The following is a 55,418-nucleotide window of genomic DNA, read 5'->3' on the forward strand; positions in this document are numbered from 1 at the left end:
GAACAATCAAAGACTTCCAAACTTTTTACATGTTCTGTCACTTTGTACCTCAAACTTCAGTGAATTTTGTTGAAATTTTATTTTATGGACCAATACAAAGTAGTTTGCAAATAATGACACAAATTTCCTCCAAAACGTTCCACACAAAAAAATCAGACCTGTATTTGCATTCAGCCCCATTTACTCTGTTAGCTCAAAATGAAAAGGCACTGCAACCAAGTACCTTCAGAAATCACTTAATTACTTAAAAGATTATAATTGCAGGAGAAGTGTTGACTCTGTGAGTTATTTCTAAATGCCTGCCACACCTTTAAGAATTTATTAGAAAATAAACCATGGATATTTTTGGATCCCCTTTGGTTATGTGCCACTTTAATGCAGACTATCTCACCAAAGCTCAATAAAACACATTAAAGTTTGTGTTTCAGTTGTTTCATTCTAGTTGTTTCGTGTAGAACTGCACTTTTGGACTGCTGAAACTTTTATCCTGGAAGGGGCAGGTAAACCTCCGTCCACAGATCAATACTCTCAGTCTGCACAGGGCAAACATGCTTTGATCACTCAGATCCATTTATGTTTCATTTATAGCTCCAGGGTGAAAGGTGATTCTTTTAAAGACGCTCTCCTTTCTTTGTTTTGCTTTCTGGACCTGGCTATCAGGAGCTAAAATGAGAAGACATTTTATCATATTAAAATTTTTTCCTAAACAAAGTTGTCTTCACTTCATCTCTCATCAGATCCAAACTAAGAATAAAACATGACCAGCTGTTTAGGAATTCAACCATTTTTTAAAATTATTTTTTACTAATGACCAGCATAATTCTAACAGTGAGTTTATTTACCCATTGTTTTTTTTAGGACAAAGCTTGTGTTTCAGCTTGGTACATAAAGAGGACTTTATGCTTCAGAAATACTGACAGACCCAAAAGGCACTGCTTTGTTGCTGGTAACACACACAAGTCCATAAAAGACACTGAATCAAGCTTGTTGCTCCAATTTAAATGCCAGACTGATTGCAAACAAGTAGTTAAAACATTTCTCCCCCATGAACATAAAAAATGTTGATACTAAAGTTATTGCTTGTGGCTAAGTTTAACTCTGTCTAACTTGTATCTTTTTTCCCTACTGCTGCAGCACCCCTGACCCACTTAGGTTGGGAGCAAAAAAGCAAATCGTCCAATCAAGGTAAGGCAGCAATCACATCAGCCGTAGCCTGAATGCTTAAAATAACCACTGCCAAAACAGACTATTTATAAGATGGGAACACAATCCTTTTGAACGACAAAAGGATTGTCGTTCATATAAGTCTGTTGTTTCCTTTATTTGTTCATCACAGTTCCTTGCAAAAGTTGGCATTACCCTTTAGCTTTTCACAACTGGTCACGTTACAGACAGAAAAAGTATTTTATTGGGATTCTTTGTAACCAACATAAAGTAGTACATATTATTATTTGTATTCAACCCCTCTAACGCTGATACTACCAAATAAAACCAAGTACAATCAATCCAGAAGCCACATAATCAATAAATAAGGTCCACCCAGGTGGAATTTTGCTTAAGTATAATAATGGGCAGAGGTCCAAAGTTCAGGTGGGTTTATGGAAGATGGGGAAAAAAGCCGTAAGATGCCCCGTTTACACCGCACATGTGCTTTGGCCAGATTATTTTGAGCTAACAGAGTAATTATGCAAATAATTAACCCTACCCTAACCCTAACCCTTTTTTTGTGAACATTACTTGGAGACATGGTGGTGGCAGCACCATGCTGCAGGGATTGATTTCTTCAGAAATGACAGGGAAGCCGATCAGTATTGAAGGGAAGATGGATGGATTTACGTATGCGGTAACTCTGAAATAAAACCTATTGAGGCTGCACAAGACTTAATCTTTCAGCAACTAGAAAATAAAAGTGAGCAATTATCATTTACCAAGATAGATGTCTTATCATAATAAGAATTTCGACTTATTGTTGTGGTGATAAATTCCAATTAATGGTGTTTAAAATGCCCAAAACTCCTCAGATTTTTAGTTTGACTATTTTCTCCACCGTAATAGTCAATGTGAGTATCTACATGACAGTGAAATTTGAATAATTTATTACTAAATGCACTAACTGGTGATAAAAATATATGGCCTGGTCCTAAGGAAGCATATTACAAATTAGTATGGAAGGAGTATTTGAGTTTGTTGAGCTATAATTGCTGTTTCAGCGATACAGTTACCTAAAATTAATAAATAGTTCATATCGTCACTTTTATTGTTATCACAAAAGTACCACAGAATATTGTGAATATTGTAAGAAACGTTTAACATTTTTAGTCTGAAAGTAGCTGAAACTAAAGGGGATTTGAGTTTTTTCTTTTTATTGCAATACTGGATGAAACAGTGCTGTGTTTTCTTTAGGGTTAATTTGTGGTTGGTTGCACTGAAGAGGAAGTCCATGTGGTTGGTCGAATCATGGAAGTGTCAGACATGCATGTGATGTGATGTACTTTCCTATTGAAGTAATATCACCAAAGAGTTTGTCTGCGCATTAACAGTAGCATGAAAGCCAGGTACAGATTGAGTCAGATCCACATCAGGCTGCATTAAAAACAATAGCAGAGTGCTTACGCAACTGATAAACATGCTGGTGATGGTGTGCCTTTAAAACCAGTGGGTTGTCAGGTGATCAAGGCGGCTCAGACACAGGAGCCTGAGTGCGTCTGTAGCCGGGAGCAGAGTGCCCGAGAGGAGAGCAGCCGAGAGGGAGAGACCTGTTTAGAAAGGAACATGGGGGGGAGATGAAGACTCAGCCACATCACAGAGAGGGGTGCCAGAGACTTATGGTGGTAGGGTCCCTTTAACTGCAGTCTGCTCGTGCTCACTTGCCTTGTGTGACAGCTAACAAGTGTGTTTCTGGCTCAGCTTGATCAAGAAGCTGCGTTTGTGTAAGCCACAACAGTGGCATAAAAAAAGCACAGAGAATTAAGTGCTGCGTCACACTCAGGAAGAGAAATAGTGTGATCATGCGCGCGTGTGCACAGCTGCGTGTGTGTCTGTGTGAGCGCGCACGTACGCATTTGAGTAGACTGTTATGTTTGTCTGGCAGTGTGTGTGTGTGTGTGCGTGTGTGGGTGTGTGTGAGTTGGACGTAGCAATCTAATAGCAGTTCTGCTGTTGCAACAAGATGGAAATAAAAGGAGTGTGTGTGCTTTTCAGTGATGAGCAGAAAGGAATCGAAGGAGAGATACAGAGAGCGAGGGAGAGCAACTCCGAGTCAGTGCAAGAGAGTGATTTTGGATTAGTTGCTACGTCACTTTTTCATGTCGAGAGAAACAGAAGCTGAGATAACAGAAGCCCAGAGTCATCACCTGGACGAGCCACGTTGCTTTTCGGACAGCCTCAGCTTCTCCCCTCTTCTTCTTCTTCCTTGGTAGTTTTGATGTGGTCTGCATTAAGAGTGTGTGTGCGTGTGTGTGTCCGTGTTGTGTAGTTTTTGTGAGTTGGTGCCTGAAATTCAACATGGATGCTGAGGATTTGACACAGTTAGTTACTAGTTGGGTGGCGCTGGTTGCGACAAACAGCACAAATATTCAGTCCGGAATGTTTTTCTAAGAATTCATAGAGGTACAGCTCTGCTTTTCCCCACTCTCTCCTCAAGGAATATGGGTGATTATGTTTTTGCAAATAGGTTAAAATAATCAATGACAGTGCGGTCTGACCCTTCTACTATGCAGTCAGGTAACACACACAGCAATTCAAGTGAAGTTACATAATAAATTTGGGTGTTAATGTCGCATCATGTGGGTCTGTATTAAAATAGAACCAGCTCTGGATCCTTCTGGTTTACTCTGATGAAGTTGATGGAAAGAATCAGCATCCAGACTTGGAAGCAAAGGCTGCTGTATGTTGCTGTCACATACCACTCCGTATCTGGTGTTACTTTCATCATGTGAGTTGTGTTCACCCGCCAGAGCCATTGGGATCTGACAAAACCCTTCCCGAGACACATTTGTTTCTGCGTAGTTAGGAGAGACATAGATGGTGACGCAGTTGCTTCTGGGCTGGACTTCACTGCAACTGGCTAGCACCTCTCTCTTTCCCTCTCATTCTGTTTATCTGTGTTCCTATCTATCTGTCTATCCATCTCCCGGAAAAAGGAGGGAGTAAAATGTCATGGGTCTGGATCAGAAACAAATAGAGAAGAGGAAGAGAGAGCGAGGGAGAGAAGGAAAGAGAAAAACATAAGGTGGAAAGAAAGCACAGATGGGTGCTGAGCTGGACCAAAACAGAGAAAAGTTGTAAACCTTGTTCTTTTTTGTGACTTAGCTTTGGCTTCTCTCCAGTGTACATGCACTGGACTGGACTTCCTAAAGCTGCTGCATCACAAGCCTTCATGCCAAGGCTGCATTCTCATTGGATGGGAGGAGCTTCTCGGGCTTCACAAGCAGCACAGTAGCATTTCATTGGCTGAAAAGAACAAGCAGCTGACATTCAACCTCTGATTGGCTGGGATGCATTGTTTTCTCTCAGTAAGGTTAAGCACTCACTGGAACACTTTTCTGTGAATACATAACTTAGTTATTGCACAGTAGTTCATTGTTGACACATGTTGATTTTGGATGTGGAAAACAATAGAAATTTGTCCTATTGTTAAAGACATTTGAAGATGCTCTTCATTCCATATCTAAGAGGAGAAGGAATAACAAAACAATTTGATATCAAGTGAGTCACTCTTCCAGGAATCTTCCCATGAATTCTCAGTGACATATGATTTCTTTTCTAGGAAACTAAAGAGCTCATTGAATTCAGACTTCTCCGGACTGTCAGTAAAGGAAATCTGCTGGTTATAGCACAGCGTTTCCTGTTCATATTAGAAATTTCAAAAAAACCTCCAAAATGAGAGAGAGGGGTTTTTTTTTATGTTTTTTCTGGCTTGATCCCCAGTATGCAGAATATGGAGCGTTTCCGAGACGTTCAAAGAGCATCTGCTGCTTATGTTCTGCATTGCAGTCGCTGCCTGTGCTAATGGCATAGCACACTTTATACCATTATGCACCTTTAGTTCAAATTTTCAGTCAACAAATCTTAACTGTGGTGCTTACAATGTGAAGCCCTGAGGATTTAGTTTTATCTGCAAAAATATGACCTGACATTTCCAGATTTTCACAAGAGTTAAAAGAATATTAGAGAAGGAAGAGCTTGATTGCATTTCCATAGAAAACAAATCTTCTTTCAGTCTTTGAGAAACTGCCTTATAGTGAAGACAGAGACTAAATACCTGAAAACAGTTATTGAAGTTTTAATGATTCACATTGCAATGTGCTATGTAGCAACTGTTGGAAATTGTTGATATATATGGATGCTTTATTTAGATTGCTTTTTAATATAAGAAGATATAATAATGTGCTTAAAATCATTTCATTTATAGACCTTCCTGCAGTGAAAAGTCATTAATTATTTATATTCGGAGTAATGCTACCGCTCACTGCTGCATGAAAGGGCAATTATTGAAAAAAATATGTATATTATGATTTTAAAACAAAGATGTCTGGGTCATCATATGATTGGCATTTTTAACTAGCTTTAGCATCTTAATGTTTTTTAATAATAATGTTCTTTACTACAAGGCTCAGAACAGTGTACTAGTACCAAACAAGAACTTGATTTTGACTTGGTCTCCAGATGCCCAGATCTTTAATCCAATTGATCTGTATGATGTGTGAGCAATAAGTCTCATTTGCTGAGAAAAGGATTGCACTTTGTGAAGTTCATCCTTTGTTATTTTGGCTACAAAAAATGGGCCCAGTGCACTGTTAGGCCAGGGGTTATAATGTTATGCCTGATTGTTGTATAAAGAGCTATGTAGAATTACTATACAGACCAAAGGTCTATAAAGTACCATTGTACACAATCAATTTATATTAAACAAAACAAGTTTTGTCAAGTTAATTGCTTCTCTATGTGTTTCACTGTGGTGAAGTTTAATCTCCAAGAGCAAACTTAAAAATGTACTGCTGTGTGAAAGTTTCTCTATAAATGTGGACATGTATTTATCCCCACTGATTTTCCTTGTGTGCTCTGCAGTCTCATTGCAAATGTGTCGTTTATCACTCTCCCAAGGCCTCCTGTCCCTTTAAATCTTTTATAAGCATTACACAACAGGTCGAGTAGCACACAAGCAACAAACAACCCGAAAAAGAACAGGGCAGGGTGGAGCGAGCCAGGCAAAGGAATCAGACACCTATGGCCAAGGGAGGCCCTCTGATCAGAGCTGTCACTGTGGCTACCATGCAAACAGACTCAAATACAACATCTTAATACTCCCTCACGGTAACAAACGGCTCGGCCTTGTCCACCTGAAGCCTGATAAATGGCTCGTAAATGTTGTGGAAAAGTTCCTGTTGTGACTATTCTAGGCTGGGACAGGATTTGCTTGATTTACCTGCTTGTAAAAATTACAGTTTCTCAATAGCTTGTTCACCTGAATATTAACTGCGAAAACTTCAGGGTTAAAGAACAAGGAAATTAGAGATGGTTGGCTAGTTTTCTACTTAGTTGAGGTACTTGGCAACAAGTCAGTGAACTGGCCACTACCTGTCCTTGCCCCACCCTCTCTGTGCATTGTAGCTTTGCTTCTGCGTCATGGCTCTCATTGCCAGCAATTGACTGCTACTTCCCTCCTCGTTTCCTCTTGTAGGGGTTGGAGACTAACAAACTATCCTCTATTCTTCCAAGCAATAGAGAGAACGGGATTAATCTTGTTTGTATGCAGGTGAGTCTGTAAGCCAGAGGTATACAACACAGAGGAAGTATTTTGAGTGCATGTGCTGTTGTTGTTTGGTCCTTCAACGTCCATGTAGTTTGGATTATATTTCAGATGACTTGTGTGGGTGTGTTAGAGGGAAAAGAGTGACTGAGAAGTCCACAGGGCTTTTTTACAGTGCTTTTTCACTTAATCATTTGCTTTTGATGTCTTTATCTACTTCCTCTGCTTCCCTTAATTCATTTTTTTTAACAGACTATGACCCAGAGTCCATAAACCTGTGTCTTAAACCACCCTGGAGTTCATGCTGGCAGTCGGTGGCGGACCTTGCATGATTGATACAAACCCATGAATGAATCTGTCGTTTCCTGATTAACGTGTAATCAACGAAAAGGTAACTACCATCTATGTTTCATTACTTATTAACAGTGGCTTTTGTTCTTGTCTTGTCACTAAAAACGTATTTATGATATAAAAAAAAAAATCTACATGTTCATTTTAGATTTTTTACAAATAGAATGAAGGGGTTTCTCTTTGAAAGAGTTTTAAACTTCTTCTGTTTACTGTAGAAAAAGCCAGCTCAGGTTTTACTGATCTGCATTACTTAGCTTTTTGACTAGGTGATCAAATGATGTCCAAAATACATAAAACTGTCAAATAGTCCTTTAAATTTAAGAATATAAATTTTAGAGTCCATAAACGGAGGTTCAGGTTTTTTTTCATTTTCTCGTACAGTGTTTAGACCATGTCTTATTTACATAACTATGTTGACTGGATATGCAAATAAATAGCAGAAAGCATGTCTGCAGGGCACATGATGGAAAGTCTTTTTCCTTTTCAAGCTTCCGCTCTGCCCCCTGACACAATAATGCCCTGGGCAACGAGCCATTTCAAAATCAAAAACAGCTGCTGACTCGGATCACGAGCTTCACCAGTCACTCAACCTTTAAGGCTGATACTATGTACATCACAGGGGAATGCAGTGCCCCCCTAGATGAATTACACCTGAATCATCCCTGCTGGTGATCCCTTACAGATTCTGAAAGCCTAACTGGACACTCATCTCGTTGTGTAATGGGGCTTTAATTTATTCGGTAAAACACAAAAGTGTGGATCTGCCCTGTTTTAGGCACTAAAGTCTCCAATGATGCAGCTTTTAACTTTGACTTTACTTCTACTGCTCCCAAAGGTGCAGTATTATAAATATTACTGATGTCAGCAATCCCAGCTGAAACAGAGAACCTCTGTATAACTCTGTTGTGAGTAGATGCCATGGATCTCTGAGTCATAGTATTGTGGGTGTTTGGTTGATGCATAATTCACATCTGCAGACAATGAGTGAAATAAATGACTTTTAGTTTTCATCCACAAAAATATGCATTTGTATACAACTCCTACACCTCAACAAGTTTACATTATGTATGACTAAGCAAGTGTGACTTAAAGTTACTGCAAATTTGAAAACGTGCAAATTTGCTTCCAGGATTCAAACGTATCTGCACAACTCCATATTTACTGTTTCTGTCAGATATGTTGTAGTCGTACTTACTCTGCAATAAGTATTTATCCCCAATAAACAGATGAGGCAACTTATTGGAAAAGTTTTCTTGAACTTCAACACGCTCATTCACATGACAAACTGTTTTCTTATTTCTTTTCAACTTATACAACTATCACTGAGAAATATGGTGTACATGGTTGATGTACACCATCAACCAGAAACAGTTGTTCTGTTTCTGGTGTAGAAACAGAACAACTGTGGAGGAAAACTTGCTAGAGACATTTGTGCCTGGGAGGCTACAATAGAATAGTGTAGATCAAAAATATATGTTGTTGTTGTTAGAGTGACCCAAATTCTGGATCTAAATCCAGATGAAAATATGTTGCAACACTTGAAAGTGAATATTTGCAGAAAATCTCCATGCGGTCCAACTGAACTTGAGACACTTTGGAAAGAATTGACAAAAATGTCTAGCCTTTAGAAGTCCAAAATTGCTAAACAAACCAACATACATATCACATAAAACTTGCAAGTGAAGTTGCAGCAAAAGGTGGTTCTACCATCAATGCATCAGATGGGGTGCATACAAAACCATGCCACAATGTTATGGCATGGGTAAATTTCCAATCATATGATAAAGAATGTAAAAAAATTGTTTAATTCCTGTTTAAATTAACACTTTTTATTATTATTATTATTATTATTATTATTATTATTTTATTTATTTTATTTATTTTTTTCAGATTCAACTGATTATTCCACACTGCTGATGGATTTCACCAGTAGTGCCCCCTTTGGAAGCTGGTTTCAGATGGTGGCTTAGAGTGTTGTCATCTGTCTAGCACCATTTGAAATCAGTGTTCTTTGGGTGGGAAGTGTTTCATTGCACTGGCAGAAGGCAGAAGCAACAGCAAGCTCGTCACCATAGATATGGAATAATGAAATGTAAAGAAACACACGCAACTCTGAGACTCACTCCTTAAAGAACGTCAAGTTTCTGAGCTCCAAGTCATGTCTACCAAGATGTTTTTCACTTTTCAAGACCCTTTGTCCTATCTCCAAGGTTGACTGATTTCTTTTGGTGTTCAGAGTCTGTTTCTCTTTCTAGCACCATTTGAAATCGGTTACAATGAAGGACAGATCTCATCATGCCTTAAGGAGGAAACTCTGCTGCATTGTGGGCTTTCTTAGACTGGGTGGAGCGAAACTTGACATTAAGGTTATAACTAAGAAAAGCTACATTAATGTGCATGTGGAGAGGGGTTATGCTAAATTTTAATAAGTATGAAATAAACTATCATGTCACTTAAATTCTTTAGATTTGAAGCTATTCCTCTTTTTATCCACAAGGTGGCAGTATGATATTAGGTATAGAATGTCCACCAAGCAAAACCCACACTAAGTCTAGCTATAGATATAAATTGGACATGGTGCGTTTTAACTTGATGTATCATTTGAAAACAACAAATTGAGCACACAGTGTGCAAAAAAAAAAAAAAAAAAATCAACAACTTTTGTGTTTTACTTGTCTGGGTTGAATCGTCTTGTGGAGGATTTAAGTTTGCAAGAAGGAAAGTAAACCGTCTGCCATTTAATTATGGTTATATTCAATAAAAAGTGGAGGATTTTGAACTAACCTTTGAGGAAACAAAGACTCCTCATAGTGTAAGTTAGACTTTTCAAGAGTCACCGGGGTAATTTTTCCTACCAGTAGAGGGAGCCACAGGGTCAAAATGGAAGGTACAGTGAGTCACCGTGGGTGTCTGCTTCCTCCCAACATCAGTAAATCAGTGGATCATTAAATTGTAGTGTCTATTTTTATTTTTTTGTATTTGCTTTGTTTAACTCGACCCTCTTGTCTCCAGGCTGAGAGCTGAAGGTGGTGGGGGGCATCCAGGAGGACTGGACCTCTGTGCTGTGCGAGTGACCGGTGTTGGGATTTCATCACAATCAAGTGTCTGTTCCCAAGTGCTTGGGGTGATTTATTTGGATTTATTCATTTGTTTTAGAAACCAGTTCCTCACATTTGGACTGCCCTCCCCCTTCTGCTATGCATTCCCTTCCCATTGTGGTTCTTTAAATTTTAATTATCTTTTAAAACATGGAACAATAAAGTGTAATTATTTTTTTTTGGTGGAATAAAGTCTTGTTCTCATCCATAAGAGATCTATTTCCTTGGGCGCAATTCCCAAGGTGGCGTTGCTGACACCTTCTGGTTACCCTGCTTTGAGAGGCAGAGTATCAGATTCATACTCTTGTGGTGCGACTCAAGAAAATGGATCAGCAAAAGTTTATTTACACAGGTTATAAATACGCAAAGGTGGAGATCCGTCAAAGAGGAAGGGAGTTCCAAAGTCCTGGAGTCGCACAAAGGCTGTGTCTCCTTTGTTTTTTTTAAGGGGGACAATTAATGGGATGTCAAGGCCCTGATGGGGGTGAAGTTCCAAGATGTAAATTGGTGTCTGGAAGAGGAGGATTTGCTTGAAGCCGTACGATTGCCAGCTGTTTAAGAGACATGAGCTAGAGGTGTTATGGTAGAATTATGAGAGCACAGGGAAAATCTTCATTTGGGAAAAACACTATCTGACACTAGACCTTAAAACACTTTTGTTGGTTTATAAATCTCTTAACAGCTTTGCACCAAAATACATTAAAGACCTGTTGCTGTTGTATCAACCATCCAAACCACTTAGGCCCTGTGGGTCTAATCTGCTCATTGTGCATACATTGTCTTTTAAATTATTAGAAACATTGTTTAGAATATCTGAACCAAAATCAAGGTATCCAAGGAGACCAGGCATGCCTTTCTCTGCATTTTCCAAAAAATGGAATCCCAGAACTAGATGCCAACATGAATAAGATCTTCCTAAACCAGAAACTTCACAAATCACTGAAACACTGTAAAAGCAAAGATGTCTCGGTGAACAAATAAATGAATCAAATTGATTCAATGGAAACATGATTTGTTTTCAAGCAGGTCAAATTACTGAAAATCTAATGTATTTTTTTAAAAAAATATTGATTAGAAGTAAAAAGTATTATTTATTGTACCAAGGTGCCCATGGAGACCAAATATGGTTTTTCAGAGCATTTTTTAAAAAGGGGGACAAAAATGTCGTAGTTTCCCAGCAACTGGTTCTCATCAACAGCTGTGATTGACTGGCGCATCTGTCTCAGCTCCACCGTGAAATGATTCTATTGAAAGAGGGCCTGTTTCAGGGCTTTTCCCTGTTGATGATTGGCTTGGGTAAGTACTAACTTCTTTTCTACTTCTGATAGAAGTAGAAAAGTTCTTATTGTTCATTTCATAAAGTCTATTATTTTCATATGTGCCAGGCATCTTTTCACACAAGGGCTTTCAAGACACAGAGAAACACATAAATACGGGTGGACACACATAAATACTCTTTAACTAAAAAGTCTCCTATTTTTAAGGTGCCAGGTCTTCATCTTTAATGTAAGATATCAACTACCCACTTATACTTATAAACATCAAAATAAAACTGTTTAAGCTGATAAGTACATTCCCATAAATGTATTGAAAATTTGAATCCTCAGATATCTTATCAATTTCTCTGGCCCAAGTATACCTGTTTGTGACAGCCGAAACAGGAAACGTTACTATGAGAATAAGTCTTCTTCTTATAACTGATTGTGTGAATTTTCTGAATTATTTCTCATTCAACTTATTTTTTAATGCTCAGGATGCTTGCAAATTGCATACAACAGTGGATTAACAGTAGAGACAAAACCTTGTTTGGTGGCAAAAAAAACCCAACAACAACAACAAAAAAAAAATATAGGCAAGAGAAGAACTGAAGAAGAGACTTTTAAAGAAACTTGGCGGGTGATTGGGGAAGAAGGCCATTGACAGAGCAAAAATTGGTGAAAATAAAAGCGGTGCCAATGAGATGGTTTCATAATCAGGGAGAGAGAGAGAGAGAGAGAGAGAGAGAGAGAGAGAGAGAGAGAGAAAGAAAGAGAGAATCCTGCACTGCAGCTCATAGTGAAGCGTGGCCTAGGGTGACCACCAGGGGGGCCCCAAGAGCAATATATATATTTTTTTATTTTGGCCAATATAAAGAATGATTTCTATATGGTCAAATATTATTAAAACTTGTTTTTGTGAATCTAATCACATAGAAATTATTACTAAATCAAAAGTTCCACTTAGGGGGCCTCCTAATGGCTCCTTACACAGTCACTAAGTTTTGCTTTTGTTGAAACCAAAGCTAAATCATTTAACCCTTTTGGTGTAACAAATGACCAAACAACAGGGAAACAGAGGGTTGTCCCGTCAGACTATCAGTTCCCAAAACCACCACAATAATTAAAAGAAACCTCGTAAAGCACACATTGGGTCAGTGCCATCGTATGTAAATAGATATGCTATCCTCCTCTATGCATGTGCTTTTCATGGATCTCATTAGGTGAAAAGATAAGTGTTTTCTCCCAATCAAAGCTTTAATATGTTATAAAACATGTCTTCCATATATATCATTTACCATTTATATTAAAGCACGCCCATTTATTTTTTATGATTGTTATGAAGTCTGTCTACGTTTAGGTTGTTTTTACATCTGGATGTTATTTTTTATTATATATCTATTATATTTGTGATTTTTTTTTTCTCCTTAGGGTTAGCCATTGGGTTTTTGCTGAGGCATGTGGTTCCTATCACTCAAGATCAAATGAATTGGGTGAAAGTCCCAGGAGATTTACTTTTTGACATGCTTGAGTTTTTTGCTATCCCTCTCATTGTGACAAGGGTGATTGCAGGCAAGTTAAAAATCCAGACACTTTCTGTGTAAACTTGTAAATGTTAGCAATAGATTTAAAATGTGCTCACTTTTTTGTAGATATTCTGTATCAATGTTGCTCAAAACACTTGATATTCTGATATTCTTATCATTTATTTTTTTGTGGCTAATAAGTGTTGAAAGATGAAGACCAGTTCAGACATTTAGATTATTGCTTGGACACGCATGAACTGGTATGTTGTCTTGCTCATTGCTCAGGCACCAGGTGAACTTCTGGTTCTGATCTCTTTTCTCAGAAGTAACTGGATTAAAAAGCAAATTGCCTGGGAAAACAGGCATCTTCACAACAACGTACATCTGTGGCTCTACCATTCTGGCCGTATCTATTGGTGACTTTATAATGGGCAGCACAGATTAACATAGATTTATCAAAACAGTCATAGTGTGTATTGTGTAATTGTTTTGACATACCGCCTGTGACTGTGTTGCAGGAATGACTCTAGTGATCCTGGTCAAGCCAGGTATGGATTACACAGATTTTGACAGAAGAACCGTTAACACAGACATGCCATCCTCCTCTATGCATGTGCTTTTCATGGATATTATTAGGTGAGAAGATAAGTGTTTAGACAAAATTTCTGGTTTGCATATTCAGGTTGTAATTTGAAGAAGTTAAAATAGAGATTGTTGTTATCTCTGACAATTATAAATCAAAACTTTCTTGGTTTATGTGAAATTCTGAAATTATGGAAAAAAACATCCTCATGTTCCATCCATCCATTATCTAATACAATTATGCCTAGTGTGGTTGCAAGGGGTGCTGGTGTCAATGGGTTAGAAGCGGGTACACACTGGAAAGGTTGCCAGACCATTTCAGTATCCTCATGTTTTGTATCTTTAAAATTTACAAGTACTAATTTTTTGTCTGGATCTCCACTGACTCGCATAGGAACATTGTTCCAGAGAGCTTCGTTCAGGCTTTCTACGAGAGGGTAGGTTTTTATTCAGCTCCACAACTCACTGTGTAACTTTCCATGTTGGATTTGGAAAGTTTAAAAAAAAGTTTCTTTGTTTTTTTGCAGTACAAGACAGAGATTATTCCGGTTCAATTAAGAACTTCTAGAAGACTCTCCGTTGATCCCTCAGTAGTGAGTATTTTCTCCTGATCTTTGTTCTTTTTCTAGAGCACCTTCCAAAAGTATTTATAACTCTTGAGCTTTTTCACATGTTGTCACATTACAACCACAAACGTGATGTTTTCACATGTATTTGAGCCAGGATTTGATTGCAGGGATCCATAATATGGACATGCTTTCACCTGAACCATTCCATTATAGATATGGACTGAATGTGGCTGTTCTGCTGCAAGGGGAATGTCCTAATTTTCAACCGAGATCTGTTCTATAAACACAACAAAATTAATGCCATTCTTGCTGACAAATTTCACCCTTTGCATGCAGAGTTCCAGTTTCTGCCTTTTGGTCTCTGTCTCAAACTTCTTAGTATGAAAAGCAGCAGGTACAGGCACTCCTTTGTTCCTACTGCAATTTTTCTTTTTAACACAGGACAAGGTAGGGTGACTTGCATTCGATTGTTAGTGTTTGTATGAACTGTCGGTCAACATATACACTGCTGTACTCTCCCCATTATGTATTGATTTATATTTGATGTCTTTTTTGGTATGTTTCATTATTCTTTATTTTTAAATGTTGATACCTTGTCCTTTAGTTTTTAAACTAAAGGACAATGTTTAAAAACTAAACTTTGTCGAGTTTACCAATTGGTGTTACACCAATTAATGTTACACACAATTGGGACAATTGGGACATAAATAAATCTGAATTTGAACCTGAATCTGAATTTTCCTGGACTTAGCTCCATCCACCAGCTTCCCTGTCCCTGCAGAAGAAAGGCAAATGAGCACACATGTGGATAACTGGATGTACATTGGCTAATGAAGGGTTTACAGCATAAGGTTCAGCTAAATACACAAATAATTTTTTTGATTTTTACATGTAAAGGTTTTATAGACCTTGAATTTGTTTCTTTGCATTTCACAATTATGCAGTCCTTTGGAGAGGCATTTTGCAAACTAAATGAAAATAATGTACATCAAAGTTTATAGCTTTAGTGTGACTTTTTGTGGAAACGTTATATGTATTGTTCAACAATGTGCTGTACTTCTTCAAAACTGCCCTTAGAGAGTTAGGTTCACCACATTTGTGTTTCTAGAAACAAAATGGCACTGAGATGCAACTGAGAGGCAAATATGTTGCTGGAGCCAACATGATAGGACTGATCTTCTGGTCTTTCACCATCGGATTCATGTTAAACAGGGTGGGAATCAAGGCCAAAGCCACTGTGAAGTTCATCAGAATCCTCAGCAATGCAATAACAATCATATACAACTGGATGCTATGGTAAGATCAAGCACTACATCATTTCTCTTTTTTACCAATTTAGATTAAATTTTAATACTCAAAAAAAATTTGTCTTAATTAGTTCAGGTCAGACAAAAGGGCAAATCATTCGGACCATACCACTGACATTTGATTCCAGTTTTTGTATTTACATAAGGAAGCTGTTTTTTTTAAATTATTTTTACTAATAAACAGGGAGTTGAAATAATTTAGAAACACTCATTTTCTTTAACCCCTTTTTTTTTTTTTTACTGTCCTTTGTTTCAGGTACTTGCCAATAGGCCTTTTGTTCCTGGTTCTGGAGCACGTGTTGGATATTGATGACTGGAGCACGTTCATGAAACTTGTCAGATATATAGGGGTACTTTTTCTAGGGTAGGTCCACCTTGTCCATTGCAGCTTTGTTTCTTCTGCTCCTAAGGTGGCAGCGCTGAACTCTGCTTAAAAAGGAAAGACATGTATTTATGGTACTACTCCTACTCCTTCCTTACGCTTAGAGGATAAAAAGATCAGTTCTTACGAATACAATCATTTTCAGTCCAGTTCAATCAGTTTTCTCCAGAAGTTCTAGCCCTAAGAGGTTTTGTTATTGCTGGTGAACAAACAGCATTATGAAGACTGTTACAGTCCAGCCGGTAAGGCAAGAGGGTAAATGTATATAAGGAAATATTCTTTTTTTTAATTTTTCTAAAAATTATTAACAAAAGGACTTCAAAAGCAAATCTCAAAAATGTAGGAGCATAGACCCAAAAGAAAATATCAACCTAAGTAGATGTTACTGTGCAGCTATGCATCATTTTCCTACTGTGTGTTAGTATATCATATAAAAACTCCCTAATACATGGAGCTGTCATAAAGTGTCAACATTGAAAGCTAAGTGAATATATTTTCATTGAATGTTTTTAACAATAATCATAATTTTGTTGTCTCTTTTCAGGCTTGGAATCCACTCCTTTCTTGTTCTTCCATTGATTTACTTTGTGTTCACCCAACGAAACCCCTTTCTCATCTTCATTCAGGTTTCCAAGGCTTTGTTCACCTCATTGCTCATGGGGTCCAGGTGATATGTTCTGTTTGTTTGTTGTCAAAGTGTGACACTTTTGTAGTTTCCTCATACAAACGGTTTGCCAATAAAGGATGTGCTTTCTGTCAAAGCGCCGCCACTCTTCCAATCACCATTCAATGCTGTGAAGAGAACTTGAAGGCCAATGCAAGATTCTGCAAGCTCATGTTGCCAATAGTTGCCACCATCAACATGAACGGGTTGGCACTGTATGAAGTGATCTCCATCATGTTTTTTGCCCAGATGAGTGACATCCTTTTGGATTTCAGCCAGTTAATCACCATTTGGTAAGTTGGTTCCTAGAAATACCTAGAATTGAGAAAAGATGCATGCTGGGATTGTTAAGAGGAATACAGTTGTATATTATAGTTGAGACAAAAATGCTCATGAGCATTTCCAGCTACTTGGTTTGCAGTTCCATTAAAGGAGATTGTGCTTGGCTTGCAGCTTGACCTGTTGCATTTCAAGCTTTGCAGCTGTCGGTGTTCCAGCAACGGGATATGCAGCCACTGTCCTGATTTTCACATCTGCGGGACTACCTGCACATAATGCCTCTCTTCTGCTGCTCTTTGAGTGGTTTTTGTAAGTTTAACTTGTTACTCATCACTTACTATGCTGTGTGCACAATTATTAGGCAAGTTTTAGTTTTGACCAAATTATAATTTTTATGCATATTTTCCAATTCCAAGCTGTACAATCTTGAATGGTTTTAGAACATAAACATGTCAGCTGGTGTGCATTTTTTTAATGAGGGAGTGTGGGCCTAAGGAGATCAACACTGTATGTCAAATTGTGCATAATTATTGGGCAGTTTCTTTTCCTCAGGCAACAAGTGCCAAAAAAGAGATTTAAGTGACTCTGAAAAGTCCAAAATTGTAAAAAGTCTTTCAGAGGGATGCATCACTCTTGAAATGTTAAGATATTTGGGCATGATCACAGAACCATCAAATGTTTTGCTGCAAATAGTAAAAGAGACACAAGAAGCATGTTGAGAAAAAAAGAAGTAAAATAACTGCCAAAAATTTGTGAAAAATCAAACATGTAGCTCTAGGATCCCATTATCTTCCAGTGCTGTGACATTCCAGAACTGCAACCTACCTTGAGGGCCAAGAAGTATAAGATGTTCAGAGTTCAGAGACATGGCCCAGGTAAGGACGGCTGATCACCACTGCATGAGTTGAAACATCAAAACTGGACTAAGACACATCTGAAAACAGATTTTTCAAAAGTTTTATGACCTGATGAGATAAGAGTGTCTCATGACGGATCAGATAGATTGACCCATGGCGTGATCAGTAATGAGCACTTCTTATCAGACGGCAGGAAGGTAAAGACAGTGTACCGGTATGGGCCGGTATTATTAAAGATGAGCCAATCTTCAACTTTTTGGGTTGAAGATGGACTCAAAATTAACTCCCAACCTACTGCCAGTGTTTAGAAGACACATTCTTCAAGAAGTGATTCAGGAAAAAGGATGCATCTTTCAAGAAGACCATAATTTTTATGCAGGACAATGTGTCATCATATGTATCAGAGTACTCCACTATGTGGCTAGCCAGTAAAGACCTTAAAGATGGGGGAATAATGAAGTGGCCCCCCTCCTCATCAGACCTAGACCGCATGAAGAACTCGTGGGCCCTTCTTAAACGGGTTGGATTGACAGAGAGTTCTGTAGTTGTTCAATGATACAATGAATCCTCAAAACAACAACTTCCATAATAATTGTGCACACAGTACACATGTTTAACAATCATGTCATGTAGTCATTTTGGATGGAGTTACATTTGTCTGCTATCAAAAGCTTGCAGTTATTTCTGACCAAGACATAGCCCAACAGACTGCAATTAGAACTGAAGCAAAAAGGTCTCATTGAGGCTGAGATGCACAAACATCTCCATTCAGTTTTTTCTGCAAACAAAAATACTAATATGAGTCTTGAGTCGCCTACTTGTGGGGAGAGCCTGTATAGCAATGATTGATAAAATTACCCTTGGAGACTAATTTTGTTTCCAGGAACAGCCTAAGCTGGAGAAGAGCTGGTGCATTTGGTTGTTGTATACTGAGGGACAAAAAACTTTCAAGAAAAACATAGTTGAGTCTGACAGCATATTTGTTCTCTTCTTATATGCTCTTCAGAGGCCATTTCACTACCATAGTCAATGTGCTAGGAGACTGTTATGGTGCGGCTCTCATCAGTCATCTGTGCAAAGATGAGCTCTTGACCCTGGACAAATTAACAAGGTAAATGAAATAATTAAAATGATGTGTTCATCTGCAAAGACATAATGTTGCAGAAAGTATTCACTTCCTTGTCCAGATCAATCAATTCAGATTTTCCAGTGCTTTTTGCTGCTACTTGAAATCCAACAAATAGGATGTTCTCAGAAAGAACAGTGAATTTGAGCATGGTACCATGATATGATACCCCCTGTAGATTCCAGGCATTACATTTTGTCTGCTGTACTCTAGACCAGTGTGGACATGTTGTCTAGAGTTTCAAATCCTGCTTCAAAAGTATCAAAAAACATGCAGCAAAGACTTTCCTTCTTGGACTTTGGAAGACAAATCATCTCTCCGAAGAGATTTTTCCCAAGAGAGAAGGGCCACACATTCTAGCTGACCTTTTTCTTTCCACAGAGAAAGATCCTCCATAGCAGTGGCGGAGCCAGAGGAGTGGCCGGGGTGGCACTTGCCACCCCCAACAGAGCCCTTGCCACCAGTGGCGGAGTCAGAGGGGTGGCCGGGGTGGCACTTGCCACCCCCAACAGAACCCTTGCCACCAGTGGCGGAGCCAGAGGGGTGGTACTTGCCACCCCCAACAGAGCCCTTGCCACCAGTGGCGGAGCCAGAGGGGTGGTACTTGCCACCCCCAACAGAGCCCTTGCCACCAGTGGCGGAGCCAGAGGGGTGGCCGGGGTGGCACTTGCCACCCCCAACAGAGCCCTTGCCACCAAGGGCGGAGCCAGAGGGGTGGCCGGGGTGGCACTTGCCACCCCCAACAGAGCCCTTGCCACCCCTACTGCCACCCCACTGGAAATGGTAATTTTAAAATATAATACTTATGAGATCGGCAAAGATTTGCCAGGAAAACTGTAATTTCCGACTGTCTCTGAAGGCAGCCCGATGCCCGACGCTGTTCATTGGTTAAATTGACATGTGGGTCCTGCTTGATCCAAAACACATCCGCGGCTTTAGAGTACACTGGAGAGGAGTTTTGCAGGTATTTACATTTTACCGCTCAGCGGTAACCGCTGTTACCTTCCTAATGAGAGGCGGCACTTGTCATACATTTCTAAAAAGAAAAAAAAAATGGTTGTGCACCGCTGCGTAGTGCCTCGTTTATTATATTAGCCATGCTATTGCTGGTAGGTCGTGTTTTAGAGAGATTGTTTTAACATATGTTTTAGTGCACATGCTGCCCTCTAATGTTTTATATCTCCCAGCTCTTGCTTGAAATGTGTTTGGTAAGAATATGTGAAAAACCATTAAGTTTTATAATGACTGAAATGTAAGTAGGCTATGTCATATGAAAGCGTTGAATTATAACCTTACTAGTTATATAAATTAATTTTGAACGAAAGGAAACAAATATTTTTTTTCCTTTCGTTCCATGGAACGGTCCATTTGTATATGGACCCCTCTGATAAAGCCTTGCTCACCCTTTGGCCACCCCTTGAAAAAAAGTCTAGCTCTGCCACTGCTCCAAAGGGTTATCACCAATGTCATTAAATTATTAACTCCTCCCTCACTATACTCCGATGAACTCTACATTCCTTTTGACTCAGGAAAGAAAAGTGAAAATCAAACAATCAGAAACAATCAAACACACTAGTGAAATATAGTCTATTTCATCTTCTGCCTTGTAGAAGAAGATGGAGGACAATAAAGGGTCAAACAAACAAGTTTGACTGTAGTTTTTAACACCACTGGTTATTGGTGAACAGACTACCTGTCAGATTACTATCCTCTAATCATAGCAGGAGATGATCTACTTATACACTCAAAATGTGTGAATCTAATTTTATTTCTTGTATTATTGAATTCTATTTCTGTATTAAGTGCCGTTTTATTATTTAGTCCTGCTTTTTATGTCTTACTCTGCGGGAGCTGCATCGCGTTCTTACTGATGTGGTAATGATAATACACTTTGGTCTCCTAACAACTGGGTTTGTCAGTAGACATGACAACAACTGCTCAAACACTGTTAGCAGTTTTCAGCCTGTACAGGAAGGCGAGGTGGGGATTCATTATTTGGTAACGTTCACTAGAAGTCGGGCTCAGCCCATTTGTTTTAAGACACTGAAATTCCTAATGATTTAGCACACCAAGGCATTCTTCACTATTTCAAGCTCCCATCCTTGTGGGAACAGTTTGAAAATGGCCTCTTCCTGTTCTCACGTGACTTTGCACCAGTGCACAAAGCAGGTTCCATGACACAGACACGTAAGCTTGTGGTAGAAGAACTTTACCGGTCTGCTCACATCATATGTAACTGCATGGATTGAGATTAGGATGATGCTCGGGTACGTGTGTATGTGTGTGAGTGTGTGAAGGCAGATGAGTGAATACTTTTGTCAACATTGTGCACATCCAGTTCTGAATTATGTTAGTGTTTTCTGTAGTATTCACTCAGTGAGCCACATATTTGTATTTTTCTATGAAACGTTGAGTAAAATATGGGCTCAAGTTCTTGTTATGTAATATAGCAAATATCTAGAATGTAGACTTTTATAAGTTATTTTCACTGAGTAGAAAGACATGAGACATTTTGGTCACAGTTTGTCCAGATTGCTATTAACCATGTTTTCCATTTTGCCTGTTAGCATACGTCCCACCACTGAGCTGGAGCTGGACTTACTCTGTTTGGAGTCCGACAACGAGCTCATCCCTTCCTCTTCCGCAGGAGGTAGTTCACCTACGTGAGGGGATCATCTCAGCACCATATTAGCCCCTACATAAAAAGCCTGAGGACAGGAATGTCAGCGTCCTGGGGTGTCTGAGCTGATCATTTCCTTGTTTTAATATAATTGTTGCTATCAGGATGGTGTCATAGCAGTTTATTCATCTGTATTTAGTTTCTATTTTATTCATGTTTTTCCAACTTTTAAATTGTTTATTTATAATCACTAATTCATTAACACTGTTCTGGAGTTTGTTGTTATCTACAAAATTTAGCTGATTGAGTGATACAACAATACTTTGTAAATAAATACATTTCTTCATGTTGCATGAACAGATTTACTCCTTTCAAATTCAAAATAACTGAATTAAGTCTAAATGTCATGTTCATGAATGAACACGTGAACATTGCATATAATCTTTTCTTGAGATCAGCTGATTTTAATAAATTGCCAGTCAACTTAAAAGTTAGTCTTTAATTATCTGCGAGAAATGTAAAAATGATTTTAACCTAGCATTGTCATTAAGCGTCCATAAAGTGGGCCCTGAAAAGCAGGGCACAGAAAATAGGTCAGCCGAACACAATAGAGCCCTGTCGTTACTATGCTGCCTAAGATAGGGCAGATAAGTAAGTAGGAAGGAAGGAAGGAAGTTCTGAAAAACTTAAAAACAAATTTGAGAACGACATCCTTTTGAATAAGTGTGCTATTCAGGAACATCATCATATTGAAATAGGAGCTTGATTATATCAAGATTTATGATTATAACTCAAAATGTGAAAACTCACAACTTCTTTCACTGACAGAAAATAATGTAACTAACGATCTAAATAAATTTTGTAATGCAATTATCATTGTAGGAAGGCATTGAATATGATATGACCTTAAAATTCAAACACTTTCCTTTAATCATTCATGCAGAGATTGACAAAGACTCGGATGGACGGATGCTAGGTGAAATGATGAACACGTTACCGACAACACTGTCAGTAGCAAAAGAATAACTATCTAGAATAATAACAGCTGTCTGTTTTTCAGACAGGTCAAAATACCCAGTTTTATGAATAAAAAGTCCATAACGTATAGAGTTTTGTGATGTGCTGATATTATTAGAAACACAATGTCTTTTTACTTTTATTTGAAATAAATATCAACCTTGTTTAGCATTTGAACCAAATTCAAGGTATCCAAGGAAACCTGGAATTCTTTTCCAGGCATTTTTCCAAAACATGGAATCCCAGGACTGGACGACAAAATGAACAAGATCTTCTAAAACCAGTTTGAATAGCTTAACCGCTGTTTTGTTAAATAAAAATATTTCCGAGCACTAGAAAACGGATTAATCAAATTGATTCAATGAGTTAATAGCGTGATTGGCTCTTCAAACACATCAAATTACTGAAACCAGTCATAAGTTATCTGTCATTTATGTTGCCAAGATACCCGCAGAGATTGAACGTTCTTTTCTAGTTGCCCAGCATTGGACGCCAAACAGTAACTGAAACAGCTGCCAGCGACCTGCTTCCCAAATCACAGCGAAACCAAACAATGGAGGAGGGTGTATTTCAGGTCGTTTGCCTCTTGTCGGTTGCCATGGGTGAGTACTGATCTCAGTAGTTTTTGCTGCTTAGTTAGATGGGGGTCATCTGTTAAACACGTGTGCTTAACCTGGGGTTTTAGCTGAAGTGAGTTAAATTAAAATTATTATCAAATTGAATATGCTAATGAAATGTTTGGTGTGTGCGTATAAAAGTTTAAAGGTGAAATTACGCTGAATTAAGTGCAGCTGGAGTTCAGCATTCTGACAACTGCAGGGAAGAAGCTGTTTTTGTGATACCCCCAACAGCCACATGTTCAAATTTTCTGATGACACAGCTGTTCTCTGCCTCATTGCAGACACATCACATTTAATTAAAAACTGTTTTCAGTGGTGGCGGTAACAATTTCAAATTCTTAATATCTAGAGATCACAGGAACTTATTTTTGACCCCAATGCAATAGGAGATCACTCACCAGTGGTCATCATCCATGATCACCTAATTGCCCATGTGGATTCTCAACCTTGTTTTACCTGCTATGTTTTCCTCCAGTTACTGGGTGTATTGTGAAAACAAAATGTAGTCAGTGATTATTTTACTCATGTTTTGAAAATAAATGCCAGGTTTCCTGTTTCACTTGTCTAGCGTCATCTGTGGCACTACTATTTGGCCATAATTCTTGGTAACCTATTCACAATAAACTGAAAAAAATAATTTAATTAAAAAATCTACAATAGATATTTTATATTTATATGAAAGCACTCCCATTTATTTCTCTGAACTGTTATAAAGTATACTATAGCTGAGGTTGTTTCTACATCTTGATGTTTTCTTTCTTCATATCTATTATGCTTGTGATTCCCTCATAGGCTTAGGCGCTGGATTTCTGCTGAGGTTTATGATGTATTTAAGAGACGATCAAGTAAAATGGATAAAAATACCAGGGGATATACTTATCAACATTCTTCAGATGTTTGCTGTACCCCTCATTGTGACAAGTGTCCTTGCAGGCAAGCTAAATATGAATCTAAATACTTGAAGTATTAACGTATCATTGTCACAGAGATAGATTTAAAGGATGCTCACTCATCTTTTTGTGGATATTCTGCATAAATATTGCTCAAAACCCTTTGTATTGTATTATATCTAGATATTAAGCTAATTTTATATTCACACCATTTAGTTCCCATGCTTTTAAAACATTTTTAAAAGATGAAGATTAGTTGTTAGGATACATATGTTGTCCTGTTCATTGCTCAGGCACCACATGAACTTCTGGATCTGCTCTCTTTTCTCAGGAGTGACTGGATTAAACACCAAAATGTCCAAAAAAACAGCCGTATTCACAGGAACCTTCATCTGTGGCACTACTTTTTTGGCCACAATTCTTGGTAACATTATTATGGTCAGCCATTATTAATAAAGATTTATGAGGGCTGGGGTAGTTTGCTTTGTGTTATTGCTTTTAATATTCTGCTTGAGATTTTGTGTTGCAGGACTGTTTCTGGTGCTCACAATCCAGCCTGGTATGGGAGATCTCATATTACAGGAGAACACGAAAGAAATGCCACACTTCTCCATTCATGTGATTCTCATGGATCTTTTAAGGCAAGAGGACAGACATTTAGACACAATTCCTGTTTTTGTGCATATTGTGCACATTGTCACCTTCCTAAAATAATGATGTTTTAAATATACATCATATATTTAAAACATTCCTAAAAACTTCCTATTTTTAGGAAGGTGATTATGTGGATCGTATAGTTTCTTACATAGAGGATTATTGACTTTTATTATCCAAGATAACAATTAAAACTATCTTCGCCTATGTGAAATGATAAGAAAATAATATTCACATGTATTTTGTCTTCAACATGTGGCTCAGTTTTTGTTTTTTTTGTAACTCTCTTTTCACTCACATAGGAACATGTTTCCAGAGAGCTTCGTTCAGGCTTTCTATGAGCAGGTATGTTTTTATTCAGAACCACAGCTCAGTGTGTAACTTTCCATGTTGGATTTGGAAAGTTTTAAAGAAGTTTCTGGATTTTTTTTCCAGTACAAGACTGAGATTGTTTACAAGAAAAAAAGTGTTTCTGGCCATCCCCCATTAGTGAGTATTTCCTTCTGATCTTTGTTCTTACTCTGGAGCACTTTCCAAAAGTATATAGCCTTTCAGTTTTTCAAGTGTTGTCACATTACAACCACAAACTTCAAAGTATTCTGTTTGGTTTAAAGTAGTCGCCCAACAGTAGTACTTGATTTTGAAGTGGAGGATAAAAGATGGAGGGCTTCACATTTTCTTGATAAGAGTAGTTTCAATGCTCTGTACTTCTTTCTTTTACTTGAGTGGTATTATTATTATTGTCTCTTGACTGGGGTAGATTTATTATGCATTTACGTCTTTATTGTTTAATTTTCTATTAATAAACATGATTATTTTATTTGAAAGATAACATAAATGTTCATGAATTCACATTAAAGAACAGGCTCGCTCACTCTGCCCTCCCAAAATAAGCGAATGTACAGGAATGTACTGGATGTACAGGGCGACTGAAGAGGAAACAGCATAAAAGTTTAGCTAAATACACAAAGAATTCTATGTTATATAATATTTTTTATATTTCACAATTATGCAATGCTGTGGATTGGTCCTTTTTTTAAAAATTTAAAAGTTAATTAAGCACATCGGTTTATGGTTTTAATGTGATTTATTGTGAAAATGTGAAATGCATTGTCCAACAAGGTGATGTATTCCTACAATATTGCTCTTAGAATATTGCAGCCAGTATTTCTGTGTTTCTCGGTGCAGAATGACAGTGACATTCAACTGGTGGGCACTTATGTTGATGGACCCAACATGTTAGGACTGATCATCTGGTCTTTCACCTTCGGCATCTTGATAAACAGGGTGGGACAGGTGGCAACAAGCACTGTGAAGGCCATTCAAAGCCTCAATGACGCAATAAAAATCATATTTAACTGGATTATGTGGTAAAATAAGACAGTATATCATTTCACTCGTTTACAAAATTGGATTCATTAATAATGTACAAAACATCCCTGTAATCAGTTCAGTATTTCTTGTTTGTTTGTTTCAGGTACTTGCCAATTGGAGTTTTTTTCCTGATTTTAGAAAATGTGTTGGATGTTGATGACTGGAGCGCTGTCATTAAACTCGCAAAACTTTCAGCCGTGATTTGTCTGGGGTATGTCCACCTTTTCTGTTAAGATTTTTTGGCAATACTTTAGTTGAAGGATTTTGCATAAGACTGTCATGACACTGTCATAAACATGACATAAACACAAAAAAAAACTCAACTCATTTCAGAGTTTGAGCTTCATAAAAATCAATCCTTGGAGGATATTTGTTAGAGGCTGCAAACCACTTTAGACTTTAGCGAGGTCTGTCTTCTTTCAGCACGACGACTCTAAGGCTGCAACTAAATAGAGCATGGAATGGATTAGATCAGTTGTCTTGAGCTCCACTCCTCAAGGGCCTTTGTCCTGAAACTTTTGGATGTCAACATTGGCTCATTAGCAGATTTCTGTAGATCTTAATTGCATCCTACTGATGCAGTTCAGCTATTTCCCTTGCCTTGTTTGGCAAGGGAAATATCTGTATAACAGATATCTTGTATACTGGCCTTTGAGAACTAGAGATCACTGATTTGGATCAAAGCTTACTCGTGTTGGAATTTCCTCGTCAAAGTCCGGCCTAAGTCCATTTGATAATCTGTGGCAAACTGTGAAGCTTTGTGTTCACACTCAACATCCATTTTGAACATAGTCCTTTTTTGCAGAGAACAAAAGGTTTCTACGAAAACGTAAAGCTGGTGGAGACAGAACCCAACAAGATGCAGCTGGTTCTGCAGCAATAAGTTGTTCTAAAGTGGTGCACAAACATCTTGATAGATATTGTTGTGCAACCAGGCATTATTTTCGTTCCACTTTACAACAATGCGCTATTGTGTTAACATATTGTAACCCAGAAGAGAAAGCGTTCTTTTTTTCTCGCTCCTTTTATTCACATCGACACTCTTGCTCTCTTTTATTAAAAAAAGAGTAATCAATTTCAGCATTATTTTTTTCCACAGCCTTGCATTCCCAAAGTGCAACTGATAATTAATTCCAAGTCACCGTGAAGATGACAGGATCGCGAATCACACCTCTTCTTTTCAAAATATTTTTTTTCCTAAATGAAAGAGCGCAAATGTGTTGATGTGAAAAAAAAAGGGAGAGAGAAAAAGAGAACGTTTTCTCAGTTATAATTTTATATAAAATCTCCCCTAAATATTGAACTCTGGTTTTACTGTGTGCCCTTTGAGATCTCAAGACATAAAATGTATTCTAAGTCAAATTAATTATTATTTATCATTATTTTTGCAAAATACATAAAAATGTCACAGTTGAATACCAACTTTTGGTATTCAACTGTGACAACTATTGAATACCAATACTTTTGCATTGCATATCTTCAACACTGAACGTGACTATTGTCTCTTCCAGGCTAATAATCCATTCCTTGATTATTCTTCCCGTGGTTTTCTTCGCGCTTGTCAGAAAGAATCCCTTTCTCATCCTAAAGAATACCTCTAAGGCTTGGATGACTGGATTTATCATTGCGTCCAGGTAAGATGTTCTGTTTGTTGACACTTATCCAGTTTTCTCGTATGAACGGTGCACCAATAAAGGATGTGTTTTCTGCTATAGCACTGCCAGTATGCCTGTCATCCTTCAATGCTGTGAAGAGAACCTATTGGTCAATGGGAAACTCTGCCGTCTCATGTTGCCCATTCTCATCAGTATTAATATGAATGGGACCGCGATCTACGAAGTGATCGCTGCTGTCTTTATTGCCCAGATGAATGACATCACGCTGGATGCTGGCCAGATAATTGCTGTTGGGTAAGCTGTTTTCTTGAAGTGCCAAGGAAACAGCAGTTCAATTTCTATGAATTTGAGTTCCACGGAAAGGCTTTATTATGGTTGTGTGCTGTACTTTAGACAGCAATGCTAATAGAGATTGTGTTTGTTTGCAGCCTGACTACTTCCATTGTCACATTTGGAGCTGCAGGAATCCCAGCAACAGGAGCTGTGATCACTATCCTGATTCTGACAGCTGTGGGACTGCCTGCCAGGGACGCTGCCATGCTGGTCGTAGTGGAATGGGTTCTGTAAGTTCAACTTGAAACTCAGAGTCAACCACTTTTACTTAAACAGTCCTTTCATCATCAAACCATGTAGTCAATCTAGATGGAGTTACGCTGATTTGCAATCATGAAACTTGCAAGTGAGTTTCTTCCAAGTCGTAATTTTTAACTGGCATGTCGTGAGGTAGGTTTTCCCATTCTCTCTCTCCTCACACCTGCAACCTGTTAGCCATCAGCCTCATCCAATTGTTCCAGCGTTCAATCTCCCAGTATTTATATACTTCTTCTCCTCTTTCTACCTTTTTAATACCTTGTTGTCTTTACACCTGGATTCAAGTTTTTGTTCTGCCCTGGCTCCCTGTGCTGCATGTAGTTTTGTTTTTTCTTTTTTTTGGCTGTGGTAGAGTGAGGGAAAGAAAATTTTTGAGAAAAACATGGTTGAGTCTAATAACATATTTGTTTTCTTCTTCTGTACCCTTTAGAGATCATATCCTCACCGGGGTGAATATAATAGGAGACTGCTTTGGTGTTGTTATCATCAATTTTATGTGCCAGGATGAGCTGAAGCACCTGGACAAACCAGCAAGGTAAATGAAATCATTAAAATGATGTGTTTATTTGCAAAGACATAGTGTTGCCAAAAGCATCCCGATCCAAATGACTGACTTCAGGTGTTCAAGTGGCTTCCACGTATGAAATCCAGCACTGAGCCTGAACAAATAGGGTGCTCTGAGATGATAGGATGCCAACTGTGCACTACTTCCAGTCATTGCATTTTGTAAAAGGAACTCTAGACCAGTGTGGATGTGTTGTTTAGAGTTTCAAATCCTGCTTCAAACGAGAAAAAAAAATACAAAAACAAAAAAAAAACACTTTCCTCCCTAAACTCTGTAAGACAAATGACCTCCAAAAAGCTTCTCCTGGCCCTTTCCATCTGCTTTGAGAGTGTCTTCACATATGCAAGGCTGCAAAGAAGAAGATCATCCAACTAGTAATTACAATGGCATTAAATTATTTGGTGCTCCTTCCCCAAACAAAATGTACCAATCTTGTTATCTGAGGCAAGAATCATAAAAAATACATTAAAAATCCAACACAGCTATTGCAACTTCTGCCTTCTAGTAGAACAGTGGTTCCCAAATGTGGGGAAAATGGAGGACAATAAATCGTCGAACAAACGGGCTTGGTAAATGTTTTTAATACCACAGATTATTGTTGAATTACAGAAAAATTCCAAATGACTATTCTAAATGTAGCATGAGTTGTCCTACATTGTCAGACTGTATAAATATCCTTTTTTATTATTATTGAATTCTTTCTCTATTTAAAAACCTTTTTTGTATTTTTAGTCCCACTTTTTATCATTTACTCTGCAAAAGGAGCTTCTCATTTTTATTACTTTGAAATTTTTACTATGAAAATGATAATGCACTTTGGTGTCCTAACAACTGGGTTTGTCAGTGGCCAGGACAGCAGCTCTTGTTATTTTTACTGATATAGAGTACTTTAATCACAGTTTGTCCAGATCATTACACTGGGTTACAAAAAAATATTTTTAGGAAGTTGTCTATGTTTGTTTCAACTGAATTAGGATTATTTGCACCGCTGAATTCAAAAGTGTCATCCATTTTTCTCAATTAGAATAATTAGGTTTTTATTCCAATTTGATTTAGAGAAGTATGATTTCTGTGACATTATCGGTTCATTTCTGGTAATATTTCTCATTCAAAAAAGATTGCAGGAGAAAAAAAAAAGTTTTCTAATAGAATGTAGTAATTAAATGTTACAAACTTGGATTTCTTTAAATTGAAGAGTAAACACTGGTAATGGTGAGTACATATGAACAATGCATCTGCATTGTACAAAATGCTCCGTCTCTTCTCTGTCCTGATGGAGTCTCTCCACTCATTGATCCCAGATTCTCAGAAATCTGATAAATATGTGAGAACAAGTCGCACATTTTGATGCTCATGTCATTTTTGGGTTTAACACATCAAAATGGCCCTAAAAGAGTTGAAAAAGCCCAGACAACTTTTTGGCTGTTGACCAGTGTTATTGACCATGTTTTTCATTTTACATGTTAGCATTGACAAGGTCCGTCCCACTAGTGAGCTCGAGTTGGACTTAACCTGTTTGGAGGCCGATCTACAGCTCAACCCGTCTCGTGCCGCCTCCCCTTCAGGATCCATTTCACCGAAGTGAAGGATCATCTCAGCACCACATTAACTCTGATATATTAAAACCTCAGGACAGGGATGCCACCATCGTTGGATGTCTGAGCTGATCATTTTCTTGTTTGTGTATAATTATTTCTAATACAATTGTGCCTTATCAGTTTATTGATCTGTATTTAGTTTCTATTTTGTTTCTGTTTTTGCTATTTTTAAGTGATCTCTATTCCAAATGTATTGCTCTTCATGAACAACATAATAAGTTGTTCATTATTGTTGTGTTTGAAGATAATTTGCTGTTGCAGATTTATTATTTTTGCTTTTGAAAGTTTACTATGTATTGTCTTTTTTGTTTTTCTAAATTTGTTCTTTCTACTTGTAAGATACAAGTAGGACAGAAATATTTCTCCAGCATTTCCTCACTCATGAGCTGCCACAGTTCCTCATCTTCTGTAATTGGTTTTCTCCCACTTCTGAATTCTCAGTTTTTTTACCAATAATTGGTCTTGACCTGTTACTTTATTTAGTTACACAGATAATTTAATGGTGTGTCTGTAGTAGTTGAATGCTCATCTTTCTGTTTTTAACCTCTGTAACTTTGCATTTTACTTGAGTGTATGACCAGTGCTCAATATACAAGTTGATTGATACAATACTTTGTGAATGTAATCCTTTATGTTGTATGAACATGTTCACTGCTTTCAGACTGAAAACAATTGAATTGAATATACATTTAATTTTTATGTGTAAATGCATGAACATTACATAAAATCATTTTTGTGAAAAGAATTGATTTTAACAAATTGCCAGTCATTCTGTTGCTGTTGTAGGACAGTCTTATTTTTTTTTTTTTGTATTACTAATTTATAAAAGAGTTGGCTGAGAAGCAGGCTTTGACCAGCAGAGGGAGTTTTATAAATGGACAAAAGACTACATGAAACTATCTCTTCTAATTAGCTTAATGAAAAAGGAGATAAATTATTCAATTTCTTCCATAAATTCTCTAAAATCGCCCAGAAAATGAATGTGACAAAATTAAAACTTAACATCAGTCTGGGCATGATTAATCTATATAATGTATTTCACTTAAGCAGTTAAAACTTTTCAGTATTCTAATTCATTGAACATGAAAGTTTAATGAAAAAGACTGGAGACGCAACAGTGACGCGTCTATGAGAAGGTTCAGAGCAGACTGGACTTATTGAAGCTAAGATCCTTCAAGGTTTGCAGCAAGATGCTGCAGATCTTCTATCAGTCTGTTGTTAAGAGCGTCATCTCTTCTGCCATCATTTGTTGGGGCATGAACATCAGAATTTAAATTTTGAATTGAATAGATTCTCTCAAATCAAAAGAAATGTTATCCTGGTCCCTCCACCACAGTTAAACATCCTGACATTTCTCCAGGAATGTAGACATAGATATAGACAGATTTTATTTCCATTCATTGATACACTTAAAATGTATATTTTGGGCAAAATGTCATTGCAAGGATCCCATAATAATAATAATAATAACACAATAAATAAGGAATAATAAAAAAGTATTAATATAAATATATTCAATTAAAATATTAATAGTTTAGTAGTCTTATAGCATGAGGGATGAAGCTGTTCTGGAATTTGGTTGTTCTGCAATTCAGTCCAATTGCAATTATGTTAAAGCCTAAATGCATAGGAAGCAATGCTATTCAGACTGCTCAAATTTAATAAAAAACACCCCATAAACTAAACAATTTAGAGATGTAGATATATTATTAGAAACACACTATCATTTTACTATTATTCTTAAATTAGTATACAATTTTATATTGTTTTTGAACAAAAATCAAGGTATCCCTGGAGACCAGAGATGCTTTTCTTTGTATTTTCCAAGAAACTGAATTTAGGACTCGCTGCCAAAATGAACAACAAGGTTATCTTAAACTAGAAACTGCTTAAATCACTTAAACAATAATATTTGACAAATTAATCAATCACACTGACTCAATCAATACATGATTGATTTTTAAGCACACCAAATGACTAGAAACCCAATGTATTTTTTTTTTAAATAATTCCAAAGTATTCAGGTTATGTCATATATCTTACCAAGGTTTCCATGGAGACCAAATATGTTTTTCAGGGCATTTTTTGTAAAAGGGAACAAATGTCAGCATTGGCCACAAAACAGCAACTGATTGTCTTCAACAAGTGTGAGAGACTGCCCCATCTGCCTCAGCTTATTGGACCACTGTGAAACAATGAGATTAATAGCCGACTTATTTCAGAGGTCTACTCTGTGTATGATTTTCTTGGGTGAGTACTGACATGTTTTTCTGCTGCTGATTATCCTATTTCTATTGCTGCTTCATGAGCTGGAGGTTAGCAGTTAAACTGACATAACCTCCAGCCGCCATGCCATATAGCATGTTTAACTCAAATTAGTGAAAATATATTTAAAATGTGAAAGCTTCGTAGCTAGAGAAATGTTTAATGTCTTTTTAATGAATGTTCTTCTGACACTATTGAGGTGTAGCTGAAGTTTGAATGTGGACTGATTTGTCGGTCACAGCTTTACATTTGCTTCTTCATGAGAGGACAGAGGAAAAAATTAGTAAACATTGAGCAAGTTTCACTGGTTAGTTTCTCTGTCCCTAGATATGTAGAATATTGCTTTGCCTGCAGACATTTTGCTTTATCTAAACTAGCGTATTCATGTTAAAACATGGATGTAGCAATTGGAAAGACTTAAATGCAACTGCCAAGTACTGCCAAGCAACCTAAGTACTTGTTTCATAAATGTAATATTAAGTTTGTTGTGTGAAGGCATTTTCACACGTTTTCAACCCCCAAGTATTGGCTAATATCAATCAGCACAACAGAACTATACACAATAAACTGAAAAAAAAATCGTTTTGAAAAACATCTCTACGAAATACAGTATGTAGTTTATTATTTTACATTAAAACACTCCCAATTGTTTCTTATGGCTTTTATAAGGTTGATGTTTTTGTTTTTTTGTTTTTTTTTTTACATATATTATATTCGTCATTTTTTCCCCTCACAGGGATAGGCACTGGGGTTTTGTTCAAAGTTCGTTTTCCCATCAGTAAGATTGCAGAAAAGTTGATTGAAATGGCAGGAGATGTGCTTCTAAACCTGCTTCAGATGTTCGCTGTGCCCCTCATTGTGACCAGCGTGATTGCAGGCAAGCTAAATATGAATCTGGATACTCACCTTTTCTGGATGCTCTCTGTAAATGTTGCTCAAACTCTCACCACTTACTTCTTGTGACTAAAAAGTGTTCAAAGATGAAGATCAGTTAGGACATTTGGGCTTTCACTTAGAAAGTCATGAACTGGTGTGTTGTCTTGCTCATTGCTCTGGCACCAGGTGAACGTATCATTCTCATCTCTTTTTTCAGGTGTAACTGATTTAAACACCAGCTTGTCTGGGAAAACAGCCATCTACACATTAATGTACATTAGTGGCACCACCGCTCTGGCTATAACTCTTGGTAACCTTTAACAGTTTTTAAAATAGGTACATTAAGACCTCCACTGTGTGTATTGTGTCTAATATTTTGCCTGAGACTGTGTTGCAGGAATGACTCTAGTGCTCCTGATTAAGCCTGGTGGGGACACAGTTAAACAAACCAAATGGCATGTCCAGGACTTCTCCATGCATTTGGTTTTCCTGGATATTGTTAGGTGAGAGAATAAGTATTTAGACAAAATTCTTGGTTATAGTTTTCTACATAAATAAGTAAAAATAGAGATTTTTATTGTCTCTGACAACTATTAAAACTAGCTTGATTTATGTGAAATTATGATATGAAATTCATAATTTGAAACTCCTAAGGTGGAACTCATAGTGGTGAAAATAACATGCTCATGTTTTTTATTTGTCTTTAACGTTTACAAGTTCAATTTTTTTTTTTGTCTGACTCTCCCTTGATTTGCATAGGAACTTGGTTCCAGAGAACTTCTTTCAGGCTTTCTACGAGCATGTATGTTTTTATTCAGCTCCACAACTTACTGTGTAACTTTTCATGTTGAATTTGGAAAGTTTCCAAACAGTTTATGTTTTCTCCCAGTACCAGACAGAAGTTGTTGAGGTCGATCCAATAGACAATAGGATTGTCTTTAGGTCAGCACTAATAGTGAGTATTTTCTTCTGAACTTTGTTTTTGTTCTAGAGCACTTGCCAAAGGTCTTTATAACCCTGGAGATTTTTCTCACGTCACATGACAATCATAAACTTCAATATATTTTGTTTCAATTTAAAGTAATCAACAAACACAAAAAAGTACTTGATAGTGAATAGGAAGTTAAAGGATGGGTTGGATTAAATTTCTTCTAAATTAAGACCTGAAAGGAGAAGTAGTGTTTATTTTCAACACACAGGAGGGCAGTTGTGCCATCCTATTGAAGAGAGGGGCATATCAGAGAATGACAGAGACAAACAACCATCCAAATACTCATACTCACTGGTTAAGACAAGACCAGTTAACCCAACAATAATGTTTTTTGGGAAATTTTCTCATCTTGCCCCCAATTTTCTGATGTATTTAGGGCTGGATTTGACTACATGGATCCAATAGATGGATATTTCACCTGAAATATTCCATTGTAGATCTGGTTTTATGTTTAGAGTGTGTGTTCTTCTGCAAGCGGAAGATCTGTCCTAATTTTCAACTTATATTTTTATAAATTTAACTCCATCCATCTACCCATAAAATGTCTGAGCGGCTTTCCCGGCTCTGCAGAAGGAAAGCAAATTAACACACATGTACATGGCTACTGAAGGGGTTACAGAAAGTTTAGCTAAATACACATTTATTTTTTATTATTGTTCTTTTTATATGGAAAGTCTTTTTTAACCCTTGGATTTTCTTCTTTTCACTTCACAACTATTGCAATATTTTGGATTGGTCATTCAAAAAATAAATCCAAATCAAATACATCAAAGTTTAAGCCTTTAGTGCAACTTATTGCAGAAAAGTGATATGCATTTTCCAACATGGTGTGGTACACCTACAAAACTGCTCCTGGAGTTACAGTCAGCATATTTGTGTTTCCAGTCGGAAAATGACACAGAGCTGCGAATGATGGGCAGTTATGCTGATGGAGCCAACATGCTAGGACTGATCGTCTGGTCCTTCATCTTCGGCATCCTTTTAAACCGGGTGGGACCCCGGGCAAAAGTCACTGTAAAGGCCGCTAAAGAAATTAACAACGCAATAAAAATCATATTCAAGTATGTCTTGTGGTAAGATCAAACACCACATAATTTTACTCTTTAATAAAATTAGATTGCTTTTTAAAATAAAGTCATTCCCTTAATTAGTTCAGGTCAAGCACAAGAGTACATCATCAGTTCTGTATGATTAAAATGTGGTTTCAGTTTTTGTATCTACAAGGGACAAAGTTTCCTTTCTTAATGAACAGTTAGTTAAAATATATCTGAAACGTCTGTTTTATTTAATCTTGTTTATGTTTACTGTTTTTTGTTCCAGGTACATGCCAATTGGAATTTATTTCCTGATGATAGAGCACGTGATGGAAATCAAACAGTGGAGTGCTCTCATTAAACTTGGAAAGGTTATAATGGTCGTTTTTATGGGGTATGTCCACTGTGTCTGTTTCAACTTTGTTGCCAAATTTACCACTGCTGGTGAGGTACTGTACTCTAACTAAGAAGGAAAGAAATTCAGTTGAATGTATTTACAGAACAGTATCACTAATTTCAGGAAGAAGATCAGTGCTTATGAATACAATCATTGTCAATCTATTTACTCTGCTATCCTCAACTGTCAAGTCCAGTTAAAGCAGTTCCCTTCAAATGTTCTGTTAGGCCTAACCAACCAAACTCTGTCATTCAGCCTAATTTGTTTTTTGGCGCAAAATGGCACTGAGACGTGACTGATATAAAGTTATGTTCCCTGTCATAGTTAGCACTTTTCCTCTGGTAAGTCGTGCGCTAATCAGTAAATGAGCGGTTCAGTTTTACCTTAGGTAATAAACTTCTCCATTATATGCTCTGTTTCTCGTTATTGTGGGTGGGCTGTGATCAACTCTCCACTGATGATTGTAGCAGTGCTCAACAATGGAGAACCTGAGGTTGTGGTTCTGATGGACACAAATAAACCCAAATATTTAATTTTACCTTATAAAAATTAAATAGAAATTGCTGCCCCAAACATAATGATAAAGACTCGGATCAGCTGATTATTTTGCCATACATATAAACGTAAATACATTCTGGCATTTTTTTTTTTTTTTTAATGTGGAACATTTTGGATTTAGGTAAAGCAGTCAAAAGATGTAAACCGACTGTTCATGCATGAACTTTTTTTATATATATATATATATATATAATTTGCATCACTCTATAGCTAATATTATGTAGTCTCAGTGCCAAATTGCAGCCTCGTCAGAAAGCTAAGCACAGCTGCACCATTTCTCTTTATTGCTTCCCATTATTTAGAGAGACAAGCTGCTAAATTACAGTCATTATGCTTCAAAACTTAATGCATTTGTTCCTGACCCTGCTTGTGATTAAATTTAGAATTGCTAATCTGTACTTAGCAGCTGTCTGATAGCAGACGGTATGTTCGTGGTCCACAGGTAAACTGTTATGGTTTTTTGGAGTTTTCCATGAGGTAATTGTGAACCAATTAAAGAATGTAGTCAGCTGTCAATCAAATCATTTAGTGTTGTACCTGGTAAGTTACAGATGGTACTATCCTAAAGTAGGTACACTAATCTGACAGTAGCCAGGCAGACCTGCACCGAATTTTCTAAAGAAAGTGAATCTGGGCAGGGCAGACCAGTACTGTACCTGTTAGAGGCAGTTTAATGGAAAAGGGGCTTAACTGGCCTAACCATGTTAGGTTTGTCAGAGAACAATAGTGAACAAAAAGCATCATGAAGACCAAGAAACTCAGCAGACATGTCAGAGAGGAAGTGCTGACTTGTCTGCCCTTTTCACTAATTGTAAAAGGCAGGTTTGTAAAGGTCTTCAAAGGTCTGTAAAGGGCAGAGAAGATCCATCTTCTCTCAGCACAACGACTAAACCTGCAGCTAAAGAGAGAATTGAAAGCTTTACATTGCAGCGTATTCATGTGCTAGAATTGCCTAATCGAAGTACAGTATATTCCTATATTCATTTGATAATCTGTGGCAAGTTGTGAAGCATATGTCTACAAGCCTCTGGCCTGCAGAACTAAGCCGACCACCAGAATAGTTCAGGTCTGGACTGAGGAGGCCTCCTCTGCACTTCAGGACTGCTTTGAGCACACAGACTGGAGTGTGTTCAGGGACGGAGCAGACTTGGAGGAATACTCATCGTCCGTTCTGTCCTATATTCAGTTCTGCACCGATGCTGTCCTCCCTGTTAAGACCATAAAAGTGTTTCCAAACCAGAAACCATGGCTGGACAGCACAGTACGGGCCCTGCTGAAAGCCCGGGATGCTGCCTACAGATCTGGAGACAGGTTGGCTTATAGCAGGGCCCGGTCGGAACTGAAAAAAGGAATTAAGCAGGCCAAGCTCCAGTACAAACAGCGGATTGAGGAACACTTCATCAACAACAACCCCCGAAGCATGTGGAGAGGCATCAGGACCATGACAGACTACAAACACAGCACTCAGCTGACCAGCCGCGACCCCACCCTGCCTGACACCTTAAACAGCTTCTTTGCCCGCTTTGACACAGTTCGGCAGCAGAGAAGCTGTACATCTACCCCGACTGGAAGAGCAGTACCAGCCTCTCGTCCTGCAGCAGCACCAGGTGACGTCCACCCTGAGGAGGATCAACACCCGCAAAGCTACAGGACCGGACAAGGTGTCAGGCCAGATGCTGAAAATCTGTCCCTGCAGTTCACCATGGTTCCTGAGTGTCTCAAGTCTTCCACCATCATCCCTGTACCGAAGAAGACGACCATCACCAGCCTGAACGATTACCGGCCCATCGCTCTGACCCCGGTGATCATAAGTGCTTTGAGAGGATTCTTCTGAGGTACATCAGACACTTCATCCCTGCAGACCTGGACAGCCTCCAGTTCGCCTACAGAGCGAACCGGTCAACAGAGGATGCTGTCTCCATCACTCTGCACACAGCCCTGACCCATCTGCAGCATCCCAACACCTACGTCAGGATGCTATTTGTAGACTTCAGCTCAGCATTTAACACCGTCATCCCAGACAAGCTGGTGCTGAAGCTACTCAAGGTGGGGCTGCCTGCTTCACTGTGCCACTGGATCAGAGACTTCCTCACCAACAGGCCTCAGGTGGTGAGAATAGGTGGCTCAACATTGTCCCCACTGGTCCTCAACACAGGCACACCGCAGGGCTGTGTTCTCAGCCCAGCTCTCTTCACCCTGTTTACACACGACTGCGTTGCCATCCACCCCACCAGTCTCAAGTTCGCGCGACGACACAACAGTAGTGGGTCTCATTTCAGACAACAACGAGACCCACTACAGAGAGGAAATTCTGCAGCTCACTCAGTGGTGTTCAGCCAATAACTTGGTGCTGAACACAGGGAAGACCAAGGAGGTCATTGTGGACTACAGAAGGTCCAGGAGGACGGGTCACACTCCCCTTCTCATAGATGGAGAAGAGGTGGAGCGTGTGGACAACATCAAGTTCCTGGGCCTCCACATCACGTCTGACCTCTCCTGGAATACCAACACCTCCCACCTGGTGAAGAAAGCACAACAAAGGCTCTTCTTCCTCAGGAAACTGAGACGTGCTGGACTTTCCTCACGGCTGCTCGTGAACTTTTACAGGGCAACGATCGAGAGCGTCCTCTGCCTCAACGTGACTGTGTGGTATGGTAGCTGCACAGCACTGGAGAGGAAACAACTGACACAGGTGGTGAGAACAGCACAAGGCATTGTGGGATGCCCCCTCCCGGACCTGGACTCTATTTACATAGGCCGGGTCAAGAAGAGAGCTGGATCCATAGCCATGGATTCCAGTCACCCGGGCCACAGTCTGTTTGTGCTGCTGCCATCAGGCAAGCGGTACAGGAATATACGGACTACAACAAACAGACTGAGAAACAGTTTCTTCCCCACAGCCGTCAGAGCCATTACTCCCTGCCGCCCCCTCCCACACATATCATAACCTCACATACACCCCCCCCCACCCCCACACAGCCATATTGTTCTGCACTTGCACTGTCACATCATCTGCACTTTACCATAATTGGACCTGCTGCTTCTTCTTTGGGTGTGTTGAGTGCCTTTAGTTAATTTTAGTTGTATATATTATTATTATTGTGTGTTTGTTTATTTAATATTGTATATTTTGACTTTTTGCACGGGAGTTGCAATAGAAATTTCGTTGAATCCTGTTCAATGACAATAAATGCTATTCTATTCTATTCTATTCTATGCTATTCTATTTTATTCTATTCTTTTGTAAAGAAGAATGTGACAAATAGTGGTTCTATGAACAAGCAAAGCTCGTGGAAACTAGCTTTGCTTGTTTCCATTAATGTCAAAGTTGAATGTTAGTGAATAGTTTTGCTTTGGATGTCTTTAACACTGAGCATGACTTTGTTGTCTCTTTCAGGTTTGGAATTCATTCCCTCATTGTTCTTCCCTTGGTTTATTTTATTTTCACCAGAAAGAACCCTTTTGTGGTCTTCCAGCAGGTTGACAAGGCTTTGATAAACGCTCTCACCATGGCATCCAGGTTTGTTAGTTTGTTTGTTGTCAAAGATGGACACTTTTCTCGTATACATACAAATGGTGCACCAATAAAGAATGTGCTTTTTACCAAAGCTCTGCCACTCTGCCTATCACCCTTCAATGCTGTGAAGAGAAAATGAAGGTTGATGTGAGATTATGCCGTCTCATGTTGCCCATCGTCTCCTCCATCAACATGAATGGGATGGCGATCTACGAAGTGATCGCTGCCGTCTTTATTGCCCAGATATCTCAAATCTACCTGAATGCCCAGCTTATAATCTCCATTGGGTAAGCTGCTTCCTACATGTGTCTGGAATTGAGACAATGTGAATTCTGGGATTGTTAAAAGGAGAGGCTTTGATACAGCAGTGTGTTGTAGTTGAGATAGAAATGCTCATGGAAGCAATCTTTGGTTTGCAGTTTGACAAGTGCTGTTGCCAGCTTTGGAGCTGTAGGTGTCCCGATGTTGGGACCTGCAAGCACCATCCTGATTCTGACAGCTGTGGGACTGCCTGCAAGGGGTGTGTCCATTCTGATAGCCTTTGAGTGGTTTATGTAAGTTCAACTTGATGTTCACAGTCCACTACTCTTGTTCAAAACAGTACTTTAATCAAACTGTCCAGTCATTCTTGATGGGGTTATGCTGATTTGCTATGAGAACACTTATGGATAGCTTTGACCAAGACATGATTTTTAACTTGCAAAACAAGGGTTTTAGGACCCGTTACTTGTGTAGAGAGCATGTTTCGCAGTGATTGATATAATTACCCTTTGAGATGGATGTGGTTAACAGGGATGGCATGAGCTGGAGAAGAGCTGGTCCATCTGGTTTTTGTAGAGTAAGAGAGAGAAAACTTTCAAGAAAAACATAGTTGAGTCTGACAGTGTGTTTCTTTTCTTCTTTTGTGCTCTTTAGAGACCATTTTTCCACCATGGTGAATGTACTGAGTGACTGCTTTGGTGTAGCTGTCATCAGTCAAATGTGCAAGAATGAGCTGAAAGAGGAGAGCAATGACATAAGGTACATTTAATTATAAAACAATCTTTTCATTTCGAAAGACACCACATTGGCAAAAGTATTAGCTTATGAAATCCAAAACATTGAATTCAGGGGTTACAGTGGACTTCATACATGAGGCTGAACAAATAGGTCACTCTCAGAAGAAACTGTGAATTTGAGCATGGTACCATGATAGGATACCACCTGTATATATTTCATCTGCTGGACTCTAGACCAGTGTGGACGTGTTGTTTGGAGTTTTAAATCCTGCATCAAAAGTAACAAAAAAGGTGCAGCAAAGACTTTCCCCTTAGACTCCCTCCTGGTCCTTTACCTCTGAGTGTATTTACATATGCCAGCCGCCTGCAAGAAGATCCTCCGGTTGATATCGCTTCCATCAAATTATTGGCTGCTCCCTCTCCACCCTCAATTAACACTAGGGCGACTGTGTTTGTATGGCAGAGTAGTCGTCTTGCGATTGGAAGGTTGTAGGTTTGATTCCAGCTTCCTCTTGCCACATGTCGATGTGCCTCTGGGCAAGGCACAGTAAATTCTGCAGAGTTAATCAACACTACGCTGAGTCTATCTGGTCCTTATCAGAATTGGTGTTAATTTAACTCTTTTCAGTTATTTCAACAAGAAACTAAGTAGTTTTAACACTTGAAAAAGTTATAACTACTCAAACTTTTGTTGAAATAACTGAAAAGAGTTAAAATAAAACACCAATTCTGATAAGGACCAAATAGACTTGGCATAGCATTGATTTAACTCTGCAGAATTTACTTAGCCCAAAATTGCCTACCAGTCTGCGTATCAGTGTATAAATGTGTGTGCGTTTGTGAGTGCGAATGGGTGAATGTGACTCTAGTGTAAAGTGCTTTGCATGGTCAAAATGACTGGAAAAGCGCTATATGAGTTCAGTCCATCCCGGTTGTCTCAGGAAAGAAAAGAAAAAGAAAAAGAAACACCTCTGGCACATGATCTGTTTTAGCTTTGGTCTATCATGAAATAGACTATAATAGTAGTCTAATTCAGCTCGATAACAGTCTATTTTAGAGACTGTTATCATAAAATAGAACAGTTATCTGTCCATTTTATGAATTTTCATACATAAAATAGAAAGAAATTCAAATGGACTGTTGGCTAGGGCTGTTGGTCAAAACTGAATGGAGAGTTGAAGATGGAAGTTCTCCATCTTCAAGTAGAAGACAAAGAACAACAGAAGATCAAACCTATAGACTTGGCAACAGATTTTAATGCCACATGTTGCTGAGCTGAATAACCTTCTCTGATTGTAGCAGGAACTGTTCTATTCATGAATTAGATACAATGTTCAAATATACTTTTTATTTCTATTGTTTTATTGTTCATTTGTTTCTGTTTCTGAACACATTTTTGTATTTTCAGTCCTGCTTTTAATGTTTTACTCTGCAGAGTTAACATTTTCATTATTGTGAAAATGATAATACACTTTGATGTCCTGAAACTGAGTTTGTGAGAGGTCGGGACAGCTGCTCTTGTCTGTCAACAGTGTTTGAGGTGTACAGGAAGGCGGGGTGGGATTCATTATTTGGGACCATTCACCAGACTAGGCCCATTTGCTTTAGTAAAAGAAACTCCTAATGCTTCATCACATTTTTGCATATTTGAAATTGGCTTCTGTCTGTTCTCACATAACTTTGCACCAGTGCACAAAGCAGGTTCCATGACATTGATGAGTAAGTTTGGGGTATAAGAACTTTACCGGTATGCACACATCATATGTAACCGCATTGATTGAGATTAGGATTTTGCTCAGATATGAATGTGTGAAGGGAGACAAGTGAATACTTTGTCAACATTGTGCACATCTCTTTCTGAACTGTGTTAATGGTCTGTGCATTATTCACTTTCTAGACCTACATAACAATGATCTAAAAAGTGCTCAGGGTGTCTCCAGTTTGTCGTACTTTCCTTTGAAATATTTAATAAAACATTGCGACAAATTCTGGTGAAGATAAATCTGGAAAATAGATTGTTATAAGAAATTTCCACCAAGTGGAAAGATATGGGGTACTTTAGCCACAGTTTGTCCAGATCGATATTGACCATGTTTTTTTTTTTTTTTTTTTTTCCATTTTGCCTGTTAGGGTTCGTTCCATCAATCAGATGCAGTTGGACTTGCTATGTTTGGAGCCCAATGACGAGATCAACCCCCCCGCCACTCCCTCCCCTTCAACATCCATTTCACCTTCGTCAGTGGATCATCTCAGCACCATATCAAAACCATCAAGCTGAAACCTCAGGATTGGGACGTCAACATCCTGGGGCGTCTGAGCTGATAATTTCCTTGTTTGCATACATTTTCATTTGTATTCAAGTTCTCTAGTACTTCATTTTCTAGTTTTCTAGTATTTTGTCTTTATTGAAATACTTCTCCAGTGTTTTCTCAATAAAGATCTGCTGCCGCATTTCCTTGTCTTCTAAAACTCAATTTCTTAATTCTCATAGGTCTAATATAAATAATTACTTGTTTTATTTGTTTTCTTGGCATTGTGTGTCTAGTAGTTAAATGCCTGTCTTTCTGTTTGTAACCTCTGCAATTTTGAGATACACTTCAGTGTATGACAACTGCTCTGTATACAGTTTCACTGACTGATATAATACTACTTTGGAAATAAAACCCTTTGTTTTTTAGGACCAAATGTACTGCTTTCATTTTAAAAATAATTAAATTTAATAAAATTTTCAATTTTATGAATGAACGTATGAACATTGCATGAAATAATTTCTTGAGGTGAACTTATCTTAATAAATTGTCAGTCATTCTGCTGCTGTTCTAGAAAAATCTTTGTAGTACAAGTAATTTATTTCTGTTATTACTTGTATTCATGGATATGTATAAATGGTGTGAATAGGACTGGATAATATGGCTGAAAAACATGTCATGAGAACAACATTTCATATCAGTCGCTGTCAATAACACTGGTCAGCAGCCATATAATTGTCTGTTTTTTAACATAAAATTTGGGGTCATTTTGATGTGTTCAATCCAAAAATCAAATTGTTCTCAATCGGGTCAATTTTCTGAACGATGGATGCAACATGACCATCAAAATGCATGACTTGTTCTCACCTATTAATTGGTTTCCTGAGAATCTGATCAATGAGTGATGAGCAGGGGGAGAGACTTCGTCAGGACTAAAAAGAGATGGAGACTTTTGCACAATGAAGACGTAATGTTCAGTTCACTTGCATCAGTTATCAGTGTTTACTAGTCGATTCACAGAAATTTAAGTGTGTAACATTTGATATGCACTGTTAGAAAACAATTGTTTTGTCCTAAAACCTTCACTGTATGAAAAATATTAACGAAAACGAACTGATGTCACAAAAATGTAAACAATTCAGTCAGAAGACCGGATTTCTTTGAATCAAATTAGAATAAAAACCCAACCTGAGAAGAATGGATATCATTTTTGGACTCAGTGGTGCAAAATAATTCTAATTCAGTTGAAAAAGCATAGACAACTTCCCAAAAATATATTTTTTAGTAACCCAGTGTAATTTTTGATGAGTTTTTGTTTTAATTAATGTATCTGAAATACCACCAAATTTGTGGTCTAAATAACTCATAACAGTTTTTACGCCATGGTGTTGTTTATTTTTAAGCAGTTATAAGACACAGTGGTGTGCAAGGCCACAACAGGAGATCTGTCCTGCCAACAGCCATCACCATCTACAAAATTTTAATTAATATGAGTCACAACAACATTTAATTTCCCTTTTCAAAGAAGAAGATAGTTTTGAATTTGAATTTGAAGTAGTGTTATTTATTTCACCAAGGTATCCATAGAGACCGAACATGCTTTGCTGGGCATTTTTTGAAAAGTGTGACAAATGTGTTGAACAGCTGCGAGTAACTAGTGCATCTGTCTGACTGTACAACAGTAAAATAAAAACAATGAAAGAAAGCTTACTTCAGGCCTTATGCATGGTAGGAGTCACCTTGGGTAAGTACTTACTTTTTTTTCTACTTTTTTTGTGTATTGTTCACAGCGTTGCAATGTAAAAAATAGCAGTAATGTATGGTGTAAATGACATGCTGTTTGTGACTGTCAGATTGTTGTTTGATGACCAACTTTTTATTTTACTTAATCAGCATAAGTGTACAAAGTTGCCAATAAACAAACTGAAATAAACTCCAATAATATGTGCAAAATATATCATTCACTATTTGCATTAAAGCACTCTCAGTTATTTATGAAGGCTGGTATAAAGTATGCAACAGTTTAGGTTGTTTTTAGATGTGGAAGTTTTGATTTTTTTTTTCTCATACATGTATATTCTATTTATAATTTTTTTTCTTTTTTTTTCTTTTGTTTCTGCCTGACAGGTTTAGGCCTGGGGTTTCTCCTGAGGGCCGTAGTTCCTATAACTGCTCAATTAAAAGAGTGGATCAAAATACCAGGGGATGTGCTTCTACAAGTGCTTCAGATGTTTGGTCTCCCCCTCATCGTGACAAGCGTGGTTGCAGGCAAGCTGAATATTAATGTATCAACTTATAATTGTAATAGAGATAGCTTGAAAAGATGCTCACTCATCTTTCTGAGGATATTTTGTATAAATGTTGATTGAAACAGGTGATTATATCTGTATTGATATATTAGACTCATCTGATATTCTTATATTTATTTCTTATAACTAAACAGTAGAACTAAATTAAATTTTGATTATTGTTAGGACATACATGAACTGCTCATTTCCTGGCCTTCAGATGAAATTCTGGTTCTGCTCTCTTTTCTCAGGAGTAACTGGATTAAACACCAAAGTGTCCAAGAAAACAGCTTTCATCACAGGAGCCTTCATCTGTGGCTCTACCATGATAGCCGTAATTCTCGGTAAATTTAAAATAGATTTATGAAGACCGCTATAGTTTGTACCGTGTTATTGCTTTTGACATCCTGTCTGATATTTTGTGTTGCAGCAATACTTCTGACTATTACAATCCACCCTGGTGGGGGAAAACAGAATGTACAGATTGACGAAGAAAATGTGTCAAGCTTCGTCTTGCACGTGATCATGCAGGATCTTATAAGGTGAGACAAAATTTATGGTGTTCTGCATTTTCTGTTAGTATGCTAAATTTAAGACTTTATCATGTTTGACTACTATTAGTTCAACTATCTATGTTTTTGTGAGATGGCTTTAATGTTAACCTCAGTTTTTTCCTGACTCTCCTTTTACTCACATAGGAATATGGTTCCAGAGAGCTTCTTCCAGGCTTTCTATGAGCAGGTACGCTTTTATTCTGGCCTACAGCTCACTGTGTAATTTCCCATTTGGAATCTGGGAGTTTAGCACTGTTTCTTTTTTTCTCCCAGTACAAGACTGAGATTGTTCAAGTTAAAAGAAAAAAACCTGACCCCATACTTGATCCAAACATGGTGAGTATTTTCTTTTGATCTTTGCTTTCATTCTAGAGTCGTCATTTTACAGCCACAAACTTCAAATTGAAGAGGAAGAAATGAATGGCCTTGAGTTTCTTCTAATTTAAAGCCTGAATGGGGAGCTGGTGTTTGCCAATGTGACAGTAAGGTGTGCCACAATTGTCATTGAACAAACATTAGGACAAACAACCTTGCAAACACTCTTACTGTCAGGATCTTGTGTTTGTTTTTTGTTTTGTCATTATTTGTGTTCCATACCTACTTTTTGTTTCTATTTTTACATCAATTCCTTCTTAGTGTTTCTAGTTATATATTTTTTGTGTCTTGTCCTTTCCTTGGTTACTCTAATTTTCATTATTTTTCTTATTTCCTAGTCTCAAGTCTGCTCTCCCTCGCCCCTGGTGCCACTTCCTCTTTCTCTCTCCTCAGCCTGTCTTCTGCTTTCTCTCCTCACACCTGCAATCCATTAGCTCATCAGCCCAGATCTTTGTTCAGCATGCAACCAAACAGTAGTGATTCACCTCTTCCTCAGTCACTCCTTGCTGGTTTCCCTTCTACATTCCATTTGGCTCCACTTCCCTTGTGTTTGTTACTTTTTAAAAATAATTTAAAGGGTTCAAATTCAAGGTTTTTAACCCTTGAATTTGTGCTTTTCCATTTCACAATTATACAGATGCATATCTTTTACAAAAGATATGCATATTAAATACATTAAAGTCAATGGTTTTATTTTTACTTATGAAAAAGTGACATGCATTGTCCAACAAGGTGATGTACTCCTACAATATTGTTTTCAGGTAGCTGAAGCCACCATACTTGTGTTTTTTTGTGCAGAATGACACTGAGACAAAACTAATAGGCGGGTATGTTGATGGACCCAACATGATAGGACTGGTCATCTGGTCATTTGCCATCGGCATCTTGTTAAACAGGATTGGACCAATGGCAAAAACCACTGTGGAGATCATTCAATGCCTCAATGATGCCGTAAAAATCATGGTCAACTGGATCTTGTGGTAAGATCAGACAATATCTGAGTTGACATTTTTTTACATATCCAGTTCTATTTACACAGCTGCTTCGAATCTTAATAGTTAACTTAAAATATATTTGCAACACCTTTTCAATTAAACCTTTTTTTTTTTTTTTGTTTCAGGTATTTTCCAATCGGAGTTCTGTTCCTGATCACAGAACATGTGTTGGATGTGCATGACTGGGGCGCTGTCCTGAAGCTCACAAAGTTTGTCGGAGTGGTTATGGCAGGGTATGTTCAACCGCCTTTTCCTTTTCATCTTTGGTACCAAATTGATACCACTGCTCCTGAATTAGCAGCACTAAACTCTACATGAGTGAAAGGAGAAGAAAAAAGTGCAATGAATATATTTACAGAACAGTTTTACAGATTTTACTGAGATTTTCCTCATTTATATTTAGAGATCACTTTTCATCAATGCAATTATTGTCAGCCTCATCACTCTGATTCCTCCAAACAACTGGTTCAGTTTAAGCATTTCCCTTCAGAAGTTCTGTTTTTGGCCTCAGAGGTTTGTTAGAGAACATGAGTGAATAAACAGCATCATAAATATCAAGAAACTCAGCAGACACATCTGGAGAAGTTTAAATCAGGGTTAATTTCTAAAACAATATACCAAGCTTTCAGATAAGAAACTACACTACATCTACAGAAAATTAGCAGATTTCTGAAGAGCTTGACTGATTGTTGGTGATGAAGTTTATGGGTTTAAGGAAACATCTAAAAGTTGCAGTACACTGACGCACAAGGTCTAGAGTTTGAGATAATTGGTTTAGGTCAAAGCTTATTCATGTGCTAGAATTGAATAGAAAAAGTCCAGACCTTTAGCCATTTGGTAAAATGTGGCAAGAAGTTGTGTGTTTACACTCTCCACTAAATATTAGCTTGTGCTATTTTGCAGAGAAGAATGTGACAAACGTATGCAATGCATCACATATCATATAAAATCCCTCCAAACACATTGATCTGTCAGGCTTTACCATGACATGTATAAATGTATGAATAAATGTTTAACAACCAGTGAATACTTAATGCACCTCTAACTCTAAGTGTGACTTTGTTCTGTTGTTCAGGCAAGCAATCCAAGCCATCCTTGTTTTCCCCATGTTTTACGTCATTCTCACCAGAAAGAACCCTTTTCATGTTATTAGACATGTCTCGAGAGCTTTGACGACAGCATTTATCGTCGCGTCCAGGTGAAATGTTCTGTTTGTTGAAAAAGCATGACACTTCTCTAGTTTGTTCATGTGAACGGTTTCCTCAATAAAGGATGTGCTTTCTACCAAAGCGCCGCCGCTCTGCCTATCACCTTGCAAAGCTGTGAAGAACACGTGAAGATGGATAAGAAACTCTGCCGCCTTATGTTACCCATTCTCACCAGCGTCAATAGGTCTGGAACGGTATTCTATGAAGTGTCCGCTGCCATCTTTATTGCCCAGCTCCATGATATCACTCTGGATGTCGGGCAGATGATCGCCATTTGGTAAGCTACTTCATATAAGTGCATGGAATTGAGAAAAGGTGCGTGTTGGGATTGTTAAGATCAGCTATTTGCCAAGTGGGTAACATTAGTGACGTGGTGTAAGGGGAGGAAAAATGGAAAAATTATATATAACAATAAAATCTCATATTGCTATTTTCACCCTGTGGTTTGTACTATAAAGTACCAATTTTTCACTTAGCTTAAGCAATTCTGATTATTTTTTCTTCAAAATCACTGGATTCCCATTCAAATGCTTGGCGCCTCACCTGGGATTGCGCAACCTCTCACTAACTAAACTGGCTGCCATTCTATGAGAGCATGCTCCTCGTGACTGTGGGTCGTCAATAAAATGGGAAAAAACATTTAATGTATGAACTGATTTTGCATATACAGTTAGGGCCAGAAATATTTGGACAGTGACACAGGTTTTGTTATTTTAGCTGTTGACAAAAATATGTTCAGAAATACAATTTATATATAATATGGGCTGAAAGTGCACACTCCCAGCTGCAATATGAGAGTTTCCACATCCAATTCGGAGAAAGGGTTTAGGAATCATAGCTCTGTAATGCAGAGCCTCCTCTTTTTCAAGGGACCAAAAGTAATTGGACAATGGACTCCAAAGGCTGCAAGTAACTCAAAAGGCCTTTCCCTCGTTAACCTGTAATCAAGTAAGTAGTTAAAAAGGTCTGGGGTTGTTTCCAGGTGTGTGGTTTTGCATTTGGAAAGCTGTTGCTGTGACCAGACAACATGCGGTCAAAGGAGCTCTCAATTGAGGTGAAGCAAACATACTGAGGCTGAAAAAAAGGAAAAAAATCCATCAGAGAGACAGCAGACATGCTTGGAGTAGCAAAATCAACAGTCTGGTACATTCTGAGGAAAAAAGGAATTGACTGGTGAGCTTGGGAACTCAAAAAGGCCTGGGCGTCCACGGAAGACAACGGTGGTGGATGATCGCCGCATACTTTCTTTGGTGAAGAAGAACCCGTTCACAACATCAACTGAGGTCCAGAACACTCTCAGGGAAGTAGATGTATCTGTCTCTAAGTCAACAGTAAAGAGAAGACTCCATGAAAGCAAATACAAAGGGTTCACATGTAGATGCAAACCATTCATCAATTCCAAAAATAGGACAGGCCAGAGTTTAAATTTGCCCAAAAACACCTCAAGAAGCCAGCCAGTTCTGGAAAAGTATTCTATGGACAGATGAGACAAAGATCAACCTGTACCAGAATGATGGGAAGAAAAAAGTTTGGAGAAGAAAGGGAACAGCACATGATCCAAGGCACACCAGATCCTCTGTAAAACATGGTGGAGGCAACGTGATGGCATGGGCATGCATGGCTTTCAATGGCACTGGGTCACTTGTGTTTATTGATGACATAACAGCAGACAAGAGTAGCCGGATGAATTCTGAAGTGTACCGGGATATACTGTCAGCCCAGATTCAGCCAAATGCTGCAAAGTTGATCGGACGGCGGCGCTTCACAGTACAGATGGACAATGACCCCAAGCATACAGCCAAAGCTACCCAGGAGTTCATCAGAGCAAAAAGGTGGAATATTCTGCAATGGCCAAGTCAATCACCAGATCTTAACCCAATTGAGCATGCATTTCACTTGCTCAAATCCAGACTTCAGACGGAAAGACCCACTAACAAGCAAGACCTGAAGGCTGCGGCTGTAAAGGCCTGGGAAAGCATTAAGAAGGAGGAAACCCAGCGTTTGGTGATGTCCATGGGTTCCAGACTTAAGGCAGTGATTGCCTCCAAAGGATTCGCAACAAAATATTGAGAAAAAACTGGGTTATGTTTATATGTCCAATTACTTTTGAGCTCCTAAAATGTGGAGTGTTTGTAAACAAATGTGTACAATTCCTACATTTTCTATCACATATTTTTGTTCAACCCTTTAAATTAAACGTTACAATCTGCACTTGAATTCTGTTGTAGAGGTTTCATTTCAAATCCAATGCGGTGGCATGCAGAGCCCAACTCACAAATATTGTGTTACTGTCCAAATATTTCTGGCCCTAACTGTATATATATTTATATATATGCTAGATGTTTTCTATATTCAACTTGTTCAATATTACTTAACCTCAATGAGCCCATCAGTAAAAATGACAACGAACAAGTCCAGCACAACCTGATTTACACTGATCAGTGGCTGATGCTGCGGCGGGTTATTGATCTGCGACTTATCGGTGTAACTGGTGCAAAAAAATCAAATGAACAAAAAACCAACTTGTAAAACCTGAGTCTAGGTTCGCAGCTGGTAAAGTAGAATCACAATCGTTAAGCTGAATTGGGCAGAGTGGTGGCTGCAATAAAGGTTGATGCAGCACGTCAAAGACTAAGCATTCTATTAATTCTAAAACTTTAATCTTGGGGTGTTTCACAATATTTTTAGATATTTTCACTGTAAATTTTGAACTGAAGCAACTAGAAAATAAGAAAGGATTGATAAAGTTGCATATTGTAGCATTTATGTTGCTGGGACAGAGATACTAATTGAGGCTATGCTTGGTTTGCAGCTTGACAGCTTCCATTGTCTCCTTTGGATCTGCAGGGATCCCAACAACAGGAGCTGTGACCACTATCCTGATTCTAAAAGTTGTGGGACTGCCTGCAGAGAATGCTCCCCTTCTCATTGGGGTGGAGTGGATTCTGTAGGTTCAACGTAATTCTCGAAGCCTGCTACTTGTGTTTACAGAGTACTTTCACCATCAAACTGTGAGGTCACCCTGGATGGAGTTATGCTGGTCTGTTATCAGACAGTTTGAAATTATTCTTGACCAGAACATGATTTTTAACTTTCATTATAAACTAATTTCTAGGATAACCTAATAGTGGAGAAATCCTGAGGAGAGCTTGTGTGGTAATGATTGATAAAACTACAGCTGGAGAATGAAGTCAACAACAATCTGAGCTTTAGAAGACCTGGTGCACCTGGTTGTTGTAGATTGAGGGAGAGAAAAGCTTCAAGAAAAACATAGTTGAGTCTGACAAGCATGTTTGTTTTCTTCTGTTACCTTCAGAGACCATTTCATTACCGTGGTGAATGTGATGGTAAATGTCTTTGGTGTTGCTATCACCAATCATGTGTGGCATGATGACCTTGTAAGCCTGGAAAAAGTACCAAGGTAAATAAAATCATTAAAACGATGTGTTCATTTGCAAAGACACAATGTTGCCAAAAGTATTAGCTCCCTGATCCAAATGGTTGAATTCAGGCGTTCCAGTGGCTTCCACAGGTGTATGACCCCCACTACTGAGACTGAACAAATAGGTCATTCTCAAAGGCAACAGTAAATTTGAGACTAACACCATGATAGGATGCCGCCTGTGCACAACTTAAAGTCATTAAATTTTTTCCACTGGACTCTAGACCAGTATGGACATTTTGTCTGAAGTTCCAAATCCTGCCTCAAATGTAACAAAAAAAGAAGTACAGCAGCAAAGGTTTTTGTCGCTAGAATCCGAAATGGCTGTCCCATTAGTTTCTCCTGGCCCTTTACTTTTGCTGTATGGAGAGCTCTTCATATGTGCTAGTTGCTGGGTTGTTATAAGTCATTTACACTAAGTGGATAAGACAAGAGGTACTTTAGTCCCAGTTTGTCTTGAACATTATTGACCATGTTTTCCATTTTACCTGTTAGCATTGATAGGGTTCGTTCCATCAAGGACATCGAACTGGACTTATCGGTTTTGGACTCTGATGAAGAGTTCATCCCCTCCACCTCTTCCTCCCTTTCAAGTTCCATTTCACCTACGAGAGGGCATCATCTCAGAACCATAGTGACACCAACAACCTGAAACCTCAGGATAGGAATGTTCTCATGCTGGGGTGTCTGAGCTGATCATTTCCTTGTTTGCCTATGTTTATTAGGATGGGGTTATATCATTTTATTCATCTGTATTTAGTTTCTTATTTACTTTGGTTTTTGCAACTTTTAAATTATCTACATGTGTAGTAATGTTTTATTCGTGTTTAAATTGTTAATAATTATATAATAAAAGTATTTTTATGTGAATATAATTAACCTATTATATTTCTATTTAGGCCCGAGCAGCTAAGCGCTGCGAAGGCCTATTGTTTTCCTACTGTTTATTATTATTATTATTATTAGGCCCGAGCAGCTAAGCGCTGCGAAGGCCTATTGTTTCTGTACTGTTTCTTATTAGGCCCGAGCAGCTAAGCGCTGCGAAGGCCTATTGTTTTCCTATTGTTTATTATTATTATTCTTCCACCCAAATGAATTGGCTTTTTGGGGGCTTTATCATATTCAAAAAACTCACCAAACTTGGCGGAGGCCTTAAGCCTGTTTAAAATTTACGTATTTTAAAGTCTTAGCAAAAATTGCAACAGAAATGTCTCTACGGCGCCACCTAGAAATTGGAAAAACACCCTTTTTTACCCTCTGCTATTCACTTACTTTATCGTAGACACATGAAATTTGGTACACTTGTAGAACTCCCCAAGACGCTCAAAATTTACAATTAATGTCATAGTGCAAGTATCACAGGAAGTCAGCCATTTTTGATTGAAGTTCCATTTTGACCCCATTTTTGCCGATTTTTGCCATTTACAGCCTTCCTATTTGATCGAACTCCTCCTAGGGATTTTGATTGATCGACTTCAAACTCGGTCAGTCTGTTCATAAGGCATGTCCCATCTAAAGTTATCTAAACGGTGAGTTTTTGAGTATGCTGAAGGGGGGTTAGCAGGGGTCAAAGTTCACCTACTCGCCATAAAAAATAAACTGCTATATCTCTTACACAGAAACTCACAGAAGCATCAAAGTTTCTGTGATTGATCATCATCGGGTCTTCTACAATACCCTATGGTCGAATGATAACATCACTTAGGCCACGCCCCATGAGAACAGGAAGTGTAATGTTTTACTGTGAACTGTTGCTATCTGACCCCTTTGACGTCATCAACATGAAACTGTGCCCAGACACAGAGAACATGTTGGTGTATTGAGGATTCTAACCCCGACCAGCTTCGATGGAGCAGGTGGGCGTGGTGGCGTGGCGAAGTCACCTGTAACGCCATCGCCATACGTTTGGCTCTCAATTCCACATTTTCGGGCCCAGCTGCTGCAAACTCATAAGGATGGACCCTCATCCACTCCCCAACAGGAATCCATCACAATATTTGGTGGGCGTGGCCTTATTTCTCTATAGCGCCCCCTAGAAAACTTTAAATGATCAGCCCCAAGCCATGCTTTAACCTACAAATACGAAACTTTGTACACATGTGTACCTTGTCAGGACGTACAAAAAAGTCTCTTGGAGCCATGGTCTAAACCCCACAGGAAGTCGGCCATTTTGGATTCAAGTTGGGTTTTGACCCCATTTTTGCCGTTTACAGCCTTCATATGTGATCTATCTCCTCCTAGGGATTTCGATTGATCGGCTTCAAACTCGGTCAGTCTGTTCATAAGGCATGTCTCATCTAAAGTTATCTAAACGGTGAGTTTTTGAGTATGCTGAAGTGGGGTTAGCAGGGGTCAAAGTTCACCTACTCGCCATAAAAAAATAAACTGCTATATCTCTTACACAGAAACTCACAGAAGCATCAAAGTTTCTGTGATTGATCATCATCGGGTCTTCTACAATACCCTATGGTCGAATGATGACATCACTTAGGCCACGCCCCATGAGAACAGGAAGTGTAATGTTTTACTGTGAACTGTTGCTATCTGACCCCTTTGACGTCATCAACATGAAACTGTGCCCAGACACAGAGAACATGTTGGTGTATTGAGGATTCTAACCCCGACCAGCTTCGATGGAGCAGGTGGGCGTGGTGGCGTGGCGAAGTCACCTGTAACGCCATCGCCATACGTTTGGCTCTCAATTCCACATTTTCGGGCCCAGCTGCTCAAACTCATAAGGATGGACCCTCATCCACTCCCCAACAGGAATCCATCACAATATTTGGTGGGCGTGGCCTAATTTCTCTATAGCGCCCCCTAGAAAACAGCAGCCCATAGGTTATGTTGTTATTAATTATTTAAATATACATTATTATAACTTTTTATATATATATAAGTTTATTTTGTGGGTTAAAGTACAAACATTCATTCATTTTTGCTAGAAATAATACAAACAAAGTCATTCAGCAAAACTTATGACACAGCGAAGTAAGAACACACTGGGGTCAGTGTTGATGGAGTACCACTGGCACCTTGTGGAGAAATACTGGTACTGCTAGTGCAATACCAGTATTGCGACAGCAGGAGGCAGTGGTACTCCATCAATGAGAAAACAGATCGACGCTACGTAATAACAGTCAGCCGGCGACAGCTGGAGCTGCAAAGTTTTCCTGAACATTTTGCTTGCTTTTTGGAGCCACAGAACTGGACTACGCTCAACATTTTGCTTGGATTTGGAGTTGCAAATCCGAACCACGCTTTTGAGCAAGAAGGCTCTGTTGGACCGGAGTTGGAGCAGTTTAATGGGCTCTTTGAACCTCAGCTTACACGTTCGGGAAACACGGCTGAAATGTTTTTCCAGGTAACAATTAATAATGT

General features: G+C 38.4%; 4 protein-coding genes across 7 annotated transcripts; all 4 read left to right on the forward strand.

Annotated features, from left to right (window-relative positions):
* Positions 1-10,452: 10,452 nt before the first annotated feature.
* Positions 10,453-21,531, forward strand: LOC129377177 (excitatory amino acid transporter 3-like). Of its 2 annotated transcripts, XM_055056954.1 has the most exons (14): positions 10,453-11,496; positions 12,888-13,028; positions 13,306-13,398; positions 13,501-13,618; positions 13,959-14,001; positions 14,092-14,157; positions 15,242-15,429; positions 15,697-15,804; positions 16,367-16,489; positions 16,585-16,779; positions 16,940-17,074; positions 18,629-18,733; positions 19,130-19,531; positions 21,316-21,531. In XM_055056954.1, the coding sequence occupies exons 1-14, from the start codon at positions 11,439-11,441 to the stop codon at positions 21,413-21,415; spliced, it is 1,875 nt and encodes a 624-aa protein (XP_054912929.1). In that variant the 5' UTR covers positions 10,453-11,438; the 3' UTR covers positions 21,416-21,531. The 2 variants fall into 2 exon arrangements, with proteins under 2 accessions (XP_054912929.1, XP_054912930.1); XM_055056955.1 differs by lacking the exon at positions 19,130-19,531.
* A 1,009-nt stretch (positions 21,532-22,540) lies between these two features.
* Positions 22,541-30,935, forward strand: LOC129377178 (excitatory amino acid transporter 3-like). The gene is made up of 13 exons (XM_055056956.1): positions 22,541-22,987; positions 23,798-23,938; positions 24,227-24,319; positions 24,425-24,536; positions 24,852-24,894; positions 24,985-25,038; positions 25,738-25,919; positions 26,027-26,134; positions 27,435-27,557; positions 27,639-27,833; positions 27,968-28,102; positions 28,561-28,665; positions 30,163-30,935. Exons 1-13 carry the CDS (start codon positions 22,939-22,941, stop codon positions 30,278-30,280), a joined length of 1,458 nt encoding a protein of 485 aa, XP_054912931.1. The 5' UTR covers positions 22,541-22,938; the 3' UTR covers positions 30,281-30,935.
* Positions 30,936-32,381: 1,446 nt separating this feature from the next.
* On the forward strand, positions 32,382-43,380 carry LOC129377179 (excitatory amino acid transporter 3-like). 3 transcript variants are annotated; one of them, XM_055056957.1, is made up of 13 exons: positions 32,382-32,543; positions 33,295-33,435; positions 33,652-33,744; positions 33,832-33,937; positions 34,194-34,236; positions 34,324-34,389; positions 35,311-35,498; positions 35,746-35,853; positions 39,812-39,934; positions 40,024-40,218; positions 40,351-40,485; positions 40,847-40,951; positions 43,060-43,380. In XM_055056957.1, the coding sequence occupies exons 1-13, from the start codon at positions 32,489-32,491 to the stop codon at positions 43,205-43,207; spliced, it is 1,506 nt and encodes a 501-aa protein (XP_054912932.1). In that variant the 5' UTR covers positions 32,382-32,488; the 3' UTR covers positions 43,208-43,380. The 3 variants fall into 3 exon arrangements, with proteins under 3 accessions (XP_054912932.1, XP_054912934.1, XP_054912933.1); XM_055056959.1 differs by having other exon boundaries at positions 39,866-39,934; XM_055056958.1 differs by having other exon boundaries at positions 35,311-35,486.
* Positions 43,381-44,870: 1,490 nt separating this feature from the next.
* Positions 44,871-52,896, forward strand: LOC129377135 (excitatory amino acid transporter 3-like). Its single transcript, XM_055056895.1, has 13 exons — positions 44,871-44,922; positions 45,306-45,446; positions 45,718-45,810; positions 45,897-46,008; positions 46,165-46,207; positions 46,294-46,356; positions 47,194-47,375; positions 47,516-47,623; positions 48,466-48,588; positions 48,681-48,875; positions 51,411-51,545; positions 51,915-52,019; positions 52,536-52,896. The coding sequence occupies exons 1-13, from the start codon at positions 44,874-44,876 to the stop codon at positions 52,690-52,692; spliced, it is 1,506 nt and encodes a 501-aa protein (XP_054912870.1). The 5' UTR covers positions 44,871-44,873; the 3' UTR covers positions 52,693-52,896.
* Positions 52,897-55,418: the final 2,522 nt, after the last annotated feature.

Source organism: Poeciliopsis prolifica, unplaced genomic scaffold (assembly GCF_027474105.1).
Source record: "Poeciliopsis prolifica strain line A6 unplaced genomic scaffold, Auburn_PproV2 SCAFFOLD046, whole genome shotgun sequence".
Classification (NCBI taxonomy): Eukaryota; Metazoa; Chordata; class Actinopteri; order Cyprinodontiformes; family Poeciliidae; genus Poeciliopsis; species Poeciliopsis prolifica.

Coding starts and splice junctions, on each gene's coding strand:
- LOC129377135 (XM_055056895.1), top strand. CDS start 44,874: ATGAAAGAAAGCTTACTTCAGGCCTTATGCATGGTAGGAGTCACCTTG. Junction 45,447..45,717: donor CGTGACAAGCGTGGTTGCAG/GCAAGCTGAATA, acceptor CTCTTTTCTCAG/GAGTAACTGGATTAAACACC. Junction 51,546..51,914: donor ATTGGGGTGGAGTGGATTCT/GTAGGTTCAACG, acceptor TGTTACCTTCAG/AGACCATTTCATTACCGTGG.
- LOC129377177 (XM_055056954.1), top strand. CDS start 11,439: ATGATTCTATTGAAAGAGGGCCTGTTTCAGGGCTTTTCCCTGTTGATG. Junction 17,075..18,628: donor CTGCTCTTTGAGTGGTTTTT/GTAAGTTTAACT, acceptor TATGCTCTTCAG/AGGCCATTTCACTACCATAG. Junction 18,734..19,129: donor ACCCTGGACAAATTAACAAG/GTAAATGAAATA, acceptor TTCTTTCCACAG/AGAAAGATCCTCCATAGCAG.
- LOC129377178 (XM_055056956.1), top strand. CDS start 22,939: ATGGAGGAGGGTGTATTTCAGGTCGTTTGCCTCTTGTCGGTTGCCATG. Junction 25,039..25,737: donor TTTCTGGCCATCCCCCATTA/GTGAGTATTTCC, acceptor TTCTCGGTGCAG/AATGACAGTGACATTCAACT. Junction 27,834..27,967: donor GGCCAGATAATTGCTGTTGG/GTAAGCTGTTTT, acceptor GTTTGTTTGCAG/CCTGACTACTTCCATTGTCA.
- LOC129377179 (XM_055056957.1), top strand. CDS start 32,489: ATGAGATTAATAGCCGACTTATTTCAGAGGTCTACTCTGTGTATGATT. Junction 34,390..35,310: donor TCTTTAGGTCAGCACTAATA/GTGAGTATTTTC, acceptor TTGTGTTTCCAG/TCGGAAAATGACACAGAGCT. Junction 35,854..39,811: donor ATAATGGTCGTTTTTATGGG/GTATGTCCACTG, acceptor TGTCTCTTTCAG/GTTTGGAATTCATTCCCTCA.